The sequence below is a fragment of the Ambystoma mexicanum genome, chromosome 6q (genome assembly GCF_040938575.1).
Source record: "Ambystoma mexicanum isolate Mex_15411 chromosome 6q, UKY_AmexF1_1, whole genome shotgun sequence".
Lineage (NCBI taxonomy): Eukaryota > Metazoa > Chordata > Amphibia > Caudata > Ambystomatidae > Ambystoma > Ambystoma mexicanum.
This window is the reverse complement of record NC_090937.1, coordinates 1,237,125,254-1,237,197,342: the sequence shown is the minus strand read 5'-3', so window position 1 is coordinate 1,237,197,342 and position 72,089 is coordinate 1,237,125,254.

Sequence of the window (72,089 nt, the reverse complement as noted above, 5' to 3'; positions counted from 1 at the left end):
TGGGCCGTAGGGAAGTAGTAACTTCCGTCTAAATGGCAGGAGTTAGGTTCAGTGATCAGCTTGGGGAGCAATAGCTGTCTCAAACTGTTAACGGGACCTCGGTTCACGTTGTTAGATCATCATTCTAGTATTGATTCTAGATGGTAGAACTCGACATGTTTCAGTTCTTACAACAATTTATAGAACTTTCTTCAGGAGTAGTGTCATATTCTAAAAAACAACAATTTTGACAACATTCTTAGAGTGTGCTATAATTGCACATCTCTTGGGTGGTGGGTTTCTGTTGCCAGTGTTTAGTATTGGACTTGAATGTTCTTGCTGTAGCTGTTGATAACAAGAAAATATAGAAAGATATAAGCTTTTACTGCTAATAATTCTTTTTTGATAAAATAAATGTATCTAACAAGACTAGGTTAATTGATTACCTAGTCTCGTCGGAGGCAAGTGGTTCCGAGTCAGAGGTATTCCTGTCAGTATGCAGGCATTAGTCCTCTAGGTCCATAGTGGGTGCTTCAATAGGGCCACTAGGACCTGCAAGTTAAATTTGCATAGATTAAAACTGCTATCAGTGTAGACTGGCCTGATCTCCCACAGTGAATAAAGTGAAATCTCTAGTTGCTTATCTTCCGTGAAGGGGCAATTCTTCAAGGTGTTAGCAGTGTTTAAATCGAGGATCAGAATGCGGCCTAGTCCAAAGATGGAGTCGAGGGTACACAAAATGGATTCCAAACGTGTCTTGCAATAGCCCCACCTCTGCATGTTTCAGGGACTTATCCCCTGAGGCCACAGAAGGGCAAGGAAGGCGTCCCTCCACTAGTGCAAAAGCAGGTGGTCCCTTTCGTGTAGAATGCATGGGGGGACTAAAACCGACCCCCTCCTCCCTTACATTAGTCAATCGCAAAAGTGTTGGGTCTCCATGTTCTTCTGATAGGGTGGCTGACGTATGTGGATGACACTGTTTTATTTGATTGTACACCAATAAGGTTGCAAAGGCATCTGTTGCCACTCAATGGGCAGGCTGGAAGAACAATCTGATAATTAACAATCAGAAAACTAAAATAATGATTATGGAAGCTAGAAAAAGGAAGGGCATTAACTGTATATGGAAGATATGCAATGAGTATATCGGAGTAGTAAAGCAATATATGTACTTGGGTGTTAGTATCACAAATTCCATTGCCTCAGGCTCTCTTGCAACCAAGGTTATGGCTAATGTTTTAGGAAATTTGCAGTGGTTAAAAATGTTGCGTCACATAGAGGCAGTCATTCTACTGAAGGCCTTCTACAAATTAATAGAGCCAGTAATGTTCTGAATGCCCTTTATGGCATGGACATTTACACAAATAAAGAAACATCCCGGCTCCTAAATTTGGAGAGTAAATTGTGGCACCCAACTTGAGGCCTTTTCTAATTGTATCCCCATTGAGGCAATTTGTTGCGAATTGGGCTTGCCTTTTTGATTGACTTTGAAAAAAATAGTGACTGCAATATTTGTATTAAAGATTCTTTTAGAAAAAGTGAATGAAAGTTCTATGTACTTTTACTTTTTTGCATTGTTAAATTGTAGCTCCCCGTCTACAGCCTTAAAACCTTTGCTGCAAGCATTTAAATCGTTCTATGATGAAATCCCATTAATGTGGGTAGTGCAACTAGGTAAATTAAGCAAAATGCACTAATATGGGATAGAACTTGTAACTCCTTAATATTAAGTAAGAAAAGCACTTACATGGAGTGCGTCAAAATGGACTTTCCGGTGAAAGAACTGTTTAATTATATTGTCAAAGTCAACAATTCAAAAGTGAAGACATTCATTTTACAACTTCATTTGGAACAACAACCCACATTCCCACAGACAGGAGATTGGAGAAATTTTCCAATTGAGAGGCGACTTGGTTCGTACACGTAGAGACCTCTCAACATCTTTTGACTTGTTGTAATACATTGAAAGAGTAATATCAAAGAGGTTATGAAGGTCCAATGAATGTTAACAACATACAGTGTGATCAATCATGGGCATACATTTATTATAGCGAACATCTGGTTTGTAAACCTGCATGAAGCACTTTGAGGTGTGTTCGTTTTAGTTTAGAGATTATGCAACAGTGAACCTAGATTTAATGAATTGTACATTTTTGATGTGGATATTATGATTAGTGACTACATTGTGAAGAATCTATGATAGTCATGCATGTTAATGTATTCATTCTGACCAATGAACTGACATTATTAATTAATCCATATTTAAGGTGGGGTATTAGAATTATATGTAGTAGTTTTCCACTTGGATACACTGTTTAGACTATTGAAAATGTTCTTTTGACTCTCATATAGTGTTTACAAGGTTTGAATTTAATAAATCAAAATAAAGAAAGAATATGATTCCTTTAAAAATGAAAGTAAATGTTTTAATATTGAACATTTTAATGATTTTCTGATAGCACTACACAATGTAACATATGTAAATTACCACATTTAAAAGGTAAATTTCTTTTTATGAAGTTTTAGCTGATATATGTTATCTGTATTAGCACACAAACGTGTTTGGCATGGTGTGCCAATAACATATTTTATAATTAGAAAATTGAAAAACAAGTACATATGTATATTAGAATGTGAACAATGAAGCACTTTGGAAAGTTATGTGTGACATTTATTTGAATAAAACATGAACATGTTTTTATAGGTGAAGACTAAATTGTGTGTGTATTGCCTTGTTTAATTTCTTAAAAATGTTTAATAAAATTGAACGTTCAAGATTGTGCTACTCTTTGAAAGTGGCTGATGAAATGGAATGTTCTAAAATAGTTTTGTATTACTGATATGGTCAAATGCATTTTAAATACATGTAAATACATGCAAATACTAAAAATGCAAAACTAATCTCACCTGAATCTACTGTGTGATCTTGCAGAGATTCATGAAGGTTTGAGGGTTTGAGGTTTCATTCTAGCCTTCTTATCACCTTTAGTGAGATTAATTATTGTGATTTGCCAAGCAACCTAAAATACTGACTAACATATTTCAAGCAATCGTTCATGTATTATTTGCTTGATAATTAATGTGCTTTGAGTCTCCATTTTCTCTCCCCTTCTACTATAGTAGAGACATCCGGACATCCTTCCTATATTTTGGGGCCACATAGGGCCTGATTTATCTGACTTATTTGCGTGGAAAAAGGGTACGTGCGTGCCAAACTGCATTTTATATTAGAAAACGTGGGATTCATAAAGCACATTTCTGCCATCTACATGACATAATGGCACTGATGACTATCTTGGAGTAGGCCTGTAGGGTGCGCGAGAGGAGTTGTCTTGGCAGGGAGGTCAGGAACCTAGATGGTGATCATGTAGAATCTGTGCAATTCTTGATCCAAGCGGCCAGGCAAGGGCTCAAGGACATAGCCCCCATATTTTAGTAGTTCAGTCCAGTGAGGTCATGTAGGAGCATATATTTGATTCCTGATCAGTGCTGTCAGAAGACAAATACAATTGTGACAGTACAGTTGAAAGGTAAACAAGTTTTATAGGGGTGTTTACACCCTTTGGAGGCCGCCACATCAGGCAATCCTTAAGGCAATAGGAAAACCTACATCCGGAAAATAGTTTGTCCATCCATTGGCAATAACTAACTTATCATGTATAGAGGTCATAGGGTGCACATGTGTTTCATATGCAGTGTATAGTCCTCTTTAGTGTTGGGCCATTCGGATTTTGAAAGTGGTTTCTCCTCAATATTAAAGGTGCAACATTACTTTAGCACATCTTAGTGTCCCTATTTTTATGGAAACACTTATATACAGCTATTTCCAAAATCCAGAACATTCTAGTTGCATCTTGGAACTTTTATTTTTGGCGTATTAGTCCTTTTCTATAACCTGTAAAATTGCTTTGGTTTATCAGCTGGCTGAACATATTTATTTCAACATTGTAAAACTTCCACTTTTACTCCATGGCCATTTGGTTGGCAGTAATGTGGATGAGATGCCGTCAGAATATGTCTGGAGATATTTCATCCACATTGCAAAAACTAGCTATTATCAAATGAGGAATGACTATGACAAAATAACCATGGTAACTCATTCAAAATCTGCGTGGTGTCCGATGGATTCCAAAAATGGGGATTAACAATAACGTCCTGGCAATTGTAACTGGAAATTACCCGATTGCCAATGGTGGTAATGGTAAACACATGTGGCAGTAATTTGTACTCTTTGCCTACTCCAGAACAAATGGCATATTACATGTAGTGTAGTAATAGGCCTGGTTTCATGCACATTAAAGGCCATTGCTGATCTGGGACTATTTACTTGGCCCCCAGGGTGTTAATGACTGGCACAGGTATTATTGCTTAATTAGAGCATTGATGCTTCTGAACATGGCTTCTTGACAGAAATTTTGGCATTTCAAGGCATCACTCAAGTCAAAGTAGTAAATGTATGACTGGTAAATAAGATAGCCTTTTGCCTGCTTTAGTAACGTTAAGGGGTAATTCATAGAATTCAGCACAGAAGTAGCGCACGCGGGCAGCGCAGAGAGGGAGCGTGCGCCAGCATGTGCTAAACAGCATTCTGGCGCACTGTATATTCATGGATTTCCCATGCCATTTACAGCCGTGGCGCAGCGAACATCCCGCAGCGCAGTTACGCCCCCAAGAATGCCCCTTGCACAAGGAAAAGCCATAGAAATCCCCAATACGGCGCAAAGGGCTGCGCTAACCCTGAACCAGCTTACAGGTCCCCTACACTGTAATCGCGTGAAAAACTACGAGTACCCGGTCACGGCAGACAAAACGCATGAAAATGTACTCACGTACCCCCTTGAATATGTGTACACTTCTCGCGGCAGCCAAAAGGTGTGAAAATCTCCCCGCACCCCCCTTGAATACATGTACTCTGCTTGTGCAAGGCAAATGGCGTGGAAAAAGTCCTCCCTGTGGTGTGGGCTGCCTGCAGGCCATGGTCAGGGGTGATGGTCTGCCTGTGGGGCATGCCCAGGGGTGTATGGTGGCCCCCCCCGTGGTGTGGGCTGCCTGCAGGCATGGTCAGGAGTGATGGGCTGCCTGCGGATCATGGTCAGGGTGGATGGCAGGCATGCCCACGGGTGTATGGTGGTCTCCCGTGGTGTGGGCTGCCTGCAGGGCATGGTGATGGTGGATGGGCTGCCTGCAGGGCATGGCCAGGGTGGATGGGCTGCCTGTGGCGCATGTCCAGAGGTGTATGGTGGTCCCCCGTGGTGTGGGCTGCCTACAGGGCATGGTCAGGGGTGATGGGCTGCCTGTGGGTCATGGTCAGGGTGGATGGGCTGCCTGCGGGGCATACCCAGGGGTGTATGGTGGTTTCCCATGGTGTGGGCTGCCTGCAGGGCATGGTCAGGGTGGATGGTGTATGGTGGCCCCCCGTGGTGTGGGATGCCTGCAGGTCATGGTCAGGGTGGATGGGCTGCCTGTGGGTCATGCCCAGGGGTGTATGGTGGTCCCCCATGGTGTGGGATGCCTGCAGGTCATGGTCAGGGTGGATGGGCTGCCTGTGGGGCAAGCCCAGGGGTGTATGGTGGTTCCTCATGGTGTTGGCTGCCTGCAGGGCATGGTCAGGGTGGATGGTGTATGGTGGTCCCCCGTGGTGTGTGCTGCCTGCGGGTCATGGTTAGGGTGGATGGGCTGCCTGCGGGGCATGCCCAGGGGTGTATGGTGGTCCCCTGTGGTGTGGGCTGCCTGCAGGGCATGGTCAGCGGTGGTGGGCTGCCTGCGGGTCATGGTCAGGGCTATAGTGGGGGGCCTGTGGTGTGGGCTTCCTGCAGGGGGTGAATGTGGCTCCACACCACACTGGTGCGTGAATCTGGGAGTACGCAAGAGAGCTGTGCACGCGATTTCGCTGGCGCAAGCAGTGTATGTGTATTTCGGGGTACGCGAGTGAGCTGTACACGCAATTTCGCTGGCGGGAGCGGGGTGTGTGTATTCCGGAGTACACAAGTGAGCTTTACATGCGATTTTGCTGGCGGGAGCGGGGTATGTGTATTCCGGGATACGCGAGTGAGCTGCCTGCACAATTTCGCTGGAGCGGGGTACGTGTATTTCTGGGTACGCGAGTGGGCTGTCCACGCGATTTCGCTGGCGGGAGTGGGGTATGTGTATTTCGGGCTATGCCCCCAGGCTTCCACACATGATTTCCTATTGGTCACGGGCCAGTCTGACCCTGGCTGGCGGTACGTGTATTCTGGGGTACGCGAGTGAGCTTTACACGTGATTTTGCTGGCGGGAGCAGGGTATGTGTTTTCCGGGCTACGCGAATGAGTTTTACATGCGATTTCACTGGCGGGAGCAGGGTACGTGTATTCCGGGGTACGCAAGTGAGCTTTACACGCGAATTGGCAGTGTGGCCCCTCCCAGGTGTGCCCTCCCCATGCCCCACAGGCAGCCCACACCACAGGGGCCACCCTACACCCCTGGTCATGCCCTGCAGGCAGCCCATCACCCCTGACCATGCTCTGCAGGCAGCCCACACCACAGGGGGGACCCCTGTATACACTGACATTGCCCTGCAGGCAGGCCACATGGCACCATGCACTTGTGAGCCCCAACACAAGTCCCCCCACCATTGATGGGCACCTGCCAGCAGGCCTCGACTCATGTCCCCCCCACCAGTGATGGGCACCTGACAGCAGGCCTCAATTGATGCCCCCCCACCCAACCCTCAGTGACGGGCACCTGCCAGCAGGCCCCGACACACGTCCCTCATCCCCATCCCCATTGACAGGCACCTGCCAGCAGGCCCCGACTCATGTCCCCCCACCAGTGACGGGCACCTGCCAGCAGGCCCCAACTCATGTCCCCCCCACCCCATCTGCAGTGATGGGCACCTGCCAGCAGACCCCAACCCATGTCCCTCCAACCCACCCCCATTGACTGGCACCTGCCAGCAGGCCCCGACTCATGTCCCCCCACCATTGATGCCCACCTGCCAGCAGGCCCGACTCATGTCCCCCCAAACACCACGTCATAACAATACAGACCCATGGCCCTAATGCTAACCCAAATCCCTCCCCCCACACCCCCAGTACAAACACCAAACCATGCACTGTGCCCATCCCTAGTAAATTGCCCATGCCATGAGAGTCTGAAAAGAGCCAGCATGCCCGTGAATAAATGTCCTACAGAGCCACACAGTGGCAACACATGACTGAGCCAATGCTCATAGAGACATGCACAAAACCAATCAGAGTAGACCACACGAATAATGAAGATTTATGAAATATATTAAAAAGAAAACAAAATGACAAAATGAAAACCATTCATGCAAATGATGAAATAATGAATGCAATATGAAAAAGAAAGTAAAATGCAAGGAAAAATTAAAATCAAAGACATGCAACATGAAGTGGTGCATCGCCAAAGTCCATAGAAATGATTCCAAAATTGAAAAGCATAAAAAAACCATTACTCCATGTCATCAAAAAAAAAAGAAAGTATGTACATGTCCAGAAATATTTACAATGAAAGTCTGAAGGGTCCATGATCCCAAAATAAAATGAAACATACAGAAAACCATATGTAAAACACAACTATATACAAAAATGAGAGCAAAGTCTGTGTGCTCGAAATCATAAAAAAACAAAATGAAACCTAAACCTAAACTATATACAAAGGCGGCGGGCTAGTCCGACGGCTCACTTTTTGATGTCCCAGGCCAGGGCATCATCAAACTCCATGTCAATGTTCCGGAGGCGGGCCTGTTCCTTGGCCTGGAGGTCTCGCAGGGATGCAGCATGGCTTCCTCCAACTCCCTGCGAGTTGCCTCAAGGCACTCAACCTGCCTCAAAGCCGGGTGCATGGAGTTCTCCACCCTGACTATTGTGAGCCATGCCCTCACCGCCCGCCGCCGATCTGCGTCTATTTGCTGGCCCAACCGCTGCCACATGGAAGACACTCACAATCCTGGGTCCTCCTGCCTGTCGGCCGATGCCTGCCCCCGGGATGTTGATGTCCCCGAGCCATGTGGCTCCCAGGCTGAGCCTTTTGCTGCCTCCAATGCAACTGCCTCTGGCACCACAATGGCATCCAGGCTGATAGAATCCTCTGGTACCACCATGCATGTGCCCTGCCTGTTGATGCTTGCACATCCTCTATTTGCTGGGGTCCAGTTGGGGGGGGGTGGCCACCCCTGCTGGCCCTCCGACTCCTGACTGTGGCAGGGATGTGTCCTCTACCAGCCTGGCTGCTGGCTCGGGGGCAGCTCCACAGGGGGCCCAGGTGATACTTGGGCAGGAAGATAGCATGGAGGATAACTGGATCATAGGGGGTTCAGTTGAGGAGGTGGTCACAAGAAGATCCAGCACACAGAGCAACCCAGTGCCGACAACCTGTCCTAGTAGTGCAACGCGCCCTAACATGTATTCAAAATGACGTGCATTGTCATCACAAGAACCCTACATGTCATCCCGAATACCACGTTGGGCAAACGCCACACCAGCTAGGACAGGCTCAGTCCGGTCACGGATTGCCATGTCCGCAGGAAGAGGAAGGCCAGTTGTTGTTTGTGCATCCTCTCCCTGAAAACTGGTCTGGACGAAGGCATCCCTGCTGGTGCCGAATGATCCAGTCACAGGATCGGGGGCAGGATTACACACAGGCACCTCCACTGCGGCCTGTGCTGCCTCCTGTCCCTGCCCAAGGCCTGCACCACTACCACCAGTGGAATCCCCCCTTCCAGGCGCTGTATGTGGGGCTGTCATGGCCTCCTCCACCAATCCCCCCACCAACCTGGATGACTCTGTGCCATCTTCCTCAATAGGCCCCTGTGGGGGCTCAGCTGCCCCTTCTGCTGCCGAGGAGTCCACTTCCAACCTCCTCCTCTTGGACCTTCCCTCAGCAGCTGCGGCCATGGACGCGACAACAGACTCCTCACTCCCGGAAGATATGATTACTTCAGAGGGGAGCTGGGCCTTGCATCTCCGGCTGGCGGTGGCATCCCTGCCGCTGTGCTCCACAGCACCATCTCCACGCTCTTCATCAGTCGACGCTGCAGACAGGGAGAGATAGAACACAGGCATCAGGGCACTGTGCAATGGTCTGATACACACATGACAGTTGCACATGAGTGGCAGTCTCAAACTTCACAGATTCCCATCACACTCCCCAAAATTCATAACATTTGAACCCACACACATGCACAAATTAACCGGAATCGTGCAGCAGGCAGCAGCATCCATACACACACAACTGCATGAACATCCAAAGGTTGGCATGACGTCACAAGCAACATGGAGAGTGCCAAACAAATGCACACACACCACCAGACAGACATGCATCTGTACATCTCCACCACCTGTCACAGTGCAATCATCAGCAACTATGTCACATCTGCCAATCGGGTACCTACATGTCTGTGTCACATGCATCCATGGTGCCTCACATCACACCCCCCCCAAACAGACACACACACATGTACACCGTGCATGTACATGTAGGCGTGACAAGCATCCATGTGTCACACCCCAAACATGGCTGAGTACATACACAGGCATGCAAACATGTGTGCATCTTCACATGCATGTGCATCATGCTTTGGTACACATACACCATTGATGTGCATCACACATGACTGGACTCACATGCAGCACGGTCATGTCCCTGCACATGCACATCCATACATGGGCCATGTCAGACATATGTCCAAGCTGCACACTCCTGGCACACCTCAACATGCACTGTGTCCAATGAGTACGCATGGACACTCACTGCTCGACTCCAGACGGGTCTGTCTCTCGAGGATCTGGAGGTGAAGCACTGGGCTAATGCGTTCCAGGACCCTCATCTGGTCGGTGGTAAGGCAGACCCGGCACCCCACTGCATCCGCTGCATCCAAGTGGCGATGGCCTTCCTAAGGGTCCTGGGGCTTAAGTCCTCCCAGCGCTATGGACGTGTTTTAGGTCGCGAGGTGCCACCCCCTCTGTGTTAATGGCACCCACGATGTCCAACCAGATCTTCTTCCGTCCATCCTTGTCAGCGCGTGGTCGTCTGAAGAGGGCATCATAATGCACCAGGACTTGCTCCACCACGATGCCAACTTCTCCTGCAGTGAAGCTGGAAGCCCTCTGCTTCTCTGCCGAGGCAGGTGGGGGTGGGCAACTGGGTCCTGGTCCTAGGCTGTGGAGCGATGGAACAGCAGTTGGGAGTCTTCTGTTCCAGCAGGGGTGGTCGCAGCAAATGAACCCCTGCAGATGGCTGATGTGCAGGCACCAAATAGCAGGGAACATTGCCAGCAGGCAGGCAGGCAGCAGCAGATGGCTCGCGGGAGGTGTGTTAAGATGGATTTCTGAACTCTGTCCTGGAGGGGCAGAGGTTCAGAAGGCCATCCTAGTTTCTTGGAACAGGGTAACCTCTGGACAAGCCAGACCAATCAGGGTAGGCTAGGCGGCGGTCAAGACTAGGTCTCAAGAGGGATGAGGGTGACTGAAAGCCCGCAATGAGCACACAAAGCAAGGACGCTTACAAATTACTCCAGACCGGTGTTATATTAAAAATATAGACACATTTATTACAAGGCCTTTGTAACATCGACCATAGTAAAGAATCACGGTAAAACTCCAATAAACCAACACATCACAAGCAATACAATATATATATACAAGACCAAGGGGTCTAAGGAATTAGAAGCACGAAATATGCAGACCACCTAGATGGGGAGGAAAACAGGCAGTGCAAGTAATCGTTAAACCCAGTTCGACATCAGAGGCCACCTAACTAGATGGAAGAGCAAGCCCTACGAAGAGTGGAGCCTTGTGCTCAAAAGTACCTACACGCGGGTGCCAACGGGCAAAAAGGGGAGTCTCTTCAGGGAAATCGGGCAGTTCAGAGAGGTGAACAAAACGATGATGAACAGATCCCGCTAATCAAGCATGGCCTCCACTTGTGGGCAGAAGCTAGGCGCGAGTGCGGAAAAGGGTTGCTATTTACGACAGCGATGGAAAGCCACAGGCTCCTGCGGGAGGGCGACCGGTTAGGGTATTGATTAATGACCGGTCCCCGATGCAGGCAGACCCAGGCTTCTCCGGTTCAGTTTCGGTACTGGCAGGTTCAGATGCGATCAGCAGGATGTCTCAACGCCGTGTAGATTCCGCGACAGCAGGAGTCAGGGTCGAGGGTGTCCCAAATGCAGCGAACACGCACAGGTTTGTTACCACAGCAGGGCAACTCGTCAACTGCATGTATTCTGCTCCCAAAGCACACGTCTCACTTCAGACCGGGAATGTCAAGTGTACGCATCGTGTGAGAGTGCCGAGGACACGGGATTAGCAGTAAACCAGACTGCGGTGACAGAGCAAGGTTCCTGTGTAGGCTGGTCAGTCCACTGGATGGCCCAGGGACACTTCTGAAGGCTTACGTACAGGATTTGGTGAAGATGCCGAGAATAGTTGTTCCCACTAATCTAAAGGGTCGAAGCTCCTCTGCAGACCTTCTCGTTCGATCAGAGGCCGAGTGGTCTTGCAGGACGACAGCAGTGCAGGGTGCCAAACCTTCAACGGGTCACCAGCGATTCCTCGACTCAGCCTCTTAGCTGCAGGATACTTGGCTCCTTATCCTTCGTTCGTGAGAACTCAGGAGATCGACATGGTAGTGGGGTTTTCAGCCTCCTCTTATGCAGAGTTCCCTTTGTGCCAAAACGGAGAGGTCCCAATGGGAGATCCGCTCACAAACACACCATACGTGGACCTATCATGGACCACGGTGGTCCCAGGCATTCAGGACACTCTAGACTCTCTGGCACCCAGGATGTGTATTGGGAACAGACATCCCAGCCCACATCCTGGAGGCACACACAAGGCATGCAGAAGCCCACGAAAGTGTTGTGTTTCGGGGGAAAGTGCATGACCAAATAAGGACTGCCCCGGGTCGGCTTGACCTGGGGGAAGGTGAAGGGGCAAGACAGTCAGCGGACAGGACAAAGAACCTTGTTGCATGGCAAGTTTTGGAGGCCAGGCCACCCGTTTGGGCGAAAGGCGGGAAGCGCGGTTAACATGGCAAAAAGGGGTTCAAAACACAAAGAAACGATAGCTGCCACCAGTCCCGTCTGTGACACACTTGCACATTTCATGATAAGTCCAGCAAGAGTTTCTAGGGCCATTGGAATGACTAGAGACCCAAGAGCGCGGTAATATAAGTTACGGTGCACTCTTGTCTCATGTTGCTCAAAAGCTGCAACATGAGAAAGGACTAAGGGAAACAAAGTCTCCCGATACTGACTGTCTTAAGGGCATGTCAGTTTCCCCGTAAGTATTGAGCGAAAGCCCAGAGGAGTGCGGCGGAAGGCTGCGCTTCTCCGGCAAAGTCTAGATCAGGATGTAAAACAACAGCAAAAAGTTTGGGGGTTGGCACATGGAAGGAAAATTACCTACAATTATGAAATCTTTCCTAGCAAGGTGGCTCAAGGATCTGGGGCAGGAAAATGGCCTTCTGTGCCGTAGCGTGGTCTTTCATGTGTTGTCACGTGGCCAGCTTGATGCAGAGTGAATCTGCACATGAAAAAACATCACGTCAGAGTGTAATTCAAGGAAAGGGCCTTAGCGCATACACGCGTAAGTGACATGACATGCGCAGGCGTTTCCCTCGACACAGGTGCATAGTAAATCCGCACGTGCAAAAACAGCACGTCCGCGTGTGTATGGTGTAATTCAAGTAAAGGCCCTTAGTGTGTAAGCGCGTAAGTGACGTGGCACGCGTAGGCGTTGCTGTGGTCAGGGGTTAAAGGTCTGCATAGGACACCATTTTCTTGTACGTGCTTTTTGTGCAGAGCGCGTAGGTGATTCTTGTATTTCTTGTCGGTTTACACACGATTACTTCACAATGGTTGCAGTGCGTACTCCTTGTTTACTCAGGCAGAGCTCAGTTCTTCTTTTGGCGGGGGTGTTGCTAACAAGCACACGCGTGTTTCTTCACGTTCATTTTCCAGGCAGATGGTGAGTCACGCATGTATTTTTCCACTGTGGTTGCCCCCGTGTGTCGAGTACCCATTCAGCGGTCATTGTAGCCTGCGTGTACAACGTGTACGCCTTTATTGTGTTTCAGGGTACTACGGGTCCTTCAGCCCACGCACGTGGGGTACCGAGGGGTTGCGTGCACATTTGCTTTTGTTTTTGGGGTGCCTGAGCATTGCGTGACCCGTCATTTTCCCCCAGGGGTCACAGACAGCCGTGCAAGAGCACAGGGGTACGTATTCCATCTAGTACCCTGTCCCCTTCACCCCAATTGCCCAGGACAATTGTTTTCTGGACCTCCCATTTGCACAAGAACATCAGTGCCATGGTTGGGAGGCGACCAAGTAGTAAGGGAGGCAAAGGTGGCCGACCTGCAAGAGGTGGCCGCGGTAGGGATGTGGCCAGGATGAGCAGGATGGCCAAAGTTGCAGTGGTGGCCAATGTGGGCAGGGTGGCCCAAGAGGGCAGTGTGTCCAGGACCATTCAGGCACACCTATGCCCCCCAGTGGGTCAGGAAGATTCAGCTGACACCATCCCAGGTCCTGCTAACCCCACCCGTATTGGTCACCAAACTGGCACGTGATGACTCACAGGCCGACTTCCTTGTCACGAAGTCCAAGCCATGTGTGGTGGTGAAAGTTGCTGTCACCAGGCCACATGGATCTGGGGCAGCAATGTCATCTGCTGCCCCGAGTGGCTAGGGTGAGGAGGCTGCAGGGGCAGCTGCAGCTCGCTTCACCCCAGCGCTGAGTCACCCACCGGGACAGTGTTGGTCCAGGACCCTCACACCAAGGCAGTTGTTGCACTTGGTCCTGACAATAGCACCCAGCAGCCAATGCCTGCAGTGAGAGATTTGGTCATTGTGCCATTTCCTGCTTTCAGTGGCCAGTCCACCTGTGTTTGAGCCCCTACAGACCAGAGTGGCGTAAGCCACTCAGGGTCCGCACCACCTCTCAAGAGGAAGAAGTGTGCTCTTGCGGAACAGGCTGGGTCCCCAGACACGGCTCACCCCTCCGGCACGTCAAGGAAGCAGAGTTTCAATGATGTGGAACTAGACGCACTTGTGGGCTATGTGTCGGCACATGGCTGTGACATTCTGGTGAAGGCAGGGTGCAAGACTATGACTGCTCAGCGTAGGGTCCACTGGCAGTGCATCGCGGTCCAGATTAGTTCCCTTGGATTTGTGAAGCGCACAGCTGATGATTGCCCAAAGCATTGGAATGACCTCAAACGTCGAGCAAAAAACAAGCTGGCTTCCAACTACGCCTCTACTGTGGTGAATGACAGTGTGTCACCACCAGAGGAGGATGAACTCACAGAACATGAGGCAATTGCTGGAGGGTTCATCGCAGAGGATCAGATACAAGGTGTGGGAGACCTACCAGATCTTGAGGCTATGTCCGGTGAGTACCCATGCGTGTGTCTCCAGACCATGTGTATGTTGCTTGGGTGATGTGTTATGGTTGAGTGCCAGGTCAGGCTGTGTAGTCATAACTTCTAAATGTGACCCAGGTAGTGCCTCCAACCCATCCCCCGCCCTTGGGTTTGGGGTTCACTATATACCTACTGACCGCTGTAAACACTTTGCACATGATGACTGCACTTCCCCTTAAACTGCCATCATGCCACGACATTTTTAATACAGTTTTTCTCTTTATTCTTCCTGATTGATGGAATCATTTGCATGATAAATGCACATTTGTGTGCCGTTCTGCCCCAAAATCACCATACTTCAGACAGGGATTTTCCCCCACAAATCCCCACATATGTTCACATTTTACACAAATGATTTAATCAATTTGGCTGATTGACTGCTGTACACTTTACACATGCACTGCACCCGATCACGTCTGAGCCCTGTTTGAATGTTCAACATGACAATTGACTTGTGTCATTTCCAAGTGACCTACCATTGATATATCCATGTGCCCCCCATCACTGTATTTGAACACATTGGCGTTGTTGCAGCGTGTGATACATGTGTGTTTTGTCCCACTCTTTTGCATGTTCTGTTTAATGATATGTGTTTGACATGGATGGGGGACAGTAGTGATTAATTCCCATCTGGGTGTCCTTGTCAGTTCTGGCATGTCTATGCTACGTGCCATCTGTGTTCTGGCATGTGTCATGTTTGTGGATGGTTCACGGCACTCACAGGCTAATGTGTGATGCAGATGCTATGCACCATGCAGCACATGTGTTGCTTTTCCATTTTGGAGTCATCAGTGTCTGCTTTCAGGGTCCCCTTCCACTTCATTGCCACTGCATGCATGGATGAGTTTGTGTCATGTGTGACATGTCTGATTAATGTATTGGATGTGTACATTGTAATGCCTATGTGTGTCGGCTATGCTGTTCATACGTGTTTTCATTAATTTTCTTTTCATTTTGTGCAGGTGATGAGGCACTAGATTCTGTGGAGGAGGAGGAGATGGTGCAGGGACAGGAGTACTCAGAGCCCCAACCAAGCACCACTGGAGGATGTGGGGTGGTGGTGCACGAAAATCCATTTGTCCTACAGACCATCCTGTCCACGGGTGTCTCTGGGTACACCTCTGATGATCTATATAGCACAGGTGCTGAATCAGCCATTGAGACAAATTTCCTGTTGCAGGTGAGTGTTTCTGGCAGGTGTGCTGTTCTGTCCAACTCACCAGCACTGGGGGTAGACCGCTCAATGGCCCATTCAGTGTTGCAATGTCTACCTGTGGCGGTTACGGATGCAGATGCAGGGTCACACTCCCCAATATTTGCTCCTGTTCCTGGGGCAGCAGATCAAACGAGGAATCCAGCCCTGCAGCCTCAGGCAGTGCCAGCACAGTAATGTGCACATCACCTTGGGGCCAACAGGTGTCGTGTCCGGGCAATACTGTGTGGGAGACCTCCATTTATGCAATTGCAGAACAACAGGGGGCATCATGTGCTGCTGGAGCTCCCCCGAAAGGCAGGGGGAGCTCCAGCAGCAGGCAACAGAGTCTACGTGCCTCTCAAACAGGGATGACATGTTGGCTGCCAACAGGGACCGAAGGGCAGAACTGGAGGCTCTGCACACAGCCATATCTGCAGAGGCACGGGCCCACAGGGGTGCCCTGAGGGAAGAAAACGGCTCCCTCAGAGCTACTCTCGATGCACTTGAGGTGTCCCAGAGTACAGGGTCAGAACAGCAGCTGGAGCAGCTAACACGCACAATCTCAGCTGTGGTACAGGCAACCCGTGAGGAGATCCAGGCATCTCGTGAGGCCTTGCAGGCAGAAGTCTGTGCTACCTGTGAGGTGCTGCATGGGGATCTCCGCACCATCATCCTGCAGAACCAAACCTTTCAAACCTGTATGATTGCTGCCATGGAGGAGCATGACAGGGCTTTGCATGGTCTGCCTCCCATACCATGCACACCTTCTAATGTAGCACCAGAGGGTGACGACAGCGACAGCAGTTCTCCCACTATCGTGCAGCCATGTAGGCCATGAGCCCATGGAGGGTATTTATTTTCTCAACATCCATGCATGTGGGTCTTGGGGTGCACCCGGCACCTCCCCCCTCCTGGGGGGTCCCCTCCACACACCGACCCATGGCCATTTTTGATTTTGAATTATTTTTTATGTTTTTATTTTTCCTATTTTTATGTCTATCGTGCATTCATGTTACAGTGTGTTGCTTTGTGTGGCACCCGTAGGCATCCACAGTGTGTTCCAGCTGGGCCCATGCAGGCTTGTCTTGTGTTTGTGTTTGAAGTTTGGGGTCCAGACACATATGCCACTCCTTCTTCCCCTTTCCATGGGCTTGCAAGGGTGGCACCGTATGACAGTAACTTACACAGAGGCATTGGGCTTCCATCAGTTGTGTGGCCAGTCTGTAGTTCAAACTGTGTATACACCTGTAGTAGGGATTACTGAAGATTTCTCCACTGCATGGTTGATTTGTACATTATATTCCATATTGCTCATTATGCATATTTGCATGTAGCTTATTCATGTCTTACCTTGTCTGTCTCCATTGCAGATGTAGTTCATGTTGTATGCAAGGGGTCAATGTGCTACCTTTGTCAGGTTGTTGCACTTGCTCTATTGTGATTGGTTACTGTCGGACGTTGCCACTGTTGGGTCCTGTATTCATGTTTTGTCATGCTGGTAAGTATATGTTAATGTGTGCTGTTTCTTTTTTGTAGGTGAGAGGGAATTGTCTGTGGCCTGTTTCCATTTGTGACTGTGCACTTTGTGACAGTTGTGTCATGTGTTGTGCATTCATTTGGTTGCTTTCACATTGCATGCCATGCCATGGTGTCTTGGGCGGGTGAGATGGTGTTTGGGAGGGGTTGGATGACATACTAGTATTTGGGTGTGCTGTTTTGCAAGGGGCTAGTCCTTCATGCAGCATGAAGGTGTGCCTTTTACTGACACAGCATTGGGTCTGTTTAAGTAGCTAGGGATGCACATAATGTAGCACTTCCAGGGAAACAATCTCAGGGTGGTATGGTTGTGACAGTTGACTGTCCCTTTATCATCATCATTTGTCAGCTGGTATGTGCCAGGCCTGTGTGCAATCCGCAGGGGTGGGATTTTAGGTGAAAAATGTTGCCACAAGCTGGGTACGGGCTGCCTCACTACATGCCCTTTCCCCTTCCATGCGCAGCGGTTATGAATTTGGTTGGGGATGTGAGAGCACCAGCATGTCCACCACACGCCCCGCCGGGTTGCAATGTTGTGTAGGACACATGCTGCCACTATAATCCTTCACACTACTGGGGGCGCATATAGCAGCTGGCCGCCAGAGCGGTCAAGGGAGCGGAAATGTGACTTCAGCACTCCTAATGTGTGCTCCACTATGCCCCGGGTTGCAATATTGGCTGCGTTGTACCTTACCCGCGGTGGTGTGGTGGGGTTCCGTATTGGCGTCATCATGTAGGTGCTCAGAGGTTAGGCACTGTCCCCTCGGGAGGTGATAATGGTTATCATTAGTTGGGTTTTGCCATTTCTCTGTGTCTGACAGGCATGCATGTGCAGAGGCATTTGTACTCACCAATGAGCCATGTGTTGCCATGCCTTCTAGGTCCCAGTTTAGGGGTGACATTCTGAATATGAAAATATCATGGCTGGACCCCGGATAGTTGGCATATACAGATGTGATGATTCCCTTGGCATCACATACAACCTGTACGTTGATGGAATGCCAGTGCTTGCGGTTGAGATAGATGTGCTCAGTGGCCCTAGGAGGACGTAGAGCCACATGGGTGCAATCATTGGCACCTAGCACTTTGGGGAAGTGTGCCACCCCATAAAAGTCCTGGACCACGGCCTGCCTTTCTGGGGGTGTTCAGGGCATGTTTATGTGCATGTGGACTGAGGGGCGTGCAGTCATGATGCCAACACCTGGTGTAGGCAGCGTGATTGCATGGCCTGTGAGACACCCCTAACCATGGCACTTGTCCGCTGAAATGACCCAGGAGCCAAGAAATGCAGTACATTGAGCACCTTTTCCAAGGGGCTCAGTGCTTGGGAGCACAGGGTGGGTGATGTGAGGTCATCCTCCCACTCAGCAACCAGTTCTAGGATAATATGGGGTGGAAACCTGCACCTGCCATAGACCTGGTCATCAGGCATCCCAAAAAGGCTGGTCCTTTGTAAGAAAATGCAGGGCCTGGCTATCCTCCTCCTCCAGTGTCCCAAGACCACTGCTGCGAGGAACGGTATATTCATCATAGCGTATGAGCTTGTTTGTTGTGTGCGTGCACTTTTATGCTGCGCGGGGCCGCTTATGCCTGCTTCTGCCTGGTGTACGTGTTTCTGGATTACCGCATCTTTTGTGGCGCACGAGTTTCCCCCTGTTAGATTCCATGAATACGTGTTGTAATCGCGCGTGTGGGCGTTGCGAGGATTTAGCAGCGGTACTTCCCTCGTAACACCCACATTTTCATGTGTTGTTCCCCATTCCGCGTGTTCCTCCCCCTTTTTAGGTGTGTGCGCTGCCCTGTGTGCGCCTTCATTGGCCATCTCGCGCACAGCCTTCGGGATGTCGCAATGACGTATGTGCCACACGCAGATTCAGCGCAGATCTCAGGTAAGCCACGCAAAGCGCCTTCCATGAATCGACAAACGGCTGCGTGCGCGGCTTTCACACGTGCATGCTGCAATTTTCACGCTTGCGCCCCCATTCCCAGCGCACATTAATTCCATGAATTACCCTGTAAGTATTTTATTATTCATATCCCAGTATTTCATGTTATTATCTTCAATGTCACACTAGGTCAAGTGCCATGCGATATCACTTCCGGCAATACCACAGGTACGCTATCGATCATCTGATAACACATTCTGTAAGAAGCCATTGGGCAGGTTATCACTTCCTCTTCACCTAGTATATTGGTTAATTGACTTCTTCTGGGGCCCACATGATAAATAACACAGAGTTGACTTCTATGAAAGTGAAATTAACTGCTTCTGAAAAGCTTTAAGCGCTCTGAAGATCATGACTTTTTAGGATCTTTCCTAGGAGACGTGTCTGCGCTTTGACTGAGATTAATATGTGATCATGATGTCTTTTTCCCCCTACATTGAACACATATTCACAAGCAAACGTGTGGAAAGAACTATATTCAAAATAGATGTTATACTTTGAAATATGGAACAATTCCGTAGGCTGATTTGCCATATTAGTTTAAGTATCTATGTATGTTTACATTGTATGCATATCATGCAAATTATTATTGTGCATAGGGTTGAACCAATACGTTAAAAAATAACAATAAACATAAAGCAGTCTTGCTTACAGGTAATGACGTTTTATAAATGTATTTTTTGTGTTTTGTTACTATTCTGCTGTTTGCCTCTTATATTCTGTGGGTAGAATAGATGCTTAAGCCTATTCACATTTCAAGACGATGAGTGCTGAAATGTACCAAAATGTGCTATGTGGAAAAAAACAAACTTTTCTGGGTGGGTGCGACCTGCCCTTCTAGATTCCGTTGAAATATTTTCGAAGGTTGAAAACTGACAGAGGACCAAAGGCCTGGATTGAGGCCAAACATCCATTTGACTGAACAAGTGAGCCAAAACAGCCAATCAGAGGACCTTAACCATTCTGAAATGCTTTGGAGGGCCTCTAAAGTGTCCCGTTGCTTTCATTGTGCGTTTTGGTTGGCTTGTGAGATAGGAGTGCACAGGGCGGGCTTACGAATGGATAGTTTTGGAGGAGCTTTAGAGTACCTTTGCCAAGTATAAGTGATTTTAGGAGTGTTTTGGAGGGGTTATTTAGTTGTTAGTGGTGTTTTGGGTGTTTATTTATCCCATGCTTATCTCATTGTGTCTGTCTGTGTGTTAATTAAGCTTGCCCTATAATCGTCCCTTTTCATCTTTACAATAAGGATTCCTCTAATTCTTTTCACTGCTCTCTTAACATACCTGCAAACAATCCCTGCAAACATTTGTCTTCCATGTGTTGTCAGAGTATCATTTGTGTGTAAATCCCAGAAGACGTATGCACTGTGCTCAATCACTTTCTACACTGTTTGTGTGTTTTAAAACCCCTTTACAAATCTTTTGAGCTTCCTCAGCATTCCTTTGTTTGTCTGTGTCACTTTATTTTGCACCTTGACTCCGTAGTCACATTAGGGAAATTTGCAGTTTGCACATTGGCACCTTAAGTTACATGCCTTTTTATTTAGAGGGTGAAGAGGGGCAGAAGAAGATTAGCTGGCCTACTTCTCAACCTCCATGTCAGAGGTTAAGCTAGAGTGGGAGCTCCAGAAGAAGAAGAAGAGCAGGTGATTGAGGAGAGAGATGCAGTGGTTAAGAGCGAGTTAGTGGTTGATGTGCAGAAGGCAGTAGTTATGGAGGGGAGAGAGTGTTTAAGAAGGAAAAGACAGTGGTTGAGGAGGAGAATGTGGATTCATAGACGGTTGTGTTCTCTGTATAGACACTTGAGGATTACCTGCGGTAGGTGGGCAAGCAGCATAACATGGAAGTCAGTGGAGAGAAGGAGGTACTCCAGGAGAACACAGGCACAAGTAGCCACAGAGGTGCAGGAGGACAAAGAGAAGAGGGTAGATGTATAATACCTCCACACTCACAATGTCTGTATCCTAACTGTTTCTCCTTCTCAGCATGTGCTCAATGTCATTTGTAGTGAGTGAATGCTGTGTTGGTTACAGTACTCCTGAAGTGACTGATTCTAATGTTGCACTAATGTATTGCATTCAAGAATAATGTTCAGTGGTGCTCAGAGAGTATCTGACACTTGCTGCCTGTGTGCATAGCATTATCATGACGAATGCAAGTGTTTGTCAATGTTTGCAAATTAGTGCTTTATCTTTTGGTCTGCTCACTATGGTATTGTCAAAGTAGGGCTGTCTGAGTCTTGTTCTTTAATAAGCGGATGATGCATAATCTTTGTCATGTTCTGAACCGTCATCTTTTTCCAGGGAAACTAGATTTGGGGATATTCATGAATCACCTCTTCCTCAAATCGTTCGATTGTTCTCTTTGTTGCTGAGCTGATGTCATATCTTCTCCGTCCAGCACCTTGTTTAGTAGTGGTTCAATGTCCTCCACCAGATGCATGTGAAAATGCGCTGTGTGCCCAATTATATTTATTCCCCAATACCCAGATCATTTTGAGACAGTTACCCCTGTTTTTTTTCCAGAGGAATAGATCTACAGCTACCAATCGAATAGCATGTCCATCACAAAATTGTGTGTGCTATCTACGCTTCTCAAACACAAACAGCTGCCGTTATAGCAAGTGAAAAATGCTACCTCCCCTAAAATGACCCTGTATACTACCATGGTTGTGCCTTACATTAGAGTCACATATGCTATTTAAATTCACACTTCCCTTCAATAAGTGCACATGGGGTTCTCAATGTGCCCTTCTCTTTCACCTAGTAAATGTGCATGGGTTTTTAAGTGCTTCTTCACCTAGTAAATGCCCATGGGGTTCTGAGTGTTTTAGCCTTCTAATCCACCTAGTAAATTCACATGGGAATCTCAGTGCTGTGGCCGTTTACTATGCCTAGCATTTGTATTTGTATGTGTATTTATTTTATTTGTAAAGCGCAGCCAGGCCCGTGGAGAACAGGGCACATAGTCTTACACACACGGTGGTCGGTCAAAAAAACGAAAAATAAATATTGAATTACAAAAATCTCGAAAAAAAAAAATCTCGAATTATTTATTTATTTATTTATATGTATTTGTGGGTTCAGGTAAGTATAAAAAAAGGGTAAAATAAAAAAAAAATGAAAAAAGGGGGTTTGGGGGTAACCCCCCATTTCAAAATAAAAACGTATTAAAAAAAAAATTTGATTTTTTTTCGAGATTTTTTTATTCGGTTTTTTGACTATAAACCCTTACACACATGGATAAAGTACAATGCATTAAGGTTAATGGCATAGGATAATGGCTCCCAGGTTACAGGCCAGAGCGATAGAGTAGGCATCTCTATGATACTTCAGAGAATCATGATAACCGTGCTCTAAAACATATTGTTATTGTTATTGTTATTTTGCATTTGTATAGCGCCTTATATACCATTGGTATGGTCTGAAGGCGCTGGTAGGTTGAACGCCCTTGGGAACCGAAGTTCGGGTCAGTGGAAAGATTAGAGAGAGTCTAAAGGTGCGTGTGCGCACCGGTATGTGTGCAGCTGGTGCGGAATTCATGTGGTAGCTGCTTCTTAGCGGTAGGTGTGGTGGTTGAGAGATCAGGGATATGTGTTCGGTCTGGCTGGAATTATCCAGACCGAGTGTGGCGGCGTTAGGCCTGAGGAGATACGCCTGGCTGGGGGTGTGAGACCAGCCATGTTTACTTAGAGTGATGGGGGGTGAGCGGCAGATGTTGATATGAGAACAGTTATACCGAATGGTGTCATAGTATCTCTGTGTTCTAGTTGAATGGTGGTGTAAGGAGAGAGTAAGCGTGGGGTGTGATATGCAGTATGCTCTTTCAAAGATTTTTTGCATTCCAAAACAAAATAAGCACGTCACGCAATTCTGAGCGGTCAGGTCCGTTCTATGTGTTTTGGTTCATATCCGCTCTATGCACTATTCATCCATACACTCATTTGTTCAATGCGTTCGTCCGCTCCACAACGTTCGTTCGTTCCATACATTCGTTCGCTCTCCACACATTCGTTCACTCTCCACACGTTCGTTCGCTCTCCACACGTTCGTTCGCTCTCCACACGTTCGTTCGCTCTCCACACGTTTGTTCGCTCTCCACACGTTTGTTCGCTCTCCACACGTTTGTTCGCTCTCCACACGTTTGTTCGCTCTCCACACGTTCGTTCGCTCTTCACACGTTCGTTCGCTCTCTACACATTTGTTCGCTCTCTACACGTTCGTTCGCTCTCTACACGTTCGTTCGCTCTCTACACGTTTGTTCGCTCTCTACACGTTTGTTCGCTCTCTACACGTTCGTTCGCTCTCTACACGTTTGTTCGCTCTCCACACGTTCGTTCGCTCTCCACACGTTCGTTCGCTCTCCACACGTTCGTTCGCTCTCCACACGTTCGTTCGCTCTCCACACGTTCGTTCGCTCTCCACACGTTCGTTCGCTCTCTACACGTTCGTTCGCTCTCTACACGTTTGTTCGCTCTCTACACGTTTGTTCGCTCTCTACACGTTTGTTCGCTCTCTACACGTTTGTTCGCTCTCTACACGTTTGTTCGCTCTCTACACGTTTGTTCGCTCTCTACACGTTTGTTCGCTCTCTACACGTTCGTTCGCTCTCTACACGTTCGTTCGCTCTCCACACACTTGTTCGCTCTCCACACACTCGTCCGCTCTCCGTAGCCTCGTTCGTTCTCTACACCATCGTTCGCTCTCCGCACACTTGTTCGCTCTCCACACCTTCGTTCGCTCTCCACACCCTCGTTCTCTCTCCACATCCTTGTTCGCTCTCCGCACGCTCAGCCGCTCTACGTACACTCAGCCGCTCTCCGTACACTCGGCCGCTCACCGCACTAATCCGCTCTCCGCACACTCAGCCGCTCTCCGCACACTCAGCCGCTCTCCGCACACTCAGCCGCTCTCCGCACACTCAGCCGCTCTCCGCACACTCAGCCGCTCTCCGCACACTCAGCCGCTCTCCGCTCTCGGCCGCTCTCCACACTCGGCCGCTTTCCACACTCGGCCGCTTTCCACACTCGGCCGCTTTCCACACTCGGCCACTTTCCACACTCGGCCGCTCTCCACGCTCCTTCGCTCTCCACGCTCCTTCGCTCTCCACGCTCCTTCGCTCTCCACGCTCCTTCGCGCTCCTTCGCGCTCCTTCGCTCTCCATGCTCATTCTGTCTCCATGCTCATTCGCTCTCCACGCTCCTCCGCTCTGCACAGTCCTCTGTTCTGGACACTCTTCAGCTCTCCACGCTCCTCCCCTCTCTGCACTCAACCTCTCTCTACACTCAACCTCTCTCTACACTCATGTGCTCTCCACATTCATCTGTCTTCCACATTCATTTGCTCTTCATATTAGTCCGCTCTTTACTCTCAGCTGACCTCCACACTCATCCGCGCTCCACACTCGTCCGCCGGCAGCGCTCCTCCTCCACGCTCATCTACACTCATCTATACTCATTTGGTCTCCTATTCAGCTCTCTCATCCTCCGCACTCATCCGCCCTCCTCATTCATCTGTTCTCGACATTCATCAGCTCTCGACACTCACCCGCTCTCGACACTCATCCGCTCTCGACACTCATCCGCTCTCGACACTCATCCGCTCTCGACACTCATCCGCCCTCCATACTCATCCGCCCTCCATACTCATCCGCCCTCCATACTCATCCGCCCTCCATACTCATCCGCCCTCCATACTCATCCGCCCTCCATACTCATCCGCTCTCCATACTCATCCGCTCTCCATACTCATCCGCTCTCCATACTCATCCGCTCTCCATACTCATCCGCTCTCCATACGCATCTGCTCTCTACATTCTTCCGCTTTCTACACTCATCCGCTCTCCACACTCATCCGTTCCCCACACTCATCCGCTCCCCCACTTAGTCGCTCCCCCCACCGCTCTCCCCACTCAGTCGTTCTCCCCACTCAGTCGTTCTCCCCACTCAGTCGTTCTCCCCACTCAGTCGCTCCCCCCGCTCAGTCGTCCCCCCCCATTCAGTCGCTCTCATGCTTCTATGTTCTCCGCGCGCCTCCGCTATCTACGCTCCTTCACTCTGCACGTTCCACCGCTCTGCACGCTCTTCCGTTCTCCACGTGCCTCTGCTCTCTGCACATAGCCGCTCTCCACACTCGACTGCTCTCTACACTCGACGGCTCTCCACACTCTTCCATCCTCCACATTAATTTGCTCTTCAAATTCATCCGCTCTCCACACTCATCCGCCAATAGTATTCATCCTCCTACACTCGTCTACAACTCATCTATACTTATCCACACTCATCCTTACTCATTCGCTCTCCCCACTCATCTGCTCACGTCCTCCACACTCAGCCGCTCTCCACAGTCAGCCGCTCTCCACGCTTATCGGGTCTCCACGCTCATCCGCTCTCCACGCTCATCCGCTCTCCACGCTCCTCCGCTCTCTACACTCAACCGTTCTGTACATTCATGAGCTCTCCACATTCATCCGTCTTCCACATTCATTTGCTCTTCATCTTCGTTCGCTCTTTACACTCAACCGACCTACACACTTGGCTGCCCCACACACTCATTAGCCAACAGCATTCATCCTCCACACTCATCTATACTCATCACAGTCATTCGTACTGTGGCATAGGCAAAATGTACAAATACATATATAGAGAATACAGACATATTCACAAGAAAATAGGAGCGATGCATGGAAACCGCATGAACCTAGTTATTGTGCTTGTGTATGGAGCCAATATTTAGATGTGTTCTTGAAAGTTTGAAAGGAAGGCTCAGTTCTGATGGGAGTAGGAAGGGAGTTCCAGAGTTTTGAGGCAAGGACAGGGACGCTCGCCCACCTGCCTTTTGTAGTTTGAATCTGGGCAGGATGAGGCTATGAATTTGTGGAGTTCTGGTGGGGTGTGATGAGGTATGCAGGGTGAGATGGGAGGAGAGGTAGGGTGGTGCCTTGTTGTCCAGACATTTGTGTGTGAGCGCTAGAGTTTTCAGGGCAATTCTTTGTTTTACTGAGAGCCAGTGAAGATCTGATCTGACGTTAGAGATGTGAGAGTGCCTCAGGAGATTGAGAGCCAACCTGATGGCGGTATTCTGGATTGTTTGCAGTTTCTTGAGGTTGGATTGGCTAGTCCCAAGATACAGTGCACTGCAGTAATCAATTTTGCACATAATAAGAGTTCTAGCCATGCTAATGCAATTGTGGGGGTTCAGGAAATGTCTGCAGGCAGTGATGAGTTTGCAGGTGTAGGCTGCGGCTGATCTTACTGCATTGGTTTGTCTGTTTAGAGAGAGAGCAGGATCCAGGTAGATGCCAAGAGTTTTGGTGTCCTTGGAGACCTTAATGTCATGGCCATCGATGATGAAGGACTTGAAAGTTTGGTCAAGTTTGTTAAGACGTTGGGTTGAGCCCATTAGTAGGAGCTCTGTCTTGTCATCATTGAGGCAAAGTTTGTGCTGTGCCATCCAAGCTTGAATAACCAGGTAGACGTCATTCACCGCTTTAGTGTCAGCTGTGTGATCACCAGTGGGTGTCGTCCGCATAGTTGGTGTAGGAGACACCCAGATAATCGAGCACATCAAAGAGTGGTTTGGTGAACACATTGTAGCGGGTCGGTGACACACAAGAGCCTTGTGGGACACTGCAATGAATCAGGGATGGGTCAGCAGAGGCTAAAGGGGAGAAAACCCTCTTGGATCTGTTGCTTAGGAAAGAGTGAATCCATGCGTTAGCTGAGTCCGAGAAGTGAGCCACAGTTTTGAGATGTTGGCAGAGTATTTGGTGATCGACCAAATCAAAAGCCGCAGAGAGGTCAAGAAGTAAGAGTAGCGCTAGTTTCCCGTTATCTTTTAAGATCTCCATTTGAGTTTTCAAGTCAATCAAGGCTGTTTCGGTGCCGTGTTTAGGGCGGAAGCCTGATTGTCTTAGCCCAAGGAGATTATTGGATTCAAGATATTCTTGGATCTGCAAGTAGGCTGCACGATCTAGAATCTTGAGTAGGAACGGGACCGTGGTGATAGGTCTAAAGTTGGTCGGAATGTTAGGGTGAAGGGAAGGTTTTTTAAGTAGAGGGATCACCCAGGCGTCCTTAAGGTTGTCAGGGACAATACTTGTTTTAAAGGAGGCATTAATGAAGGCCGTGATAAATGGGGCTAAATCATGTGAGGCTTCCTTGATGATAGGGGCAGGGCAAGGGTCGCCTTGGCAGTTGGATCATTTAAGATTTTTTATAATCCCTTCTACTTCATCAATAGTAAGAGGAGAGAAGGCAAATGGTTTGTGATTCGAATTAGTCTGGCCAATACTGACTGTTCGAATGGGAAGAGGATTGTCAGATTGAAGTGAATTTTTTTGCCTCTAATTTTAGTTTGGAGGGAAGCAATTTTGTCCAGGAGAGCTGACTGTATGTTGATGCACCAATTACTGTCTTTGACGCGTGCATCAGGGGGTGTTGCCGGAGACTCAAGTTCCTTGAGAATTTTGAATAATTCTTTAGTATTGGATTGAGCTGACAGGATGCGATTATTGTACAATTCCTTTTTGGCTTGGACTATAGCTTCTTTGTAGTTAAGAGTGGCTATAAAGAGTCCGTCCTTGTGGGCATCGGATGGATGGCTTTTCCAGCATGTTTCAGCAGTACGTTTCTCTTTACGAAGTACTCTTAGCTGTGGTGTAAACCACAAATTAAGGTGTGCAAGCTGTTTGGGTTTCCTGAGTTTGAGAGGGGCGATGGCGTTAATAGCTGAGAGTACGGCCTGATTGTAGGTGTCAGCTAAGGTAGTGGGGTTTAGGCAAGTGTCAATGACATTGTTCAAGGTAGGGAAGATGAGAGGGAGAAGCTTCTCACTAGTGATGTCCTTTTTGTTTCTAGTAGGGATGGCAGGTGCAATGGAGGGTGCGAGAATGTGAGCTGTTTCAATGTTAAAGACATGGTGATCAGACCATGCGCATGGTGAATTGGAGAGAAGGCTAATGTTGCAGTTAGTGTCGCATAGCCAGTCTAGGGACCTCCCTTTGATGTGGGTAGGTTTTTGTATATGGTGAGAGAATCCTAAGTCGGTTAGGGAGTTGGCAAGGCCAATGGCTGTGGGGTCATTGGATCTTGGTAACCAAGGTTAAAGTCTCCAAGGAGAATGGTTTGAGAGTTAGTTTTCGCTTTGTCGAGGGCTAGGGTGGTAATGTCATCCACAAATGATGTGGAAGGGCCAGCTGGTCTGTAAATCAGGTGTTTCATGGCAGTTTGCTTAGCAGATAAGGGGAGTTTGATGGAAAGTAGCTCGGCTGATTCCATGTGTGTGCTAGGTAGTGCTCTGAATCATAGTGAGTTTCTATGGATGAAGGCAACTCCACCTCCTCTAGTAGTGTGGTCGCAACGAGAAATAGAGTAATCTGGGGGAATTTCCAAGGAGAGTGCCGGGCCTGAGGCATCGTGCAGCGATGTCTCCGAGATGGCAATGAAGTCAAGATCCTGTGTCTTGATAAGATCAGAGATGTCGAGTGTATGAGCTGTAAGGGGCCTTGAGTTGACCAAGGCAGCCTTGATCTGTGGAGCTTTGCCTGGTAGGACTAGGGTAGGCTGAGGCTTAGGTGTGAGTGTAGTGGGCTTTTGGAGGGGAGCGTTAGGTGACCGGCGGAATAGGCGTGAGCTGGGATGCTTAGTGTGCCCAGTCAAGCCCAAGAATCTTGTTCTGAGTCTCTTATTTCTTATGTGAGCCGGGCATGGTTGGTTAGGTGTAGGTTTTTTGGTGAAGTGATCTAACCATAAGGAAGGGGCGTTAAGATAGATATTGGGAGGTTCAGCACACAAATGTGGTGGTCTGTTGTGAGGAGTAAAAGCATTTGTGGTCCTTAATGCTTTGGCCTTCTCCTACGTCCAATAAATATATGTGGGGTTCTCAGTAATTCAGCCTTCTCCTAGGCCTAGTAAATACATATTGGTATTCTGCCTTCTCTTAGGACTGAACAATTCTGGTGGGGTACTCAGAACATTGATTGTCTCCTACACGTTTACAATACATTTGGGGTTTCAGTTCTATGGTCTTCCCTTCCACCACTTTCTCCTATGCCTGAAAAATGTATGTGGGGTTTTCAGACATTTGGCCTAATCCTATGCCTACATCCGGGTTTCTCAGTTATTCTCAGTCATTTGGGATTGTCCTTCATCCAACAAATTGCACATGGGATTCTCAGTGCTTATGTTTTCTTCCCAAATTCAAAATGAATGTGCGGTTCTCAGATAGTTCACTGTGTCCTACACTTTTAAAATACACCTGGGGTTCCCTGTGCTTCAATTTGCAAAAACATTTATTTAGGTATACCTCGTGGCTTGGCATTCTTCGCATACTGCAAAATGCAAATGGGGTTCTCTGTTCTTTGACCTTCTTATATGCCTACACAATACACGTGTGCTACTCAGTCTTTTGGTCTAATCCTATGCCTACAAAATTCATCTCAGACCCTCAGTGCATTGGCATTCTCCCCGACCTACAAATTGCACATGGGTTTCTCAGTTCTTTGGGTTTCTTGTCAACTACAAAATGCATGTGGGGATCCCAGGGTTTTGACCTTTTTATGACCTTTAAAATGAATGTGGGGTTTTCGATGCTTTGTCTGTCTCCTATGCCTACAATTTACATGTGAGGTTATCAGTGCTATGGGCATCTCCCCTGTCTACAAAATGCATGACGGCTTTCTCCTTCACCTGCAAAATGCACACAAGGTTCTCAGTCATTGCGTTCTGCTCAATCTGAAAAATGCAAATGGTTAATCAGTCCTTTTGCCTACAAAATACATATGGGATTCTCAGTGATGCGGCTTCTCCACCACCTAGCACATGCATGTAGGGTTCTCAGTGGTTTGGCATTCTCCTTTGCCTACACATTGCACATAGGATTCTCAGTGCTTTGTTTTTTTCACTTACAAAATGCATGCGTGGTTCTTAGTCATTTTGCATTCTGGTAGCCTACAGAGTAATTGAGATGTGTTCAGTGCTTTTGCTGTCTCCTCCGTGTAGGAAATTCAAGTTGGGGTTCTCCGCGCTTTTGCCATCTCCTACACCTACAAAATACATGTGAGTTTCTTAGTGATTATGTCTTCTCATTTGCCTACAAAAAGAATGTGAGGTTCTCATGACCTTTCTTTTTCCTCTACCTAGTAAATGCAAATGTTATTCTCAGTATTCTCTTATGCCTACGAGGTGAACATAGTGTTCTTAGTGTGTTTCCTTCTCCTCCACCTAAAAAATTAATTTGCGTTATCAATGTTTTGGACTGTGCCTAGCAAATTCAAATTAGGTTATCAGTGCTTTATCCTTTTCCTACAACTCCTATATGCATGAAAGATTCTCAGTGTGTTGGCCTTCTCACCTATAAAATTCATCATCGATTATCATTGGCTTGTGCTTATCCTTTACTACAAAATGCATGTGGGTCCTAAAGTCACTCAATGACAATTCATACACTGCACTCTCCCACAAATCAAGTGGCATCAGGCCCCACACAATAACTGTCACACTAACACCTAAATCTATACAGGCCCCTTTATGTATTTAATTCTACTGTAACCTAACGTTCCAATAATATCCCTTCCCCCTGCCTCTTTATGTGCCAACCATGGACCGTCCCAAGTGTCTACTTGTCTCTCTTTATATAAACGCAATAACAAGCACAGCAGAAACTAATTTCTCAAACCTCGGGGAAAGCCCATAAAGTTTGACCTGGGCAAAGTCATGTGGAGCCTACCAGCCTGATTCATGGAATTCTTAGCGCAGTGTGCAAAGTGACGTTGCACTGCCAACAAGCACCCTGACTCGGAGAGTGGTGCAACGTGTATTTTTGCAGTGCAATGTGGCTTTGCACCAGTGCAAAGTCAGTGCAAATTCACTTTTCACTGCAAAAATACACTTTGCACCACACTGTGAATCTGTGTGTTTGTTGGCAGTGAAAATTCACTTTGCACCACACTAAAAATTCCATGAATCTGGCCCCACGGCTTTCAGTTTTTCACCGACCGTCCTATTCTGTTATTTATTTTATTTTTTTACATTTGTATAGCGTGCAGGCAGCCCAAGGGCATTGTGGTGCTGTTACTTGCAGACAACTTAGTTACATTATGCATAAGTTACAGATTGGGTACATACGCATAACATATAATATGCTTAGAGGCGTACACAGGTCAGGTATACATATGGCGGGTGTACATGAGAGACGGTAGAGAATCAAGCAAACAGGGTGGTTTTCAAGGTTTTGCGCAAGGTGGTCAGAGAAGGTTCAGCTCGCAGGGCAGTGGGGAGGGCATTCCAGTGTAGGGCCGCAAGGTAGGGGAAGCTGGCACCCCCTGCTCTTGCTTTTTTTTACCCTGGGTACAGTGAGTAGGTTGGTGTAGGGGGTCCTGGTTGGTCTTGAGGACATGGCCGGGTGGATCCTTTGTGCCAGGTAGGCTGGTGCTGCAGAGTGGATGCATTTGTGGGTGAGGGTCAAGGTTTTGAAGATGATCCTCTCTTTTATAGGTAGCCAATGGGAGGCTCGTCTGGCAGTAGATATATGCTCTCTTTTGGCGATGCCTTGTGCTGCGCCGAGGGCGTTGTTTTGAGTGACTTCCAGTTTCTCAAGGTTTTTTGTGGAGGTTATGCTTATTCAAGACTCATATCTATTTTGTTCTTGTTAACCAGTCATCGGCCCTCATTCCGAGTTTGGCAATAAGAAAAGCAGATTACCGGCATGCCAGTGCAACCGTGTCCGTGTAGCAGTGCTGCCGGAATCTACTGTAGATTCTGAATCTGCATTCACGCACATTCTTGCATGCTAGAAACAGCTGCAAAGGCATGCCAGTAAAGCCACTCAAACTCCTGATAGCGGCATCATTGATACCGCAGACACCGGCATCCTCGATGCCACAAGTACCGGCACCCCGATGCAAGCAATTCTGGCACCAGAAGCAAAATCATAGCACCGGAACAGCAAATGCACCGGCGGCCATCTTTAAAAACGCAATCCATTGCAATTCTCAGCCAACAGCACATGGACCAGAGAACTGATATTTGTGGAAGCAAGCAGAGGAACATGGATTTGAGGCAAGGGACACTGCGTTGGTCGAAAGCTAAGGTTCTGCGTGGAGCTCAACATGCTAGCAGATACACTGGTGGAACACGTAGATGTTGTATTCTGCGCAGACCGGCGCCGGGAAGCACAGATGTGCAAGAAAGCTGTGTGGGAGGAGGTGGCGCAACAGGTCTCTGCGGTGGGGACAACACCCTCGCACAGTACAGGACTGCAGAAAGCGGTGAGGTGATCTGCGGCTTTGGGTTTGCAACATCCTCTCTGCCGATCAGAGCCAGGGGCTGGCCACAGGAGGAGGAGCAACACTCCCAATAAAGCTGGCACCGTGGGAGGAGACGTGCAGCATAGTGATGGACATGGAGTCAATCGAGGATGTAGAGGAGGTCCCAAATAAAGCCTGCACTCCAATCATCCATTTTGAAGTACCAGGAACATTTACACCGAGCTATGTGACATATGATGAGCAAAGAAACCAGCAGAGAGCCGCAGTAGGGCTCTGCCCAATACCCATTAGAAGAATAGCACCTATTGACGTACCTATACCAAGAACACCATGGACAGTAAGGTATCCATTAAGAATACCCTACCAGCAAATGAGATGAAATGAAGATGGCTTAAGTACCGTCCCGGAAGAAACCAAAAAGGCCTTAATGGAAGATGAATGGTGACGTCACGAGGGCCCGGACTGACTTGCAGATAGAAGAAATGGCAACCAGAGAATGATTCAGAGAGACGAAACTCCATGAATAAATATATTGTGAACCTAAAGAAGAGAACGAAGCAGGATGAAGATATTCAACCCGCTAATGCCTGTACATATGCTTGAAATGCAAAAAAGCTAAGAAACCAGTGTGGCTTGCTATGCTTAGTGGAAGGATAGAGCGGCAAGCACCATTATACATAATGTACCTCAAAACAAGGCACAGTATTATAAGTGCAAGTCCACTTTGCACGAAAAACAGAATCAACTCAGGTTACTAGAGGCAAACAAGACAATATTCGTATTCGGCAAACGAGAAGAGACGTCTTAATCGAAACTCAGAAGATGCAACTCATGCCAAAGGAGCCAAGGTCATACCAATAGAAGGAACAAACAGTAGTTACATCTAATTGAAACATAAGAACAGAATATCCTTCCTCTGAAAGGTCAAGATAAGGAAGCGTAGGCAGGTGGCAAGCCAAATAAGAATTAAATGCACAAATCGAGAGAAACTAGGCAAATTCACGGTGTCTGCATCAAGTGACCAGCCGAGCGAGGAGCAGCACGACTTCACACCTACGCGTGGCATCTGCCCAGGAGAAAATAGCAGAACTTTCTCAGGCAGAAGATGCAGTTTCAAGGCCAACCACAGTGAGATAATTGACACAAAGTTGTTGTAGCGATGATTGATTGTAACCTTAATTGGAGGAAAGCCGGGTAGCCGAGGAGGGCACCCTACACCTGGCTGATCGTTTTGTGTGCTGCTAAGCGAAGTGGAAGCATATGCATGTGGTTGATGCCAACCCAATCACAATGGACCAAATGATCTAGGGTCCTATAGTTAGAAGAACCAATGATACGTTGTACCTTTTTGACGTCTGCAATAGTCATTTTGAAGGAAGCGCTTATATGCCCATCTGACAGTGTTTATCCAATCCCCTCACCCCGTTACCATATACAGATATAGCACCTATATTAAAGTTACCTTTTCCTAACCGATAGAAATGTTTATTAACTTTTGAGTATTATACATCAATTATGACGAGTTTTGAGTACAAATGTTATTGTTTGTATGAAGTTCTTTGGAGTTGAAGCGAGACGGACAATTGCATCACAGCTGATTTCCATGACTCCCTGTTTTTTGTACTTGTCATTAAACGGACTCCCTTTGCCAAACCATTGAGTTGTCCTTATTCATTGGTGTTGGAGCAATAAATCTGCACCCCTATCCATATTGAGGTGCAGCTATCTCGTCTTAAAGTACTCCGGAGCAAACCCCGGCTCTATGGGCCGGCCGGGGATCTCCCCAGTACACTTTGTAGTGGAGATCAGATGGTTATCGACTATCGATTATTGATTAAAGTAAGACACCTATTGACCGTCGACATAAAGTAACTCTAGGTCTTTGGCAATATCACAAGTCCTTTGCCATTCGGCTGAGTAGACTGTGAAGCTCCACGTAGACAGTGGCAGATTAAAAAGAGACTGCAGTCAGTCCCTGAAGGGACCTGTGTTCCCCACACTTCCCATGCCATTCCTACGAGCAGCTGAGCGGGCGAAAAACCGAAGAAGGCGATAACAAAGACGGTGATCCCAAGGATCCAGAGAGGAACAATGCAAACAGTGAGTGGAACAAAAAATTGAATGTTTTGGCAAATAGTGCATGCCTTAGAACAAGTAAAGGGAAAAGGTAACGGACGGAGGCGGAAGAAAACAAAACATAGTAAGAAGTAGAGTAGACTGCATGTATGTAAGAAAATAATGACTCGAGAAAAATAAAGTACACCAAGGTTACCGGGGAGGACACCCGAGAAGAGAGAGGATACTGGGGAGACACCCGAGTAGTGAGAGGATTTGCCTTTTTTTCTACACTTTAATATAGTGGCTAGAAGAAATGTGTACCCAGAGTCCCACATAATGGGGAACCAATAGACTACCACAACGTTTAAAGACGTCGTGAAAGTGATGCGTTTACTCTCCACGAAGGAGTAATGATTAGAGGCAGAGATATCTGTGTTCAGCTGGTGTCTGTCTAGTCTGTCGAGTGTCTGTCTTACATGTTGAACATTTTTCCTTGAGAAAACGGATCCAAATTTTGTGCGATTTTACAGCTGAGATAAAATTGCGTCTCAATTGATGTTTTTGAGTAAATTAGAATATATAAAAAATTTATGAAAGTTTGGATTGGAGCTTGTGGTATTTGGTGATCGCTAATATTGTTGGAACTGTCCAAGCCACACAAAAACATTGACAAGTGTTACATAAGAGAAAAGGGAACAGATTCAAGCATGGAAGACATGACTCCACTGGCACACTTATGCAAGCAGTTGCCAAAGCACTCACCCAAAGTAAAGAAATATAGTACTGAGTGGGTTAAAGGTACTGCCCACAAGATGTATATGCCATGGCCACAAAAATGGGTCTTTATCTAAAGCCGCCTTACAACATATGACGACATAGTTGCATGCCACATATACAGGCAAGAAGTTAGAAAAATGCCTTGCTGTTCTCGAGTTGTGGAAAATGTATGAACAGGGAAAGGAGGAAGAGCCGCCAACAGATTGTATACTTAATGTATGCTCACAGGGGCATGAGCCTCCTACCACGCCACCTGCCCCAAATGAAACAAAAGTTGAAGAAAGTAAGGACGAGTGGTTATACCCACTAAGAGAGCTCAAAGCAGGCATGGGGTATAGTAACCCTGCATATGAGTCACCTACACATAGTAGTGACGAAAATCAAGGGAAAGATAAGGGCAAGAATATTACCTCCACAATCATAACGGACAGGGAGAGACAAGATAACAAAAGAAATCAGGCACAGACAATTGCATCTCTAGACAAAGAGAGAGAAGGGAAGTGATGGAAGGGAAGCGAAAATAGAACTGATGAGATAGCATTCGCAAAGCACGAATGGATGGGAGGGCAGATTTTACTGAAACTTGATGGCAAAGGCATTGATGACACGAAACAAAAGGAGAGGTCAGACGAGGCACAGAGAATGGGGAAGGAGAAGAAGTTAAGAGATGAAAGGATAAGAAAGAAGGACAGACAAAGGCGAGAACAGCTATATCGCAAAGAGCAAGAAAGACAGCTCAATCAAAACTCAAGAGCAGCCAATGATCAAGACAGACAGAAACAGCAAAGATTAGAAGAAGAGCAAAGGATATGTGAGAAAAGAATAAAAAGACAAAGAGATGAGGAAATTTGAAGGGCAGAGGAACCAAGAATTGAAAAGAGAAAGGAAGAAGATAGGGTCAGAGAAGAGGCAAGGACGCACAAAGAATTCGATGATGACATAGAATGAAAGCGAAGACAGAGAGCAAGCGATCTTGAATATCTGGGGAGAGAGGTTAAAAAACCTGATCCAGTAATAGATTGGGAAGACATTGAAGATTTTTTTCCTGAGTACGACTCAGTACCAGGCATGTCTAGGGCAAATATTGATGATGACTTCGACACCAGAAGGATCGGAGAAACGATTGATAGAATATATGATTAAATGGGGCTAGAACAAATACCCCAAGGGGAGGGGGAAGACGAGCGCCTGGTAAGCACTCAGCTGTACGACACTGAGCACCCCTCCCAAAGTATTAGGAATAGAGAGCTATCTCTGGATAGATTAGAAATAAGTAGGAATAAAGAGAACATGAAAAGTTGCACTAGTTGGGAACAGACAATGTCCGACTCCGAAAGGGAGGAGTGCGAAGAGAGTGAGGAAGAGGGAAGGAGCAAAAGACGACTCTCGAGGGAGAAAGGAATAAGGTGGTCAGACAATAGCGAAACTGCACCAAGAGCATCAGAGTCCGCCACGCAGCCTGACCAATATGAAGAAGTATCTCATGGTCAGAGGGGGGTGTCTTCGCCGCCCTATGTGGACAGACTAAGGGCATTGCCAGGTAGACAGCGATGCAGGAATATTACTCCTGCTATAGACAGAAGAACAATGAGAGAAGAGAGAGAGGGTTACACATTCCAATTTCCATTACTGGAGAAGGGGAGAGTAAGACCGCAATATATTCCATGGCCACAGATGGATTGAGAACATTTGAAAAACAATCTTCCAATGCTGACATTGGGAGCCCGGAAAATGGATACACGAGTTAGAAAAAAAGACAGGAGGGAACACGTTAGCTATTGGGGATATTAAAGGTCTCCTAATCGCCATACTCGGAGAGAGAGCAGACGATGTGTGGGCACAAGCAGGCTACCCTGGTTTAACCACAATTAAAACCTCGTATGACGGAGCTCCATTTAACAATTGTAGAGCCCCCATATGGGAAGCGCTACGAGTGTTATACCCAGATATTTCCGACATGGGAGCTATAATGACGCGAAAAATGAAGGAATCTGAAGATCCGTTAATTTACATACACAATTTTCAAGAAGCATGGGTGCTCGAGACTCATGAATCTTGGACGACATCTATACCTGTATTTTACCATATATTGTGCCAAGGACTGCCAGAACCGGTACAGAAACAGCTCAAAAAATTGGTGGGAATTGAAGCCAAACCTTGTGCAGAAATACAGTTGACCATCCCACATTATTGTAGACTACTACAGGAAAAAAAGGAAGCAACTCGAAAGGATGAGGAAGCGAAGTTGGTGCAAAAGAAATTGTCAAAATATGCTCTAGAGGGAGCCATGATAACTAGCACAGCTGATTCAAGCATGCAGCAGGTTGTTAACCCACAATGGAACAATCAGGACAATACAGAGTTTTATCCCAGGGGAAGAGGATTTAGGGGAAGAGGATAGCAGAGCAATCAGGGAGGTTTCCAAAATAATCAGGGAGGTTTTCAAGGTATGCAAAATGGTATCAATAGATGTCAAACGGGAAAATAATCCGACCACCGCCAGTATGTTGGCTGTGTTGAATGACAGGGCACTTGGAGCACACATGCAGGAGCCAAGGCATGATGCAGAACGGCCAAAGGACAGGAGCAGGCATGGTGAATCCACCTGCAGTTCCACAGCAGGGTGCTGCACAAAATCACACGGTGCAACAAAAAGCACCAGGAGTGCAACACGGTGCATAACCTCAGAGTATGGGGAACTTTCCACAAGGACAATCCCAACAGGCACGGAAGCAACTGTTACAGACAATAAGCACAGGGCAGACCACAAATCCTGGAATTGGAGGTAACCATGGGAACGTGGGAAATTCACCAGCACACAGTGGGCCAAATCTGTATATGAACAAGGACAGCTCACTGGGAACCCTGATGTGTTCTGTCCGATCAGTGACACCAGATCCTAACAGGGAACCTAGGGTGGATGTCATTATAGGGGACAAAGAATATTCCTTCTTAGTTGACAAGGGTGCAACATGCTTGTGTATTCGTGAAGGCAAGTTTTCCTTGTCCGGCGAGGCCATAAATACTCAGAGTTTCACAGGAGCGACAAGTTGTGTTCCCTTTACAAACACACTTCCATTCTCTATAGGAGAGTGTGAGATGAACGTCCTTTTATTATATTCACTTCAGACCCCAGTAAACATTTTGGGGAGAGACTTAATGATGTAGTTAAACATGAGAATCTCGTTCACGGAGGAGGGCATAGTATGTTCGACTCCAGGAATGCACTATTCAAATGTATGCAAAATGATTAGGGCATACTCAGGACACATAGCCATGAGGACCATACCACTAGAGCCAGAAATTGTCACGCATGGTATGCATGTGCTTATGGCAGGATTACGAGGCCTTGCAGATAAAATCATGAGAACCCCCTGATGAGTTCTTATTCAGACCCAGAAAACCGATGCATGAAGAGGAGGGACAATTATTTCCCTTGATGATACACACAGCTGTAATACGAGGGAAAGTGGTCTTGGTTGACAGTTATGATGACGGTGGCAGGCAATGGTGCGTGATCATCGCCATTGAAGAAGGATATCGAGGGAGTGACGTCACCGATGACGATCTATTTGAAGAACCAACAGATATGGGAGAGACAATTGTTGAAGTGAGTCTCACCTTTTGGGTTAAAATGATTAAAAGAGAGGTGCCCCAGAGAATGATGTTGGCACTAAATCATCCTGAATATTTTGATGACGACATGGCCCAGGTGCCTGTCTCAGTATGGACTACAGGACCCTATGACTTAGGCCTCTTGAAGGGGGTTGGAGAAGTAGAATCAAATTGAAACCAGGAGCTATTTTACCACATTTTTAAGACCATTTCTGCCATAATTGACCAAGGCATCTTAGTGACGTCGGAGTCACCATGTAAGATGTCAGTGTACCCTGTGAAAAAAAGTAAAGGGGGTCTTGGAGGCTAGTGCAAGACCTGAGTCCAATAAATGACATTGTTGAGGCCGAGTTCCCTCTAGTACCTAACCCATCTACAATCCTATGTAATATACCTGTTGAGGCAAAATATTTCACAGTGATTGACTTGAAAAATGCATTTTTCTCAATCCCGCTGCACCATGACTCACCAGATAGGACGGCATTCGCATTCAGACAGATGCGTCTGAAAAGCACAAAGCTGCCACAGGGGTACTATGAGTCTCCTTCTATTTTCAACAGAGTCCTGCAGAAGGACTTGAGCAACATTGCAGTGGAAAGTATTGTCCTGCAATATTTGGATGGCATCCTAATTTGCAGCACAACAGAAGAGCAATGCAGACATGATTCTATTCAGCTATTGACTATACTGGCTGATAAAGGGTATAAAGTTTACAAGGAAAAGTTACAATATTGTAAACAAGAAGTGCTGTATCAAGGCCAATTGATCTCACATGAGGGAAAGAAGGTGATCCCAGAAAGGGCTGAAGCCATATTGAACACGACTAAGCCACACACGATAAAGCAGATGCAGAGCTTTTTAGGCCTATGCAACTATGTCAGGGCATGGGTTTTCGACTACAGCTCTTATAATAAGCCTTTACTTCAGGATCTAAAGAAGGCCCAAGTGGCAAAAGTAAAGATTGTATGATCTGAGACCATGGAGAAAGGGTTCGCTGTTCTCAAAAGAGCCATCTGCACAGCACCATTTTTAGGGATCCCCAATTATGCAAAGGAATTTCACCTGTTTTCACACACCACACACAAATGGCAGCATCATGACAGCGGTGCTCGCTCAAAGAACCTTGTTGGGATACAAGCCCCAGGCATATTACAGTGGGAATTTGGATCCAGTAATGAGAGGTAATTTCCAGTGCGAACAAAGTTTAGCTGCCGCAGCCTTCGCCATTGAGAAGGCTACAACCATCATGATGGGATGCTCAATGACGTTGTACGTCGAGCTCTCACTATTTGCCATTCTAGAGAAACCAAAGGGCACATTAACATCTCAGAGAGCTTCTTCTTATGAAGTGATCATATCAAATCCATCAATGAAGATAGTTCAATGTAAAATAGTCAACCCAGCTAAGTTCATAGCAGAACCAGTTACTGAAGGAGAACCCATACATGACTGTGCAAATTATGAAGAATTCTATGATGAAATCCCCAGGGTGAAAGAAAATGCTTTGGCAGGAGGAGAGATCGTCTTTATTGATGGGTCTTCGAGGATCGACCAAAGTGATGGGCAAAGATACACAGGCGTTGCTTTAGTAAAGCACACAGCAAACGGGGAATTTTCGAGTGCTTCTTAGGGCACGAATACCATTTCATTATTCAGCACAGGAATTATTGGCGCTGATTCTCGCCATTGAGAATCACGCAGACCAGGAAGTAATGGTGTACAGTGTCTCCGCCTATGTGATGTCGACAGTGCACACAGGATTAGCGCGCTGGAAAAGGAGGGGCTACTGCCGAGAGGACGGCATGCCAGTGCACCACGCAGCCTTATTGGACAGGCTGATCAAGGCACTACAGCTCCCAGTGGGCATAGCGATTGTGAAATGCGCAGCCCACATGAAAGGGACAGATTTTAACTCACGCGGAAATCACGCAGCAGACACAGAGGCCAAGCGTATGGCATCCAAAAGTGAGACGATCATGGAGACAGAAGTCATCCATATCAATGAAAGGATGATGGTGGCACGAACTACACCTGAGAATTATAGCAATTTGGGCCAAACACAGCTAATGGAACTCTGAGGGGAGGCACCACAGGAAGAGAAGTACCTGTGGAAACGTTGAGGTTGTTCTTTAAACCCCTCTGACAGTTTGTTGCGACAAGACAGCACTGGTAAACCAGTGATGCCTGTAGCGCTATTAAAAATAGCGCTGGAGCACTACATTACCCAGCCCACATGACGAGAGAGAATCTAGCAGCAACACTTGCGGAAGACTGGTTCATACTGAATTTAACCGAGCACGTTACATTCTTCATAGTAAACTGTATAATTTGACAGCAATTTACAGCAGGGCACACATTAAAAGTAATGAAAGGAGTCATCCCCAGGCCAAATGGGACTTTTCAGCACTTGCACATCGATTACATCGACATGATTCAAATATGTAACGGGTACAGATATTAAATTGTTGTGCTGTGTACATTCTCTAGGTGGATTTGAGGCAGGTCCATGCACACACCCAGACCCTATCTGTGCAGCCACATTTTTTGCGAGGGAAGTGTTTCCCAGGTGGGGATTTGCAAAGTCATGAGATCAGATAATGGCAATGCTATATTTGAGCAGATTAGCTTGCTGCTTGGTATAAAGCACAAGTTCTCGTCGGCGAACCATCCACAAGGTAATGGGATCTGTGAGAATCTCAACAGCTTGTTAAAGGAAAGGATAGCCAAGTTGAAGCTTACTCTAAGGAAGGGTAGGTTGCACTGCCTTCTACTGGCACTGTATGCTCTTTGGAACCAACCAGACTCGGACCATCATCTTACACCACACGAGATAGCCATAGGAAGAAGAATGAGAACTCCCTTGACACCCTGAGACAGAGCTAGATGTGATGCCCAATCAACAGGAGAGGTTTTAGGATCTGACATGCAAAACTATCTGAACTGCATGACATCTTGCCTTACTGTACTTTCAGACCAGCTGCAGCGATGACGAAAAGGGTGCAGCACAGCACAGAACACAGAAGGAGACACTACAACAGACCAAGTTCAAGGTTTACGTGTTCCACCCATCTTCCCTGGAGACGCTGTCCTAGTGAGGAACCATACAAGAAAAAAGTGGGATGAGCCAAGGTTCAACTGACCTTTTACAGTGGAGGACTGCACTCCCTCTGCTGTGAAATTACAAGGCAGGAGAGTGTGGATTTTTCTCAGCGATATAAAACCCTGCATCAGAGAAGGCTCCCTGCCTGCACCCCAACAAGAGGAATCGACGAGCGACTGGGAAGAACCACAGCACGTGCAGACGAGATCCATGACGTGGAAGAAGGACACATGACCAGTCAGACAAGACAAATAACTTTTTGCAAATTATGGCTTAAATTGAACACTTCCGCGAAGCAAAAAAGGGGATAAGGACATAAAAACCAGACACTCTGTGCATCCTAGTTGCAGGAGGAAGATGAAAATTGCACGCGCAAACCACAATACACTCAGATGAATTTGAATTCTGTACTAAGGCACACAAAAAGCCTTAATAAAGAAAGAAGAACATGAGAGTTTTGATCGAGGACACATAAACTGGAAGAAACATCAGTATCCTGACTCTATTTGCACGATAACTCTGTTTGGAATCACTTATGGTGTCCCACAGTAGAGACATCACAAAGGATGTGGTCACCTATTTCGACCTAGTGCTAAGATCATACCCGTCATTGGTAGGTAGGCTCACCAGTGTCACTGACTTCTTACAAGATCCTGAAAACGGAAAAATAATAAGACAACTGCTCCCTGTCATTGCCGAACAATTTATCCTACTCCCTGAGTACAGTGAGAAAGAACCAAATGATCCCAACACAGGCGGAAATAGAGGAGCTCATCAAAACACTGTCCTTTCGCATAATCGAAGACTGTCCAACTCTCATTGGGAGAACAGACACACTCACATTTCTTCGAGATCCAGCAAATACAGAACAATTAAGGCATCTCTTAAATAAGATAATCATTCTGGTTGCACTCCATGCGACTAGACAGTGCAGACATTGTTTACATCAAGGAAAGAACATATAATCCTGAACCTCAACAAAGTCAGGACAGATGTCTCTGTCACCAGAAAACAGCAGATTGGCCCACAAAGTCCCTTTTCGCCTAGTTACTGACTTTCCAGAGCTAGTGGGGAGACCAATTGATGCCGACATCCTCATTTTCATCAGAGATCCAACTAATATTGCACAGATGGGAATGCTCCTGCATGGAATCATGCTTCAAGTGGAACTTTCAAACCATCAGATGAGCTATCTGAGGAGATTCTAAAAAGCTTTCACTGGAGGATAGATCGAGGAAGCAGAGTCCAGATATTTTCTGTCCTTACTTTTTGTATTGACCGGCATACACCATGTCCTCAGGATTGAAGCAAATCACGGGGGTGGATTGGGAGCTCACCTATTTTGAACATGCACAGTAAAGGGGACTCACTGAAGTGTTATTTGTTTTGATTTTTTTCATAATCAGAGGCCCCTCCTTTTTCGACCCACCAGACCCCTACCAGCCAAGAGTCCAGGCCAATACCACGGAAGATATTTTGAAACTTAAAAAGAAAACCTTTGGGACCGAATTACATGGGCATTTCCTCAGGGAATATTTGAAGTCTAATATCATCCCTGAGGGCCTGATTGTGAGGAACAAACCACAATTGTTCCTAGAGGATAAGGAATACACAACCAACTTTAGCTTCATGGCTACAAAATGTAGTCGTGACTTGATGGTCTTAATGATAACTACTGCCCAACGCATCAGTGCAGACTTACAGAAGACCCTAGAAACTGAAGAGACGAATTTTAAAACAAATACAGCTATAATAAATGCCCAGGAGCAATTGAATGAACTAAACCAACAGTTTGAGGTATTCAAAACTAATACCATTGCTAGGAAAACGAATAAATTGCACAAAGACATTAAAGACTTTAACACGGAAGTTGTCTACCCTTATACGTCAGACGACTTCGCTAATTCCCATAAACAACAAGGAGGCACACCTAACACTAGAGGGCGAGGCGGTAGGAGGAGAGTGACTTTTTCAGGATCGAGTAGTAGCTCGTCTGGTAGTGGATCCAACTACAACTATCCGCCGTACACACCACAATTTGGCCAACAGCAATTTCCAGCACCTCCGCCTCCACAATTTCCTTTTTTAGGACGAGGTGGCCCAGGAGGAGGATTGGGACCACCCATGTACCACCCACCCTGCAATATGCCTTACCAAGGACCACGCAGATGCCCCAGACAACGGAGACGTCAACGGTAGATCATTCTGCAAATATGGTACCTGTCTTTAACCTGGCGGAAATCGACCTCCCATCGAGCCAAAAATCCGTTCTGTTCAAGGGTCTTTCCTTTGTACCAACTACCAATATCGATTGGTACAACACTGAAGTGGAATGAGGCGTTTCTTCAGAACCATTAGATTACGTGTTTTCTTTAAGGAACATGATGAGATACAGGTCTCCAGCCACCATCCAGTTTTACACCTACTGACAATCAGACACCACAGGATCTGATTACCTTCGAGAGATGCGTCCTAAGGGATTTCAAGAGATTGAGTAAAAGGAATTACCCCAGACGACAGAACTTAACCAAAAAGGAAAGGATTGCTTTGAAACAACTGGCTGAAAATCGAGACATCGTAATTAAACCTGCGGACAAAGGAGGGGGCATTGTCGTGATGACCAATGAACAATACTCCTCAATGGTCATGGATCTCCTAAGAGACCAGACCAGTTACCGCTTGCTTAAAAAGAAGCCTACCACTGAGATCAAAAGGGAGATCGCTGAAATGGTCTCTTTTGCGGCTGACCGCAAATGGATCACAACTAAAGAAGCATCTTTCCTGACTACCTCCTAAGAGCGTACTCCATGTTTATACGCTCTCCCAAAAATCCACAAGGATGCACAGAAACCCCCAGGATGACCCATTGCATCGGGATGTGGGTCTATACTGGAACCTGTAGATTCATCGATTGGTTTTTTAAACCCATTAGCATCAAAACCCAAGCATATTTACGTGACACAACCCACACCATCCAGATTTTTGAAGGCCTCCCCTTTGAAACTACATATCAATATTTAGTGACTATGGATATTAAATCACTTTATACATCCATCCCCCAAGAAGCAGCCATAGATTGTGTCTATGAACATCTCACACGCAGTAATACCCAATCTCGAGTGCCATTAGAATTTATAATAGAACTCATCACCCTGGCTCTATGTAAAAATTTCTTTTCGTTCAATAAACAGTTCTTCCTACAAACTAAAAGGACGTCGATGGGCGCTACCTTTTCCCCTAACCTGGCCATTCTATTCATGGCCACTTTCGAGGATAAATATGTGTATAATCCAGCTCACCCATGGATAGCCCAAATCCACGAATGGCGCAGATATATCGATGACGTCATTTTCCTGTGGTCCGGGGATGAAACATCACTTCAAACCTTCTTAGTTTGGCTCAACACTTGTGATGAAAATATCCAATTTACAATGCAATATGACCGCCAAACTATCCACTTCCTAGACCTTGAAATATCCTCGATGGAAGGCAAACTTGCATGTAATCTATATAGGAAACCGACAGATCGGAATACCCTTCTGCATTTCAAAAGTGACCATCCCAAACATGTCCAACAAAACCTCCCGTACGGCCAGTTTCTGCGTGTTAGAAGAAACTGCGCATCACTATCAGACTTCTACACCAACTCGGATTTTCTGGCTGACGGACTGAAGCAGAGGGGCTACCCTAAAAAACTGGTTTCCAATGCTCAAAAAAGAGCAAGATTCACCAACCGGGACACCCTCCTGGAATCTGAATCAGCACAGGGAGAGGAGGCACCAAACAGGATTACATGTGTTACCACACATGGGCCAATCTCCCTTCAAATTAAAAAGATGATTAAAAAATATTGGCCGATAGTAAGACTACAACTACCGGAAGAACAACCACTGGGATTTGCTTTTAAAAGAGCTCGGAACATCAAAGAGCACCTAGTACACTCCATGTTCATACGGGATTCCCTGAGCACTGCACTTTGGAATTTACACAAGACAACTGGGCACTACCCCTGCGGGTCATGCTCAGTATGCAAATTCACGAAGAAAATTAAGACATTTCCCATCGAAGGGAGGGAATGGACCCTCAAATACCACACAAACTGCAAGAGCAGTCAGGTGGTCTGCTGTATCCAATGCCCATGTGGCTACCGATACATAGGCCAAACAATGCGCAAGGTGGGAACCCGGATCTCAGAACACCGATCCAGGATCTGGTGTAAACACCTTACGTGACCAATGGTAGTGCATTATTTAGAGACTCGCCATACACCTGATGACCTCTTATGGTGGGTTTTAGAGAAAGTGGACTCAGGCCCTAACATTCAGACCAGACTCCTCAACCTAGAGAGCAGGTGGATAAACAGATTAAATACTTATGACCATGGCCTCAATGAGCTGCACAACCCCCAGCTCTAACAATTATTTGGGAGCTCATGTTCAGACCAAAATCTATGCACATGCCCATGCAGGCACTCTCTGTGCCAAATCCCCACAAACAAAAATCCCCCCACCCCCAACACCCACCCTACCGGTATGGGGGGGAAGATTTGAGAATCACGTGACCCTGCTGTCTCTACATACTCTGCTGATTCAGTTGCTCACCTTACCCAATTGTATTTCCAGCAACAGTCAAAACAGAGCTCACATCCATATCTATACAAGATATGGGATGATGGCCGTATGTGACATATTTATGCCGCCCATATTTGCTTGGAAGACAGGACAGTACTGGCATCCATTCCCCAGCCACCACAAAAACCTCCCCCTCTCTCCCCCCTCCCACCTTCCTCTTTCTATTACTGCCGTGCTCCAATAATTTTCCTAACACAGCCGTAGCTAGCCACGCCCCCCTTTAGCCAGCATCAGCGTCGGTAACCTAGCTACCAGACCACTCTCCCGCCCTGCACTGACTCAGCAGGGAGAGCAGATCTGGCAGCTCAGGGTGACGCTGCAAGCCGGCGCGGCTGCCAGTAACCTGCACACTGCGACCGCTGCGACCCGCTTCCAGCGTCCTAACACCAAGCACAGTTTCTGCTCACCAGCGGCCTCCGTTTCCCGACGGCTTCGGTCATAGCCCTGCTAAGAACCAACAAAGCAACTTCGACTCACACGAGCTGTAGTGCATCTTTACAGGTAAAAACATGCTTGTTTAAGGTAGCGATCCAACTAATGGACCCTCCTATTGATACTGCACACCATTCCTCAATGCCGGTTATCTTATCACCAAAAAACTCCCTCCCCTCTCCTTTTTTGTCCCACTCTTTCCCTCCCTTCCCCTTGTCTTCTCCTTTCCTCCCCCCTCTTCCCTCTGCCCTCCCTTCTCGACTTTTCCTTTCTTTTTCCTCCCTCCTTTTTCCCGACCTTCTTTTTCCCTACTCCCATAATTTCTCCTCTTCTTTCTCCCCCTCCTCCCCTCTCTTTTCTCTCCCCCCTTATCCCAATTCCCCCTTCTTCCTTTTCTTCCTGTTCCCACCTACTCCTTTCCCCCCCTACCACCCAAACCCCTATCCCCACCCTTTCTTTCCACCACCTCACCTGTCTACCCTCAATCCAGGAGAAACTCTGGATCAAAAACACCTCCTGGCACCACCTCCGGATGACCAGCACCCTGTGGCTGGTTTCCTCCTGCACGCAATCACCAATCTCGGGTTTTGTCGACATTGAGCACACGGCTCAATCATCCACAGGTCAAGATAACACCTGGTTTGTAGGTAAGTACCACACAGGCAAACCTTTTTCAGCTTCCATGCATGCCGCAGCACAACCCTTGCAGTGCCTCTCAAGAGTACTGACACACTTTTCACTTTGTTTATTTTTTTTTGTGTCCTGTTAGTTTGACTGGCCCCTGATCCAGCTGTGCGGATATTAGCAACAGCGGCACATACACCCAGGAGTTCGGTTTCCTCCAGTCCACACCTGGAATGATTATAACCCCTTGACCATCAAGATAACCAAGCACCACAGTACGCAGACTTAGCCAACCACCTGGCACTAGACCGGTGAGGGACTGAGGCTCTCCAGGCACCGGCTTTTGGGAACACCAGGATAGGATATTTGCACTTCCTTCCTATCCTTTTTCACCAGTGATTTGGGCAGTCACGGTAGAAAGTTTAATCCAAATGCTTTACCAACTAAATATGCTGTTATAGTGGAGACTCTCTTTATTTACTTTCTTTTTCCTTTTCTTCCTATTATTAAAATCTCACTACTAACCTTTGACTATCTTCTGGGATATCCCCAAAACAGGCATTGATTGCCAATCTCAAGCCATTTCTCAAGTTTCCATCTCACCAGGGGTTTTCTCTTCTTTCTTCTTTCCAGAACTTGATCATCATTGCCCTTATCAAGGCGGAATACTTCATTTTTTCCAAAACTCCAACACACAGATTGTTTTTCCCTTCTTTTTCTGAACGTATTCCCCCACTGCGTAGGCAAATTTAAGCCTTGGAAAACGAAGCCACATCCGAGGAAGAACAAAATGCCATTAGGACTTTGTCTGCATTTTCAACTTAGACCTCTATTGGGATCAAAAAAGTGACACTCCCTAACCTAATCTGAACAAATTGTTGTTTAGCCTAATGATTTGCTCGTAGCACTATGTTAGGACAGGCATGACTCTGTCTCACCTTTGCTGCTATCACGACTTTACATCTTTTCTTCGCTACTTTGGCTTATCATTCAATTTTCCTTCTATGCATGCTTCCCCTTCTACCCCACACCACCGCCCAGATTTAAAACCTACAGGTCATATGATTAAGGAATATGAATGCATAAGGTGTGTGTTTTTCTTCAATTGCTCTTTATTTTTATTTTAGTTTTTTCTGCTTATGCCTTCAAGGATAACAAACAATTTTCTGTTCTATGTTTTATGTTTTTAATACAAAACTATTTTGTACCTTTTTACATAGACTGTGTGTCTCTTTTTTCTTACTTTAGGTATCCCAGCTATTTAGCTAATAGGACTAAATGTGATATTCACTGCAGCATTTATGGCAAAAATGTTGGGTTAACAAAGGGTAGGTTACGGAATAATATTTACCCACCCGATTTCTCAAAATACAAACCCATGGCACAGCAACACTCTTTACTTTATGATTTATATTTTTTTCATAGTCTAGCAAAGGAATTGTGTCTGGATAAAAAGAGACAATTTGAAACTCACAAGAGGAGGGACGCTTGTGAAGTACTGAACACTCTTAAAACACAGAAACAATAAACACTGACATTTGTTGAATGATCGACATGGGGGTCCAGACCAGCAATCTGGTCCTCCCACAAGAAGAGAGGCAACCCCGCTTCTCTGGAAGAACTTGCTGTCAGTGAATGTGATTAGCAGAGATATTGTGGTAACAAATGAAAAGGAAAGCCGGAGACCGGGTCGGAAAGGGATGAAATAAGTAACATCACTGACAACTACACGCATGCAAACACTCAATGCAGACAAAACAGGCCTAGTGTCAATGACTACAGAACCACAAACACAAACAGCAGAGAAGAAGAGACTGCCCACCATAAGAAACTCCACAGCAGACGTTGGGAGAAAACAAGAGTTAATAGGAAAACCAACAGAAACTGTCATACCAGAAACTCTTAAGGAAACAAGAGCCAACTCGGAGAAACTCTCTATATGGACACAACGGATAGTAGACTCATTTTTTCCATACATAGTAAGAGCAAATAAGCTGCACGAGGAACTGAAGGACAAAACCACAGAAACTGTATTACAAAGCATATATGTCCCAACGAAAGGAACAAGTACCAGTTCCAAAGTACAGCCATACACCAGACAAATGCCGGAATGGATAAGAACATTTATAAACTAACAAAGAAAGATGCATGAAGAGAGGGAAAGAGCTGCCAGAATTCGATCTACCCAAATGGCGCAGATGAGAAGGCCTGCACCATGGACCAGGATACCTGAGAATCCTAAAACAAGAAAAAAACATACAGATGCCTTCAGGAATGTAATCATACCAACTACAGGAAAACACTAAAAATCAAGAGAAGCATGCATGGAGATGACAATGAACTAAACGATTACCTGGACTGCACAGCACATCTGGGAAACAATATTTGGTACCAGCACATGAAAGAAGTTGGAAGACGAAGTCCAGAAGGGGAATGTTTTGTATGTATACTCCTACCATACAGCATGGGCAATTCCAAGTTCTTCATGGCTGTAGAAATTGATGTCCAGACCGCACACTGTATGTCACATGTAGCAATGTGCAAGGGCAGGGGCCAGTTCATGGGTAGTGATGCCTTCCTGAAATGTGCAACTTAAGCAACTGATCCAAATGAAGATGATTATGTACAGGACATAAAGACAAGAAACAATGGAAAGATGAAACATTTTGTGATAAGGTATGAGAAGCCTGGGGTTAGAAGCAGAGATTAGAAGAGAAGCAAACCCGAAGCTAAATGTCCAAGGAAAAACTCCAGAAGAAGATCGAGATGGAAGAATCGAGGCCAAATGCAAATTTGGGGAACAGTGCTTTCATCAGACAGATGGGAGAAAGGAGCAGTGATATGCCGAGCATGGATGGTCTTCGGTCACTACGAGACAACCATCAACATAGTACGAAATGGATGCAAGCCATTATGACCGAAACTTGCAAAACTGCTGACATGGGTCGAAGATAGAGGAGGACCCCTGCAGATAGTGCCACTAGAAAGCCCAAAATTGTGTTTCAGGATCAATAGCACAAGACAGATGGGAGAGAATCAGAACTGGGGACGAGTTCTTGACGCTCCAGGAATGGTACATGGAACTGCAGTGATTATGGACCATTATTGGGCATGTGGATCCAAAGCATACATCAAACTGCCAAAAGACTGGGGAGGCATATGCACGATAGTGAACGTCCACATTCCAGCATTGGTAATCCCGAAAAGTGACCTGAACATTGACAGTTTCCCAAAAGCAGATGCTCACCTGAGAAAGAAGAGATCTGTGGAACTGATAACTCGAATGAAGAGAGAGAATTACTTATCTGCCAAATCAGAAGAAGCCTTTCATGCCATCCCATATGAACATAGGCTGTTTAGCCTCACCTCATCAGTGTTTGCAACGATTTTCATGCCAAGATTTCAGGTTGGAGCATATACTAAATGGTTGCAGATAACCACATGGGAGTAACTGCAGACCATCAACTGGACCATAAAAGGATTCAATGAGATTAAAGAAGAATTAAGAGCCATCCGACTGATGACTCTCCAGAAAAGATAAGTCCTTGACATGATCACAGTTATGGATGGAGGAGTTTGTTGCAAACATAGAAGAATCATGTTGCACGTTCATACCATGACACAATGAGGAAAATGGAACCTTAAATGAAACAATAGGTATGCTCACAAAATTACAGAAACAAATGATTGATGAAACTGACGAAGTTGATGATGACAATTGGTTTGGATCACTGTTCTCATATGTCCCACAATGGATGGCAGACATATTTAAGTTCCTTTGAGCCCTGCTAGTAATGATATTACTATGAATTTGTGTTATTAAGATAATAATATCACAATGCCAGAAGAATGCGAAGAAAGCTATAGGGATGAAGATCATGAATGATGTTGAGCCAGGATGGAAGCCCAAAGATCTGACTGATGATGAAATAAGAGACTTTGTGAAGGCCAGCAGGCACGTGCCAGACGGAACAAAGTTTCTCTATCCCAAGAAGCACAGAAATTATGTGGGACGATGGGTTTTCCGCAGCCCAAATGGACAATGTCAACTAATAACATGGAATAAAGACGAACATGTAAGGACAGCAGGAAGCTTGAAACAAGTAATAAAAATATGGACTCCAAAGAGACACTTCTTCAAACCTTCATGTGTAGTCCCAGAAGACGAAGAAGGAATGAACCCAAGAGAATAAGTGAAGAAGAATATAGAAGAATACAACAGAATTAATCTAAGAGAAGGAAGTGACAGTGGTCGATGAATCTCTCAGAGGGGGGAGTGTAGAGGAGGTCCCAAATAAAGCCTGCACTCCAAACATCCATTTTGAAGTACCAGGAAGATTTACACCGAGATATGTGACATATGATGAGCAAATAAACCAGCAGAGAGCCGCAATAGGGCTCTGCCCAGTACCCATTAGAAGAACAGCACCTATTGACGTACCTATAACAAGAACACCATGGACAGTAAGGTATCCATTAAGAAACCCGTACCAGCAAATGAGACAAAATGAAGATTGCTTAAGTACCGTCCCGGAAGAAACCAAAAAGGCCTTAAAGGAAGACGAATGGTGACATCACAAGGGCCCGGACTGACTTGCAGATAGAAGAAAGGACAACCAGAGAATGGTGCAGAGAGATGAAACTCCATGAATAAATATATTGTGAACCTAAAGAAGAGACCGATGTTGAAACATGAAGAAGCTTAAGCTGTAAGCAGGATGAAGATATTCAACCCGCTAACGCCTGTACATATGCTTGAAACACAAGACAGTTAAGAAACCACTGCGGCTTGCTATGCTTAGTGGAAGAATGGGGCGGCAAGCACCATTATACATTATGTACCTCAAAACAAGGCACAGTATTATAAATGCAAGTCCACTTTGGACGAAAAGCAGAATCATTTCAGGTTACTAGAGGCCAAACAAGACAAGATTCCTATTCCAGCAAATGAGAAGAGACGGCTGAATCGAAACTCAGCAGATGCAACTCATCCCAAAGGAGCCAAGGTCATACCAATAGAAGGAACAAACAGTAGCTACATCTAATTGAAACTTAACAGAATATCATGCCTCTGAAAGGTTAAGATAAGGAAGCGTAGGCAGGTGGTAAGCCAAATAAGAATTAAATGCACAAATCTAGCGAAACTAGGCAAAGTCACAGTGTCTGCATCACGTGACCAGCCGAGCGAGGAGCAGCACGAGTTGACACCTATGCGTGGCATCTGCCCAGGAGAAGATAGCAGAACTTTCTCAGGCAGAAGATGCAGTTTCGAGGCCAACCACAGGCAGATAATTGACACAAAGTTGTTGTAGCGAAGATTGATTGTAATCTTAATTGGAGGAAAGTTGGGTAGCTGAGGGGGGCACCATGCACCTGGCTGACCGTTCTGCGTGCTGCTAAGTGAAGTGGAAGAATATGCATGTGGTTGATGCCAACCCAATCACAATGGACCAAATAATCTAGGGTCCTATAGTTAGAAGAACCAATGAGACGTTGTACTTTTTGTGACGTCTACAATAGTCATTTTGAAGAAAGGGCTTAGATGCCCACCTGACTGTGCTTATCCAATCCACTCAGCCCGTTACCATATACAGCTATAGCACCTATCTTAAAGTTACCTTTTCCGAACCAATAGAAATGCTTATTAACTTTTGAGTATTATACGTCAATTATGACGAGTTTTGAGTATAAATGTTATTGTTTGTATGAAGTTCGTTGGAGTTGAAGCGAGACGGACAATCACATCACAGCTGATTTCCATGACTCCCCGTTTTTTGTACTTGTCATTAAACGGACACCCTTTGCCAAACCATTGAGTTGTCCTTATTAATTGGTGTTGGGATAATAAATCTGCACACCACTACATCTCGAGGTGCAGCTATCTCGTCTTAAAGTACTCCGGAGCAAACCCTGACTCTATGGGCCGGCCGGGGGTCTCCCCAGTACAAGGGTGTAGGAGACACCCAAACGGAAGTCCCATCATCGGCCGATGACGGTGAGTGACCCTTAACATAATACCAAAGTCACAACACACCTTTAACCCCAACTTCAATATTGAAGTCCAAATGGCAAGTAGATATGAACAAATACATGCCCCATCACCTCCCACCTAAAGTCACCCCCTACAAAACCTCAATGTCCCTTCCAAGAGCACACCCAACAGACCCCACTGACACAACCCACATGAGTCCCAAATTGCCAACACAAGTACCATCTGCATGCGCACACACACATCTGCATCACCGTACAGATGCAGGCCTGACCACTGTGCCAACCCGTGGCATGATGCACACATCACCACTTGTGATTGCACAGTTGAGCCACCCACCATACACCATGCACAACATGGCTGCACCAGAAGGATGCACAAACACAGCATCCCCACAATTCCCATAAGCACCCTGCTTGCCCCTCCAACATGTCCATGAGAATGCACAGGACTCAGAATGTACTAGCACCGATGTATGTAGGATGTATGATTGTGATGCTGGAAATGCATCGGAGGGACAGGGCCTCCGTATCCTTGTCCTTAACTGCTTTTTATCGTGTGTTCTGTCGTGTTTTCTGCACAGGAGTTCATGTAGGACTCCTGGCGGTGCAGCTCTCTTTCTTTTGGTTTGGTGAACGGACCCGTGGGATATCCTTATGGCACCCATGGGCATCCGTGGCTCCCGCCTGAAAGGGAGGCACTCAAGAAGGATCGGTCGGTGCATCGTCGGAGAACTCTACTCCACCAGGTACATTGGGGGGGTAAAACCTTAATAGGAAGAAGTAAGACTATCGGATAATATATGGACTGGGCTTGTGCTACATATCTTTATTTACAGGTTGCCCAGGTGGGGGGATCTCCACACAGAACTGTGCCTAGTGGTAGGGTCAGCATTCTGGCTATTGTTTCCACCATCTTACATGCCTGCCTATCTCTATTGCTGGTTTACTCGTTATTGATCTGTGTGACATTTTAATCGTACAGTTGATGCACTTTAATGAGATTTGATAACATTAGTGGTACCACTCTAGACGTGTATATATTTATCATTATTGACTTCCAAGTACAAAGTGCGTTATTGTGATCGTGTACATACCTTTGAATATTAATTATATAAAGACTGTGTTTTCAGTAATACAGTGTGTGGACATTCCTTTGTGGGGGTTTGGGGACTACACTGTACTTAAGAACCAGCCTGCATCACCTCCTGAGAAGCTAGGCCTTGATTGCTCGACTACGTTACCAATAATAGAGAATCTTGGCTGGGGTCCTCTGTGCCTCTCCTCTACCATATATAGAGCGGAAGTACAGACACCCCCTACCAATCTTTACACTGGTGGCAGCGGTGGGATGCTTATTGTTTTAAGACTCAGTGTATAACCGTGCCACTTACAAAATATCCGCACTTTATTCGATTTAAGGTTTGGTTGTGTACAAAATAACTGCATTACAAGCAATGGAGTCTATTGCGAATGGTAAATTGACTCGGATGAGCTTAGAGGCTCTCCAGAGTGCTTGTGAAGCCAGGGAATTAGACTTTGTGGATAAGTCTAGGGCTGAGCTGATAGCTGCCCTGGTGGACTACCAGACCGATGGTGAAACTCTTGATGAGGGGGGGGAATGCAACCCATGAGGACTCTGCCCCTCGGGTCTCTACTGATTCTGTTTCTGGGAATGGCGCCATTCCTGCTGCCTCTGTTCCGAACCCCAGCAATACATTGGAACTTGAGTTATTAAGGATGAAATTGGCCTTTGAATATTGCAAGTTGGAAATAGATGCTGAGCTTAAGAAGGAAGAGTTGGAGCAACAAGTGGAGCTCAAGAATAGGGATCTTGAACTCAAGAATAGGGATCTTGAACTCAAAGACAAGGACACTGAATGTCAAGAATCCAGCTAGAGAAAGCTCGAGTGGAGACTTTAGCGAAACCCAGTGAGAGTGTCAGGTCCCCAGCCACTAAATTTATGAAGGATTTGGTTGGTGTGTTTTCGGAGGGTTCTGATATCATCCAATGGATTGAAGCGTTTGAAATGGCTTGTGTAATTCATGATGTTGATAAAAGAGATTGGGCTAAGTGTTTGCTAAGCAGAGTGCCTCAAACTGGATATGACTGTATTCTGAAGCTGAGTGTGGAAGAACGGGGTCAGTATGAGTGTATGAAATCTGCTTTGATTGCCAAGTTTGGCAAGACACCTACCCAATACCTTAAAAGGTTCAGGCATTTTAAGAAAAGAGAGAATGTGTCTTGGGTCGACTGGGTGAGTGCTGCGCACATGAATAGGATGGGGTGGATTGACGGTTACAAGGTGAAAACTTTTGTTGAATTGTCCCACCTATTGTTTTTTGAGCATTTTTCTGAAGCCTGTTCACCAGAGCTGCGTCAGTATGTTGCTGACCAGAACATTTTGGATCCCTTTAAGCTGGCTAGGTTGGCTGACAAGTGGGTCTCCCACCGGGTGTCCCCTAAGGACTCCAGTGGGAAGGACAAGGACAAAGAAAAGGGGCCTCTCAGAAAGCTGAGGAGTCCCAAAAGCAGTCACAGTCGAATAAACCTAAACCCTCCCCTCCTAAGACCCAAAAATCTAGTGGGGATAAGTCATCTGTGGGTGGGAATAAGAGTAGTGGTCCACCTGCTGCAGAGCAGGCTCCCGGTGGTTCCAGTACCGTACCCCACACTCCCGGCACTTGTTGGGACTGTGGGGCTCTGGATCACAAAAGGGGTGACTCCAAGAGTAAAGGTAAGGCACTCGGAGTACAGGCTGTCAGCCTGACCTACCCTTACCCCATGTCTGAGGTGGAGGCCACGGCCCTCCCCTCCTCTACCGGGGTCACTTTTGGTGCTCCCGTAGAGATTTCCTTAGTGTCCCTTGGGGCCTGGGACCAGTACGCAGAAGTACTGGCGACTATCCCACAGAACACCCGTAGATTTTTGAGAAGTGTCCTCCTGAATGGCCAGCCTTCTACTGGTTTGAGAGACACTGGGGCAAGCATGACAGTGGTGGACAGGACCCTGCTCAAGCCAGAGTACTATGTAGATGCTCCTCTGAGAACCACCAGGTTAGCTGGTGGGCCTCCCAAATTATCGCCTGTAGCCCGAGTCACATTCGTAATTGGAGACAAGACAGCAAAGCTTCCTGTCCTGGTTCAGGACAACGTCCCTGCTAACCTTCTGTTAGGGAATGATCTAGTCGAGTTGGGATTGATCGTGGATGGTCTTCCCATGACTGCTGCTGTGGTCACTAGGTCACAGGTGACACCGGGTCTGGCTGTGAGTCAGGTACCCGAGCCGAAGGCACGGCCTAAGGCACGATGAAGGAAGAGCAAGAAGGCCACCTCTGTGGAGGGAGCCCCTTCTCTTACTGCTGTTCCTACAGCACCCATTGGGACCCGTGCTCCGGAAGGGCTGGGTCCAGTGGTAAACCCTGTCTCAACTCCTGTGGGAGAAGAGCCAGAAGACTCTCCTGTGGGAGAGGTTCTCAACCCGGAGGATCAACCCGATCTTCAATGCTTGTTAGCTGAAGGGGGACCCTCCCGGGCAGACTTCTGTAAAGGACAGAGAGAGTGTCCCTCTCTCGAGGGTCTGAGGAAACAGGCCCAGTCCCAGGCACAAGGCGAAGTGCCTAGAACTTTCTGGATTTATTGGGAGGTTGAGCTCCTTGTTAGTGAGCCCACTAAGCCTGAACCTGGTGCCCTCAAGAGGTTGGTGGTACCCCAGGTTTACAGGCCCTTCCTACTGCAGTTGGCTCATGAGGTGCCCTTGGCTGGTCATTTTGGTACCAAGAAGACTAAACAGAGGCTCTCTGCCCATTTCTACTGACCTCGGATGGGAGTAGAAGTGGAGTCCCACTGCAGGACCTGCCCAACTTGTCAGTTGTCTGGCAAGACTGGAGGCAGTGTCATTGCCCCACTGCAGCCATTGCCAGTGGTTGGCACACCGTTTGAGAGGGTGGGCATCGACATCGTCAGTCCCCTTGACCCTCCCACATCAGGTGGACATCGGTTCATCCTGGTTTTGGTAGATCATGCCACCAGGTACCCTGAAGCTACACGCCTTCGGAGTGTTCCTGCCAAGGTGGTTGCCCGGGCCCTCCTGTGCATTTTCACCCGAGTTGGATTCCCCAAGGAGGTTGTCTCTGACCGAGGATCCAACTTCATGTCTAGTTACATTAAAACCATGTGGAAAGAGTGCGGGGTAACCTACAAGTTCTCCACTTCTTACCACCCCCAGACCAATGGTCTGGTTGAGAGGTTTAATAAAACTCTCAAGGGCATGCTCGGTGCTTTGGAAGAGCCCCTAAGGAGGAAATGGGATCTCCTCCTGCCATGCCTGCTGTTTGCTTACAGAGAGGTACCTCAAGAGGGTATTGGTTTCAGCCCCTTTAAGTTGCTCTTTGGACATCCCGTGAGGGGGCCTCTTGCCTTGATCAGAGAAGGCTTGGAAGCTGCCTCTCCCGGTCCCGCCAAGCAAGTGGGGGACTATGTGTTAGGCCTCAGACGGAGGATGACACAGATGATGGGACAAGCAACGGCGAATCTCAAGGCCAGCCAGGAATTGAACAAATACTGGCATGACCTTAAAGCATCGCAAGTGGAGTGGACTCTGGGACAGGAGGTCCTCGTGATGGAGCCTACCAAGCCTTGGGCATTGGCAGATAAATGGACTGGACCCTTCCGGATAGTCTCCAAGATGGACGAGGTCAATTATCTGGTTGACATGGGAATCCTAGGGGTAGCCCCTCAAGTATTCTATGTTAATAGGCTCAAGCCGTTCCACAGGCGAGCAGAAGTCTCATGTCTCTTGCTGGCTTCAGAGCAAGAAGAGGATGAGAGTGAGCCCCTTCCTGATTTGCTGCATAGCAACCCTCAGGATGGCTCAGTGGAGGGGGAGTACAGCTCTCTCCAGATTTGACAACCGAGCAGCAGAGGGCCCGCAGGACTTTGCTCCAGCATTGTGCCTCTCTGTTTTCGCTGACGACAGGCCTTACAACGTGGTGTAAGCACGAGATTGACACTGGTGACAGCGTGCCTGTCAAGAGCAGGAGCTACCGAATGTCAGATACGGTTAAGAACCACATCCAGGCTGAGGTCGCCAAGATGTTGGATCTGGGTGTTATCGAACCCTCAACCAGTCCCTGGTCCAGTCCAGTGCTCCTTGTCCCCAAGGCAAGTTCCCAGGCCGGTACCAAGGATTGGAGGTTCTGTGTGGACTACCGAGGAGTCAATCACGTCACCAAAACTGACGCACACCCATTGCCCAGGGCTGATGAGCTCGTGGACACCATAGGTGCTGCCGAATTTGTGAGCACCTTTGACCTCACCTCAGGCTATTGGCAAATAGCTCTGATGGACCATGCCAAGGAAAAGACGACGTTCTCAACACCAGAGGGACTCTACCAGTTTAGGGTCATGCCTTTTGGGTTGAAGAATGCCCCTGCCACCTTCCAGAGATTGGTCAATCATGCTCTCAGTGGGCTGGAAGCCTTTTGTGTGGCTTATTTAGACAACATTGCCGTCTACAGTTCCACTTGGGAATAACACTTGACACATCTGGGTAGAGTGTTGCAGGCCTTAAAGAGGGCTAACCTCACTATCAAGGCCATCAAGTGCCAGATAGCTCAGGGGAAAGTCACCTATCTTGGTCATGAGGTAGGAGGGGGTCAAATCCAACCTCTCCCCAGTAAGGTACAGGATGTACAGGACTGGGAGACTCCCACTGCTCTAACCCAGGTGAGAGCCTTTTTGGGTCTCACGGGGTACTATCGCAATTTCATGGCAGACTATGGAACCATAGCTGCACCACTGACAGCTCTGACTTCACTCAAGCAGCCTAGGAAGGTCAATTGGACTGAAGACTGTCAGAGGGCCTTTAAAGGCTTGAAAGAAAGTTTGTGTCGGGCACCCGTGTTGTGTGCGCCTGACTACAGCCAACCCTTTATCGTCCAGACGGATGCCTGCAATACCGAAATTGGAGCTGTCTTGTCCCAGTTAGATGACAAAGGGAGAGAACATCCTATCATATTCATCAGTAGACAACTCAAGGGTAGAGAACTTAGGTGGGCTACTGTTGGAAAGGAGTGTTTTAGTATAGTTTGGAGCCTTAGGCATTTTAGGCCCTACCTTACGGGGTCTACCTTCAAGGTCCAAACGGATCATACGCCCCTAAAGTGGCTTATGCAGATGAAGGGTGAGAACCCGAAACTGCTCAGGTGGTCCATTAGCCTGCAAGGGCTAGACTTCACCATAGAGCACAGCCCAGGGAAGAGTCACGATAATGCAGATGGCCTTTCCAGAAGGTATGTTGACCGTCTGGATGAGGGTGTCTATCCCGTGGGAGATTAAGCACCCTCCACCTCAGTCTGGGGGGGCGACTGTGATGCTGGAAATGCATCGGAGGGACAGGGCTGCCGTATCCTTGTCCTTTACTGCTTTTTATCGTGTGTTCCGCACAGGAGTTCATGTGGGACTCCTCGCAGTGCAGCTCTTTCTTTTGGTTTGGGGAACGGACCCGTGGGATACCCTTATGACACCCATGGGTGGGGGTACAACCCTGTGCCCCTAGTGTATGTTTTTCGGCACATATGGGTTGCCCACAGAGCAGGGTATGGGCTGGTGGCAGCTCCATGCTGAATTTGACAGGTGCGCAGAGTATCCTCCATTTTGGGATACCCCGACCCTGCCATTGGGATCAGTTGATTCCTGATGGAAAACAAGATGGCCCCGGTGGCGTCTTGCTTTCTATTACCCATTACCTTGTTTTCCCAAAGTCCTGGGAAGCCCTGACTCTGTCCCTTCCCCCTGACTGGCGGTTGGATGGAAGTGCCATATATGGTGTTGTTGTGAAGGCCCAGTCAGACTAGCTGGAGCCTTCCTGGTGATGTATGTTGTGGGTACCTCCTGTGGGTGGGACCTGGGTGAATAGAGTGTGTGACGAATATGCATTCTGTGTTGTGGGTGTCTAGTATCTGGTGGTTGACACAATGACCAAGACAACCCTGCCCGAAACCGGTATGAATGCAGCTTGGAGTGTTGAATGGCTCGGTACTTGTCCCAATACACATAACTTCTTGTGAGTGTCTGGAGAGAAGTGAATGGCCTGAATACCCCGTGTGCCTGATTGGCTGCCTGCCTGCATGAATGCCCGTAGTCATGATTGGATGCTTGAGTGTGACCCAGCGGAATGAATGGGAGATCAACAGTTGATCTGGGGACCTCTCACTGCTAGGAATCGTGTTCAGAAGCTGAAGTCCACTACGACGAGTAACTGGATTAACTGACGCTTGACCTTGAAGCCCTGCTGGACGAGAAGAAGTGCTGCTGCTCTCCTTCACAATCTGAAAGCTGCTGTGCCTCCAAGGACTGAACCAGGAGCTGGTAAGGCGCCCTCTTCTCGAGCTACGAGGGACCATCGTGCACAGCTGATCTTTGCCAACGCTCCCTGGTAGACAGACCTTCGTCAGGCTGCCGACCCGATACGGGGACTGCTGCGGAACTCCAAGGAGAAGCACTCGGACTGTTGTCCGACACTGTCGACGACCGCCGTCGCCGACCGGAGCCGCTGTGCTCCCGTTTCCCTAAGAACTTCAATTGATCATCGGACGCTCTCGTCTGCATCGTCACCCGCTTGTCTCCCGCTGGAGAAGGCCCGACCGTCGACACGCCGAGGAATATCCACCGGTGGGTTTCCCGCCACCTACAGACTGCAGAGACGCCAATGACTCGATGCCCTTGCTGGGCCACAGTTCTTCATCTCTTTGCAGTCCAGAACTATTGTCATCGAGGTGCCCCGCACACCTCTTCCTTGCAGGACGCCAACGCTCTGTCGTCGACGAGCACCGCTAGGAACGAAGCGGCCACTTCCCTGCCATAGTTCACCCTGTTATCTGTCGGACGTTCAACGACCCGTGACTCCTGCCTTAAAGGGAGGGCACTCTAGAAGGGCCATCGATTCCCCGACACCGAACACCAAGTTCCCCGACACCCCTCGACGATCCGTGGCTCCTGCCTGAAAGGGAGGCATTCAAGAAGGATCGGTCGGTGCATCGTCGGAGAACTCTACTCCACCAGGTACATTGGGAGGGTAAAACCTTAATAGGAAGAAGTACGACTATCGGACAATATATGGACTGGGTTTGTGCTATATATCTTTATTTACAGGTTGCCCAGGTGGGGGGATCTCCACACAGAACTGTGCCTAGTGGTAGGGGACAGCATTCTGTCTATTGTTTCCACCATCTTACATTCCTGCCTATCTCTATTGCTGGTTTACTCGTTATTGATCTGTGTGACATTTTAACCGTACAGTTGATGCACTTTAATGAGATTTGATAACATTAGTGGTACCACTCTAGACGTGTATATATTTATCATTGACTTCCAAGTACAAAGTGTGTTATTGTGATCGTGTACATACCTTTGAATATTAATTATATAAAGACTGTGTTTTCAGTAATACAGTGTGTGGACATTCCTTTGTGGGGGTTCGGGGACTACACTGTACTTAAGAACCAGCCTGCATCACCTCCTGAGAAGCTAGGCCTTGATTGCTCGACTACGTTACCAATAATAGAGAATATTGGCTGGGGTCCTCTGTGCCTCTCCTCTACCATATAGAGAGCGGAAGTACAGACACCCCCTACCAGTCTTTACAATGATGACCTATGACTGATGCCCGGCCTCACTGTCCCCTACAGGCACAGGATCAGACAGCGAGTCAGAACGCACCTCAACACCCAAGAAATCCGCTACACGCCAGAGCCGAGGTGATGCCGCCGCCTTCAGACATGGGCCTTCAATGTCAAGGGCAGCACAGAAGCATCCCACAGCCACCACGCCACAGCCCCCCAGCCAAGAGGACACACAGGCTGTCCAGCAGGCCGAGCATCAACACCGTCCACCCAGGAAGGCACCCCAGCAAACACCCACTGCTGGTGGCAATGCACCCCAGAAAACACCCACTGGTAGCAACAAGGCACACCAGCCAAAAGGCATCCCTGCACAAATGCCCCACACCAAATAACCAAATCTGGGGCACAGGAGCTTCCTAAAGTGGAAGATCTTGTTTCCCCCTGTGGTCAGCGACATGGAGGAGCCATGATCAGCGGCAACCAGTGATCTGGGTGAGGTGGCCCAATCAGCACAACACAGTGTGGAGGAGGAGAAGGAGGCTACCCCATTGCATTCACCGGAACACGGCTCAGGTGCATGCAGGACATGGTCAGGCAGTATGTGGTGGATGATGAAGACACACGACGGGCCTGCACCACTTGATCATATGTTAGTGGTGGTAACTAATTGATGATTGCAATAGTTTCCCTGCTTGACAGATTACATTTTGAGGTGTCCCTTAAGGTGCCTGGACAGGTATACTGATCTGTGGTGTACCAGTGGGGTGGGTGCAGTGACAGAGATTTCCCTTTGTGGAGGTTGGAATCATCTCAGGCATGGCTGCGTGACCCATGATTCACTTTGTTGCGCTCATGTATTTCATGCATTGTGACTGTAGAGTGGTGCATTGTGGTATGTGTGGTTCATGTCTGATGATGTTCCAGATGCATGTGCTGGTGTGGGAACTGTGTATGTTGCTGCCATTCATGCACAGCTGTGTAGGCATTCCACATCTGCATCCATTGGCCGTGTCCCACAGTCTGTCAAATGTATTGAGGTTACAGGTTTAGGCACCCAGAAAGCTGTGGTTCCTCCCCCCCCCCAATCGACACCCCTCATGGCCCATTCAGCTGTCAGGGTGCCTGTGCTTGTGGTTTTCCCCCCAAATGACACCCCTCATGGCCCTGTGATTGGACTTACCCAGCATCCAGGTATGTTTTGCAGTGTGTTGTTCCATATAGCGTGATAGCGTGGAGTTGAGCATCACCATGGCATCATGTGTGGAGCCCAGGATTCTTGCACAGCAATGTGTTATGATTCTGCTTGCATCACACACCATCTGGACATTCAGGGAATGGTAGAGCTTCCTGTTGCGGTACACTACCTCCACAGCATGACGGACTACCAGCTGGTACAGTCGAGGGCACCTATTACATTTGGCATGCCTGCCAGTGCATAGAATGCTATTTTGGTTGCATTCACCTCCTCCTCAGTCTGTGGTAAATGTATGTGGTGACTTGCGTGTTTCAGGAGGGTGTCTAGTACCTGGTTGAGCACACGGTAGAAACATGGTTGTGAGATGCCATGCAGCTGGCCCACTGTGTGCCGGCAAGTGCCTGTGGCAATGAAGTGTAGCACATACACTACCTTCACCAAGGGGGGGGGATGGCTGTCTGGATGTTAATGAGGCTCACCAGGTCGTCATGAATGAGGTCCACTATTGTGCATATGGTTTCCCTGTGCAGGCAGTATAGGGTATGGATCTGTGCAGTGGTTAGCTCAAATGTACAAGCCCTTTGGCGGAGGATTGGTGGCTTCCTGCGGGGTACATGTGCCTGCAGTGGTGGTATGTGCAGGCACTGTCTCACCCTCCTTCTCATCCGGCCCCTCCACTGCATTCTCTGGTTCACTGTTTGTTCAAGTAGTAGCAGTGCAGGCATGTCCTCCAGCCCCAGGATTGTTACTGCTAATGGTAGCATTGTGGATTTGAGAGGGGTATGGTGTGTGGGAGTGCTCCTTTTGTGCTGTGCCAGACTCCATTGCCTCCACCTGTGCTGATTGTGTGCACCTGTGGCAAGTTTCTGCACAGCAGATTACTATTAACGGCTGCCCCGCGATCCCGATGTTAACGGCATCACAGTATCCATTCTTACCAGCATATCTATGCCGGTGATTGCATGTCCGTGCGTCTTGTAATGTGTTCTTCCTTGCAGTATGCCGGTATCACAGGCACGGCTGCCAAGTGTCCGTGCACATACCAGCAAGGAATAGCCCGGTCGCAGCAGGTCCCTGATGATGCCGGTGACAGTTCGTAATGCTCTGGTCCGGTAATTCATGTTGGTATTACTGTACCGGCATCGATTTTACCTTACCGCCAACCTTGTAATGAGGACCATTATCTGCAAAAGGATGTTGTTCTGCGGAATGTATGTCTGGGCCACTAACTACAAACTACAGGAAGGGGCTGAACACATACTTTACAGCCCTCCATTGATCTACGAGTATTCCTTACCCTGAACCATTTAACCCATCACTGCATGATTCAATTACCCATTCCTATGATAAAACAAATCAAACTGATTTTTAAAAAAATGCACGAATAGTACAGCATTGCATAATGTTAATGATGGGAAAGCATATATTTCAATTGCAAACAAAACGTGCTGAAATTATAAAGATCTGTGCACCAAATGTTGAATCACGGGTAAACCGTAATATACAAAAAATATATTTTTAAAAGCTAATGTTCCGCACTCACAGAAGTTAAAAGAAGGATCAAACAAGAGTCATTTTTATCTAGTAGAAAGAGAAGAAAGAGCGAGCGGTGCTTGGATGTGACATGGAAGGTTGATGGACAGGTAGAGAAAGAAACAGGAATGAGAAGAGAAGCTACATACATTAAATATCAAGAGACTACAGGGGAGAGCATGAAGGACAAGTACTGAAGCTAACCGCGCGACTGTGACTGCAGCAAAGACAAATGCGTGCCTTTTAACGGAGTTCTTGCTAAAAATTAGCTTGCTGCCGTTTGTGACAGCAAGGGGTGGCATATTTCAGAGTATGTTTCCCATTACTGAGCGGAAGGCAGTGTTAGCTGTTGCATTATTAAAAAGATCTACTTCAATAAAGCAAAGCTATGAAAAATGTCAAGATTATGTTTTTTTTCCATTTGGAAATTTGCTTTTAAAAATAATCGAAACCACACAGAAGAACCAAAACACTTCTAACCATGCATTTCAAAGAAAAGGCGCCAGCTATTAAATGAAATAGGCAGATGATGTCGGCTGTCCCGCCATTTATATCCACTGATGTCCCTGGGTAGCTTAGTGTGCAGCATTACGTTGCTTAGTTCATTTCATCCTAGGTGCCTGGTTCCTAAGCAACCGGAATCCTGTACCTGTGATTTGAATACTTGATCAAAAAAAAAATCGAAGAATGTCTAGCTTTTACTTTTAGAAATTAAGGTATACCAAATGAAGATTCTTAAATTACCTACAGCAAGGACACAATTTATATAATAAATGATTACAAAACCTTTGTCAGAAAACTCCTTGACTCCATTTAAAAATGTGTGTCACTGGTGAAAATAATGTGCGCACTTTCGGCTACTTAGTGGCAGGTATAGAAATGGTGATGACATTAAAGTCCACCTGCGTTTTTTGAACTGTGTGGGTACAAAAATGTGACTTGCAAGAAATGCTACCACAAGTTCATGTTCAGATGCAGCCTCGTTTTACAAGAAATGTAAAATGCATTCAGGAGACCACCTAGATTAGCATTTATGTGCTGCCAGTTCCCCTGTCTGCAATTTTAAAAATCCACGAGATGGAGGGGACAAGGAAAGAATAAAAGTAAATACTTCCTGAAAATATGGTTAGTAGGGGCTAATGTGAGGTGGATTCCATAATACTCTACTTGTTTGGGAGTTGGAGGAGGTCTAGGTACTGAGTTTTCAACATGAAGCTTTTGGTAGCCTCGGCGATATCCACGGTTAGCCGTCATTTGAAATAAACTGCATCATGGAAAATACGTGTGTCAAGGAGGGTATGGGAGAGTGTAGGGGAGGTGAGGAGACCATAAATGTAGTGTGGGGATCTGGCAGTGAGTGGGGGGACACTTGGTGTGGGCTTGGGTGGGGGGTCAACGAGGGATTTTGTTTGCATGATATTTTTCCCGAGAACCGCAGTTATATAAGACTACCGATAGCCGAGATTATGTGTAGTTTTGTACCTGCGGCTATACATTTTTGGTGCTTATGTTTTATTTATTTTTTAAAGATATTTTTACAGGTATACTGACGTCTGGGGTTAAAAATGACAGGCCATAATGCATTTGGCCATGGTAAGTGACATAGTAGTCATTTTGGACTCTTATCTATTTTGGAAGTGTATTTTTATTTACACAGAAGACTGGAAAGTATACTTTTTTTGTGAAATGTAATAAGTGCTCATATTTAAAATACATTTTTCTAATTTCTCATATTTTATCTATGTGTGAGTAAATCGTAGGCATTTGGGACTGTTATTGATTCAGTAAGTATATGTATTTATTTATTTGTTTATTTATTTATAATTTATTTATATAGCACCTTTACACAAATCGGTGTTTCAAGGCACCATACGATAAAGAGGGGAGGGGGAAAAGGGACAAAAAACAACGACTGTCCTACTAGAACATTTGTTTTTCGGATTGTGCAAGTGCAGTAACAATACGTGCCGGGGGAGAGGGGTGGGGAGGGAGGGGACTGCCAGTCAGGGCAGGGAGTGCTGGTCAGTGCTGAAGGGATAATGCTTGGGTGGGAGGAAAGTGTGAGGCAGAGTGGTGGCCTAGAGGTGCAGGGGGGAGGAGGAGGAGAAGAAGAGGGCCCCTGGGGCTAGGCAAGTGCTATTGCGACGGAAGGTGGGCAATTGCCAGGGGATGCAGGGATTGAGGACCACATGCTAAGTGCGAGGATGGGGGGGGGTCAGGCTCTGTAGGGATGCACACATCCGCAGGCTAGTCGGGGGAAGGGGAACCTGAAGGGCAAGTGCAGGTTGGGGGGGTGCTGGAGTAGAATGGCCTAGGAGGGCATGGTGCCCTATAGGACTCTGAAGGAAGCAGACAGTCAGTCGAAGTGGAAAAGGGGGGGGGGAATTAACAAGTGAGAGTGTGAGGGAAGATAAGTAGAGAAAATGAGGGTCTCGAGAAGTTTCTGGAACTTAAGGAGATCCTGCTCAATCCTGAGAGGGGCAAGGAGGCCATTCCAGAGGGAGACTCCTGTCGGAGAGAGAGATCTAACCCCCGCTCTGTGCTTGGAAAAACATATGATCTGCAGAGAGTTGGAGATAGAAAACTGAAGCGCTCTAGCAGGGAGATATTCAGGAAGAAAGAGTTGGATGTAGCAGGGTCCTCCCAGGTCCCAGAAAGCCTTGTGGATGATGCAGAGGATCTTGAACTTGATCCTCGTAGCCAGTGAGAGCCAGTGTGGAGATTTTAGGACTGGCAAGATGCGGTCCCTGGGCTTGAGGCCAAGGATAATTATCACAGTCCTATTCTAGATTAGTTGGAAGTGGCAAAGGGATGATACAAGTAGAATAAGGAAGACACTGTTGCAGTAGTTCAGCCTAGAGCGGACCAGAACTCTGGAGACACTGAGTTTCAGCGGGGAAGGTGAGTAAAGGGAGAATGCATCTGATGAGGTGCAGCTGAAAGTGGGCCTTCTTGGCAATGACTGCGATGTGAGGAGAGATGGAGAGAGAGGAGTCAAAGATGACGCCAAGGGTTTTAGCCTCACAAGAGGGTCAGGGGAGGAGACCCAAGGAGGGTGGGCAGAGAGTTGAAGGGACAGAGGTAGCAGGGGTCCCAATGAGAATGATCTCAGTCTTAATGGCATTAGGGCAGAGATTGGGCCTCATTAGGACCCTGGTGGTGACGGTATTAACAGTGCCGGTAAGGCACTGGCACCATTTATACCGTCTCGCTGCATTACGAGTTCTGCTCGCGGGTACCTAACAGCCCGCCAGGTCCTACCTGGCGGGCTGTGCGGCACACGCAAGCAGAACCTGTGATTGCACCAGCACCGTTATCAACGGTTCCAGTGCAACCATGCTCCCCACCCCCATTCTGCCCAATGGGGCAGAATGGGGGTCGGGAGCCCGGCATTAACGCCACCCGCGAATCGGCAATTACCGGCCCATTCAACTCGTATTGGGCCAGTTATTGCCCAATCGCGGGTGGCGGGGCCATGTCTGTGATGCCATGGGTATCACAGAGCCGATTTATAAGGGCGGCATGATTGACCATATCAAAGGCAGAGGAAATATCAAGAGGGAGGAGAACGGAAGGAGAGTTAAAATTGAGATTTGAGGGCAAGTCCTCATGGGTGTTCAGGAGAGAAGTTTCCATGCCTTTGGCTGCTCTGAAGCCAGACTGGTGGTCGTGGAGAAAGCCAACAGATGCAGTGTGGTGGATCAATTTGTAGAACTCCTTCAAGGGTTTGCCCAGGAAGATAGCACTGTGTAATGGAGATAGGACTGTGGTTAGCTGGGCAGGAATGGTCTGCAGAATGCTTTTTAAGGAGAGGGTGTACAAGGGAGTGCTTGAGGTGTAGTGGGAAGGAGCCAGTAGCAAATTAGTGATTGCAGTAATCGGCCAAGGCAGAAGCAAGGGAGGCAATGTTGTCCTTGATAGTTCTGGAGGAGCAGGGGAGCACCTGTTTGGAGGAGATTTTCATAGAGATGATTAGTTTAGAGACCTCATCCGGTGCAATGGGCAAGAAGGAGGAGAGTAAGAGTGGAGCGGAGTTGGGGGCCAAGGCAGGCCTAGAACCATTCAGGGAAAATTGAGGGGAGTAGAGGAGAGTGAGGGCAGGATGTACTGAATTTTGGTTGTGAAGTGGGAGACCAGTGCAGTGTAGAGGGCCAGGGATGGAAGAGGCGAAGTGGACACCCCAATAGGATTGGCGTGTTGCTTGCAGATTTTGAACAGTTCAGCCATGTTGTTGTTGTCCCCAGAGATGCAGGCTTGCATATTGGTGCCCTTCTTCAATGCAAAGTCTATATTGCCTTTGGAGCAGGCTGCATGCCAGTCTGACAGTGGTTGTGCTTGAAGCCAGCCGGTTCTATTGAGCAACTCTGCTCTTGAGTTTCAGAGAGGCCAGGTCAGAGTCATACCATGTGTTTCATGACTACAGAACCAGATTGTGATGGATATCGGGTCCATTTAAATCCAGCTTTAAAGGGCAGGATGGGCAGACCTTCTCCGGTCCTGCTGGCTCTAATTAAAATTGATTCCAGGTGTAATCTCATTGATGTTAAATGCCCTAACCCTTATGTGCATGGACTTTTTGTACAGCGTAAAGGGGAGGCGAGGGAGAGCTGTCTTCTGATGATTAACGTATATTGGTGCTTAAATATGGCCAAGTAGACAAAATGAGTTCCAAGTGTGATGGAAATGGTGATGAAGCAATGCATGAATGGGAGGAGATTAATATTGTCATCTGTGGGGATTTTAATATGAAGTTGTTTAATAAGGCTGGTATTCTCCTGAAAGAAGGTATGTGGAATTACCAGGAACACAAATGGATGGGTAATATCTTGATGAGAGAGATGTACCTTCTAAAGGGTCAAACAAAGGGAGATATCACGCGAAAGCCCACTTGGAGCTCAACAAAAGGGGTATCATGTCAAGACTACTGTTTTGTCTCTAAAAAGGTGAGAGAAATAGTAAAACATTTTTCGATTATACCCCAAAGATTGAGTGACCACAATCTCTTGGCCATCCATATTAGTGGATTGAGGACTGCTGGTCCAGCTAGTAGAATGGAAGAAGTGGCCCTTGATTGGGGAAGGGATAGATTAAGAGAACAAGAAGTCAACAGAGTATCAAGCCTATGTATGACCCAAATCCAGGAAAACCCAAAGGAAATTGAAAACTTGGGGATTTTAAAAAAATTCTAAAAGAAAAATAATGTAAATGGGGGTAGGGATTGGATCCAACAACATGTATATGACTTGGAACTGGTGAATAAGAGAAAATTGATGAGAAGCGAGATAAGAGAGATCGGAAGGGGTGTCCACCATGCAAAAAGTGAGCGAATAAGGAATACCCGCCAGAGATTTAAAAACTGTTGTAAGAGCACTAGGGCTATTAGATGACAAAATGACCCTGTACAAGTGTTCAGAGCAGTCTGTGCAAGAAAGTCAAAAGACACCTGGGAGCTAATTAACAACAGGGGTGTCTTTAGAGAAGCTACCTCGTCGAATATGGTCTCTGAAGATGATTGGGTAAAACATTACTCTTCCCTTTTTGCAGAATCCAATTGGAGTGAGGAGGGAGTTCCCAAGAATTCCATTAAGAGATGAAATTTTGTATTTTATGACCATGACACGGACATGATGATAGGCAATTTGAGCTCCTCCCGGGCGGCAGGGCCAGATGGCCTGTCAAATAAAGAACTGAAAAAGAACAAAGTAAAGTGTGCCAAATTGCTAGTCATCATATTTTCGTAGATCATGGAAAACAGGGTCATCTTGACGGGAGGAAAATATTGTGCCCATTTTTAAAAAGGGGACAGAGGTGACCTGAGGTATTACCACCCTATTGCTCTGTTAGATTCCATAGGGAAGAGTTTCACAACGGTCCTCTTGAGAGATCTCAAGGCTTGTGCTGGGAAGAGTGATATCTTAGACCCCCGTCAAACGGGGTTCGTGAAGGGGGTGGGCACGTCTCTTAACATCTTCATATTGAATCTACTAAAGCAGATGGCATTGGACTCACTGAAAACATTATATTTGGCCTTTATAGACATAGAACAGGCCTTTGATGTGTCATCAGGGGGTAATCATTGGCTAAATTGCGGAAATGGAGATGCCCGCAGGACCTAGTGGAAGCCATGGAAGCCCTATACACTGATACATCTGTCAGGATCCGTCTGTCAAAGAAGAGGATTATATCGGAAAAAAATAAATACCTTTAGAGGACTAAAGCAGGGTTGTGCATTGGCACCTCTTCTGTTTTGTCTGTATAGAGCGGATCTGGCTGAGTCACAAGAACTAGTAAGGGCCTTCCCGCCGAATATAAATGGTACAGAGGTATCATGGGTCCTCTTTGAGGACGATCTGGTCTTTTTAGATCAGACGCAGGTCGGTTTACAAAGGAGACTAAGTGCCCTTGAGTCCTTCCTCTTCCAAAATGGCATGAAGATCAATGCCAAATAATCAAAGGTCATGGCAATGAAAGCAATTGGTAGAAGCAGGTGTGAAAAGTTCAATTGGCGAGTAGAGGGAACTCCCTTCGAGATTGTTGATACCATCATATATCTCAGAGTAACCATCAATAAGAGCAGAAGTGAACATGATCACTACCTATACCTACAATCTAGGCTTTCGATATTGATAAATCAAGGGCAGAGTTTCCAGAAGAAATATGGGAGATTTACGCTCATATCGATAATTGCTTTTTACAAGCAGAAAGTGGCTCAAATATTAACTTATGGAGTGGAAGCAATCCTCCATCTTCCTTTCTCTGTGTGGGATAGGTTTGTGGGCCTGTTCTGGCGGAAGGTTCTGGGGCTCCCAAACAGCTTGCCAACCACCGTGATAAGGCTAGCATTGAAATTACAATCACTTGAGTCCATGGTGGTATGGAAGACGATGGCTCTATACCGCAAATGCACTGAAAATCCCACTGCTCGCCCATTTGAATGATTGAAAGGGCATCATGAGATCTGTGATAAATATCTGGGTTGTTGGAAAGAGAAAGTTGAGAAAATGTTGAAGGGGAGGGATAGTGTGATTGGAGATCTAATGACAAACCCTTGTAAGGTCCCCAGGCGTGGGACTGGATTGACACTGTAGAGTGGTGTGGGAAAGATAAATTGGGTCGCTTGATGATTGAAGATGGAAAGGGTATGACTGTGCTTCCAATTTACCTTCAG